A 71,210-nucleotide genomic window follows, 5' to 3' on the forward strand; every position below is an offset into this window, starting at 1 on the left:
GACAATACGTGTCCCAAAAATTGGATCTCCTCCAGCCAAAACGCGCATTTACTGAATTTAGCATATAATTGATGCTCCCTTGAGCACGTTAATATGATCCGCAAATGCCGAGCATGCTCCTCTTCATTCTTGGAATATATCAAAATATCATCAATGAAGACTACCACGAATTTATCCAACTCGGGCATGAATACCGAGTTCATCAAATAAGTAAAGTGGGCAGGAGCATTTGTTAATCCGAAAGACATAACCAGATATTCAAATAATCCATACCACGTAGTGAATGCGGTCTTGGGTATATCTTCGGGTCGGATACGGATCTGATGATAACCCGACATGAGGTCAATCTTGGAAAATACTCGAGCTCCGTTTAGCTGATCAAATAAGATATCAATCCAGGGAAGAGGGTACTTATTCTTGATTGTGACCTCATTAAGGGGTCTGTAATCCACACACATCCGAAGCGTTTGGTCCTTCTTCTTGACAAAGATGTCTGAACAACCCCAAGGTGACGAGCTTGGTCGAATGAATCCCTTTTCTAGTAGATCTTGTAATTGTGTCTTGAGTTCTGCCAACTCATTCGGAGGCATTCGGTACGACCTTCTAGAAATAGGAGTCGTACCGGGCTTCAATTCAATCACAAATTCTACATCTCTCTTTGGAGGCAATCCAGGCAGATCTTCTGGAAAGACGTCTGGGAATTCACATACTACCGGAATATCTTGGATCTCCGGTATGATGGCTTCATAAACTTTGCCAAATGGTTTAGCTGGAATAGCTACATGGATGGACAAGAGAACCTCTTCCTAGTCATAGCTCAACCTGATGGTTCTCAGATCAGTGTTGAGGATAGCTTTATGCTGGGCTAACCAATTCATGCCCAGAATTACATCTAGATCTTGGCCTTTCAGAACAATCATATTTGTGGGAAAGTCCCGTTCAGCCAATGTTACGGGCACATGGAAAGCCATTTCTTTAGTGAATATTTGTCCCCCAGGCGAATGAATAATGAACCCTTCCCTTGATTCAATGCATGGAATGCAATATTTCTCCACAAACTTCTTGCTTATGAATGTATGTGAAGCACCATAATCAAAGAGAATGATTGCAGGGTGATTGGCCATGAGAAACGTACCCATCATGACCGGTTCTCCCTCCGATGTAGTGGCCACTTGTGTATAATAGATTTGCCCAGTTTTCTTCATATTCTTGCCCGCTGCATTATTTGTCGTGTTTCCCTTGCCTTGGCTGGAACTTCCCGGGTTCTTTTGATTATTGGAGTTGTTCCGCTTCGGATATGGGTAGTCTTTGATGAAATGTCCAGACTTCCCACAATTGAAGCAACCAGTAGATGAACTCGGGAGTGGAGGAAAATGAGCACTAGGGGCACTCGGCAGAGTTGTTGAGGTGGGGGCAGTGGCAGGGCGGATGAATACATGATGTTTAAAGGGGTAGGAGGGTGGACGAGGTGAAGAACGGTTTTGATTGAAAGGTCAGATCACCAGCCTTTGTCGCTTTTCAGGCCCCTGGTTGGACCTGTCACCTCCATAACCCTTTGACTTGCCTGGGCCTGCATACTTGGCTTCAACTGCCAGCGCCGTGCTGACAGCCCTGCTGTAGGAGAGGTCGAGGAAGGTGGCCATCTTCCGTTGTAGCCGTCATTAAGGCCCCTCATAAAACAGTTCCTCTTTTTTAGGTCAGTGTTGACCTGGTCAATGGCGTACTAGGACAAATGATTGTAACAGTATCTCCACTTTGCTTAAGCTTCATGAATTCTTCTTGCTTCATATGGAGCACTCCTTCAGGAATGTAGTGCTCCTGAAATGCCAATTTAAATTCGTCCCAGGTGACTTGATGGCCGGCAGGCTGAATGGCCACATAATTTACCCACTAGGTGCTGGCAGGGCCTCTTAACTGCTGCGCCGCAAACAAGGGCTTCTGAGTCTCCGTGCATCGGAGGAGCCCAAATTTCTGCTCAATGACCTGAATCCATTCGTCAGCTTCAAGGGGATCTTCGGCTTTGATGAATAGTGGAGGACGAGTTTCCGAGAAATCCAAGTACGAAGCTTCGCGGGGTCCTTGTGGATAAGCCCTCCCGCCTTGTTGTTGAAGTTGTTGTCCCGCCATTTCATGAAGGAAGCGAGTGTTATCAGCGGTCACGGTAACCAAGGCGGCGATAGCCTCGGCCAGCATGGGTGGAACCGGCGGCGGATTTGGTGTATCTTCTTGGCCACGGGATGTTCCCGCGCCGTCATGTGAACGAGTTCGAGATGGCAACTGAAGCAAAGAAATATTTGGAACAATATCACATGCTGATACATACCATCATTTTACATTACTTAAGATGTAATGTTACAAACTCATAGTACAACATGACTACATTACCTATTTTACATTAATATTATTTCTACACTATACTACTGCTATATTTATTATCCTTAGCAGCTTCATTGTTGGGTGTAGGAGTCCATTCATCAACCAGGTTCATTGAAGGAGGGGGCTTGAAAAGATCCAGTTCCCCACCAAATGCTTCACCTGCTGTTCCAGAAGGTCCAACTCCCATTCCGACAGGGTCTGCAGGTACGTCAGGGTGCAGTTGCGAATACAATTTATGAACTTACTCATGCAATGTATTGCAGTACACCTGCAAGTTATCCACGGCCGTGCTAAGCTCCTCCACACGGGCTCGAGCTTTGGCCTCTCGGTCCCAAGCAATGGAACGTGAGTTGACGGTCCAATCGAGTGCCAAATCTCGTTCGGCAAGCTCGTCTTGCAGATGCCGGATGTCAGTTCTTAACTCATTTATGCGTTGACCATCCTCGACCCACACATTGTTCCTGTGACGGAGCTCTGTTCGAAGCTACTCCACCTGAGCTTCTAGATCACCAATGGGATCATTGCTGCCACTGCTGCTATCCTCATGCCTTGGAGCCAGTTGATGGCGAGGCACGCCAATTGGTCCAGTGGACTTGCGCGCAGTTTTCCTTGTGCGCGGCGACATATCTTCATAAGGGGGAAAACCTTATTAGTATAGTTTTTAACATGATGCATGCATAATTATAGAATCAACCTTAGTTGATTCACAACCTTCTATACATTGCACTCTACTATCTGGTCTTAATATAAGTATTTCAGAAGGTAGTTAGATAAGAAGGAAAGAAATTTTCTTAGGTAAGTCTTTGAAAATCCTTTTTGAAAATGCCTCATAACATCTGCAGAGATGGGCTTCGCTCCGATACCAGCTGAGACGGAACCTCCCAAGTCATTAGGCCCACCTACAGTTGTCCTTGTCCATCGGACCTCAGACAACCCTGTAGGTGCACCTGACCACTTGACAAGTCCAGTATCTGTATTCTTTACTTTTCCCAAGAGCGTTTCACCCGTCACGCAGATATTACAACACATCGGAGGTACGAGTATGCAGAAGCAGTTACACAACTTTATTTTAGATTAAAGTATAGAAAGAGTAGTATTTTTACAGACCAGAGCAAATATAAGAGTGCTGGAGTAATAATGTTACATAACTTGGGAGGCAAAAACCCCTCCCGAGGCTTCAGTCTTGGTTTTCTTCCTTTGGCACCACCTTGGAACAAAAGCAACAAAAATTTGCTGCTTCCTCACCTAAAACAACATGGGACAAAGCCCTGAGTACGAAGTGTACTTTCGCAAGTTATACCCATCAAAATAAAAGACTCTCAAGGATATGCTAGCTTTAAGGGAGTCAAGGTAAGGTTTAATCAAGAATCAAGACTCTGTTTGCAAAAATGCTTACTAATAGTGGATCCTTAAAAATCTAATTTTATTAGCAAGTTAAGTCATTACCTCAGTCTAGAGTTCTTTCTACCCTAGTTCAAGCACTTGACCTATACTAGCCAATTTCTTATCAACCCTTCTTGTTCACTGAATTGCTACGTGTAGGGCAGTGACCAAGTCTTCATGTCCGAGAAGTAACGGCGATCCAAATCGATTAATACTCTGCTGAGGATCTCCAGTCACACGACATATGTAGCACTTAACCCTTGCATACGTCAACTCGCCACCAGGGTTCTTAAGACCAGATCAGGTTCACGCCAACCGAGAGCACAGATACACCACCGTCCAGCCTCTTGCCACGGAGGGAACATGCTACTCTCGCCATCTCTTCACTCCCATTGCGTGTTATCTTATTCTGGTATTAGTCTGCCCGAGGCAAAGCTTACCCATGATGAGGCATGTGACCAGTTAAAGGGTCCTCGATCAGCAAGCCTACATCGACAAGGTCCTTAATCGACTCAGACGGAGACACTACACCGAGACTCCCTTCTCGTGCAAGTCAACCGCCCGGTCTCAGCTTTATCATTTCAAACCCAAAGTTTGGTACCTGGCAGAGGTACATCTTTTCCGATGTTGAACCCATCACGGCCATGATGGATCCACCATCAGGTTTTATTTTTGAAAACATCCCACCCACTTGAAGCATCATCTTTTGTCAAAGCAAAACATTTTGTTTTTCTAGAGCAAGGCTAAGCATAAGAAAAACTTTTTTGTAAAACATGGGATCAAGGAAAGGTAATCAATTTCTCAAAGAAGGAAATGCAGGAATTTGTTTAGCACACAACTCCTATTACCTAATGCATCGAGTAAGTGAGAAAGATTTTAAAATAGCAAGGAGGTGGCAAATGCACCGAGGCTTGCCTTGTGTTATAGGTGAGTCAGGCTCTGCTCCACATATGTCAAAGTAAAAGCAGTTCCCGGCCTGGGGTTCTTCAGGTGGTGGTGGTGTAGTCCTTGCTTCTTCAACTTCTATCTCTTTTTTGTTTTCAATATATAGCCATATATAATCATGAATGCTCATGTAATGCTTATGAAAATGCAAAGATAATAAAAGTATATTATCTAAGGTATTGAATATAATTTTCCTTCACGGATCTCCGGGAAACCAGGGTTTTTGGAGTCTATAGTGAAGTTCATAAGGCACGAGACTAGGGTTTTGGGTTCTAGGTACCAAACATGGTCCAAATCATACCAAACTTTACCCAAGGCTTCTAAATAATATTTAAAGCTTATCTAAAAAGTTTGGTAATTTTTGGGCTTATTAATTAATTTCTAAAATTCTAGGGGTATGAGTTTTGGCTATTTTAAATACTCCATAATTCCTTATTTGGAATAAAAATCCTAAAACTATTTTTATTAAACACTATAGAAAATCAGGAGCCTAGCAAAATTGGTCTGGTATTTTAGCATTTTTCTGTAATTTTCTATAAATTCTCTAACTCTGGGTGACAAAGAAAAAGAGCCAATAGTTTTGGGCCGAAACTGGCCCAAGGTGGCCCGTACCCAGGCGAAAGCGTGCCCGCGCGCGCCCGCACGTTGCCAGGTTTGCACAGAGACCCCTGGTCATTTGAAAAACTAGTTAATAGTCCTGCGCACTATTTCTATGTGTCACTGACATTTGCGTCAAGGACCCTCACCTTCTATTCTTTCGCGAATTGAGGTCCCCGACCATGGGCGGTGGAGCAATGGCTCCGGCGAGCTTGCACTGGCCAGGATACACGATGACCGGTGCTCCCACATGGCTGACACCTAATTCAACCCTTAACAACTGTTTCCCCTCAATCAATTTCACTAGCGGAGCTCTAATTCGTCCAGTCCACGGAGATAGCGCAGACAATGGATGAACAAACGTGTTCCCGGTGATCTAGGGCAGTCTAGCTCAATTGAATGGGTCGAGCAGCATTAGGAGAACCTAAGGATGCTGAGACGAGAGAGCAGAGAGTATGAACAAACCTAGAACAAGCTAGCCACGGCGAGGACGCTTTCACGGTGGCGGAAACCGATTTGGGGGAACTTTGAAATTAGCGCGCTCTAGTGGATGATTTGAGGCACGTGTTGCTAGATTATGTGCTTGACTACTTAGCGGAGCCGAGGGTGTGCGCAATTTATAGCGTGCTTGAGCGGTGGCCGGTGAATTTGATAGAGACGCGCGACGGTCGGAGAGGAGGAGGGGCACTGGCGCAAATGATTAGTGGCTTTCACCATGGCGGACTCACCAGCGATCACCAGATATGCTTAATGCGACCTACTGCGACGTGTTAAGACACCCGGGCACGTGGCGCATGGTGTGTAAGTGGCCAGCGCCGGCGAGGACCAATTCGGTCGACCGCAATCCAAGTGGGTGCGACGAACTCCCCGTCGATCGGGTCCGAGTTTATCTGGCGCCAAGATCTTTACGTGACCGTGATTATCTCCATACCAGAGGGCACGAATCGTAGTGACGACGCGAATCACGGTGCGACGGTCACCGGCGGTGAGGGGCGATGTATCTAAAGATCTTCTTCAGTTCACTATACCATGAGAACTCCAATTCAGAGCCTCTGTCCAACCAACTTGCAGGACCCATAACTCAAATTTCTGCATGAGAACTTGCTAATCTCTCAGTAACAAACTTGCAGTCCTTCATACCAGCTACAATCTTGCTATGGTGGTCAGACTCAAACACTTACCAGATTTTCTTCAAGAGGGCTCCAAAGTTCACCCTAAGCTACTGCCAGTAAGATTTCAGATCCTGAGCTGACTGACAGCCCAACTTTGAGTCCATTTAACTCCAACTTTTGCATAACACTTGTGTTTGATGACTTAAACAAAGTTATACCCCTTTAATTCTCTATAATATTGATGTGTTGACCTAGGGCAAATTCTTTATGAATTGGGAGATATAAAGCTCAAAAGTTGACCCCTTTATACTGAATTCAGACTAGAGATGTCAATGAGGAATTCCCTAGCGGGGATTTACTCCCCAGACCCGTACCCATGAACATAGACCCGCCCCCATCCCCGAACCCAAACCCGACCTCGGGTACGAAAATCCTCCCATACCCATCCCCGACCGGGTACTAAATACCCATGGGTATCCATACCCGACCTGATTATTCAAAAATTCAGAATTTCAGCATATAGATTATGGACATTGGAGACAATTCAACATTCATTCTAGCATGCATATTTATAGTTTCATCAACATACTCAAAACAAATATTGTCTTCTAGTAGCCACATGTCCATACATCACAAATATAATCAAACAGTAAACAAAAATATCTCTCAGTACATGTTTTTGCATTTAAGCAACAATACAAAAGCAAGAGCAGCATTGTAGCAAGCGAGCATCAAGTAATAGGATTCATGTCGCCCAAACTGAAAGCTTGACGTCCAAGTCCTTCCAGGCTTCATCATCACAATCTCATATGTCATAATATAAGCCCCTACATTAAAGAGAGGTGTAATCAATTATAGAGCCTGGAATTAGATCATCACAAGAAGTATGGAAGACAATTTACCTCGACACCTTCTTGAATCTCTTGCAAGCAGTCCCAAAAACTTTGTTGATCAACCTCAGCACCATCTTCAGAAAAAAAATTTATTAGACTATACATTAACACGGATGATGGAGCCTTACTGTCAACAACAAATAGAATCATAAATGAGTTATACAAAATTTCAGAAGTACCTTTATAACTGTTTCTTATCCAGTCCTGTGAACACATTAAAGCCTCCAAAATTTCAGGAGTAAGCCTGCTGCGATGCTCACTAAGAATCCGCCCACTAGTGCTAAAAGCTAACTCTGATGCAACTGTGCTGACCGGAATAGCCAATATGTCACGTGCTATCTTTCTAAGTGTAGGATAACGGGTTCCAGCCACCTTCCACCAGTCTAGGATCTGGAAGTTCTCAGTTGAAAAATGAACCAAATCATCCTCCAAGTATCTATCTAGCTCAGTTTTAACTCTTGTCATCGCTGGCCTTCGACTAGCAACATGTGCACTAATTGTTGACAACAAACTAGTGTCAAGTAGAGGAGTTGATGACTCTGTTGTATCTTCACCCTCTTCCATTTCATAGTACTTCATCAAATCACATAAAGACTCTTTCACTTCATCAACTTTTAGCACACACTGATCACTATTTTGACCTATCAAAGTCTCAAAGAACCCAAGGAGATAATCAACCTTAAACCTAGGATCTAAAATAGTTGCTATTCCCATTGGTCCTTGAATATCCTTCCAATATTTTTCAAATTTTTCTATCATCTTTTTTGACATCTCTTCTATGATAGGATTTCCACATTCAGACACTGTGTAATTTTCACCTTAGCCTCACAAATTTTAAGGAGTTGAATATTTGCAGTCACATAATCTGTTCTAGAGAAGACCTTGGTAATCTCATTAAACATCTTGAGTCTATCAACCACTTGTCTCGCAAAATCCCACTCTTCCTTATTTGGTGCACAATCATAAAGTTTTTCAACACGAGTGGCACGGTTAAAAATAGGCTCATATGGAATAGCAATAGAGAGCATCTTGTATGTAGAGTTCCACCTAGTTTTGCAATCAAGTCCTAGCTTGTGTACCAAAGAGACTTTGACAAACTTAGCCATCTCTTCAAATTTTTCTACTCTTTTAGGTGTGGCTGTCCAAAATGCTACACTATCACGGATCTTTTTAATTGCAGGTTGTATCACATCTAAACCATCCTTCACTATCAAATTTAGAATGTGTGCAGCACAACGCATATGCAACAGAGACCCCTCTAACATAAGTTTAGATGGACCAATCTTCTTGGTAAGGTCAGAGATTACCACATTATTAGTTGTGCAATTGTCTAGTGTCAAGGTGGAGATCTTCTCATCAATATTCCATTCAACCAAAGCATCATATAGAACCTCATAGATAATCTCAGCTGTATGTGGTGCAGGCACATATATGAACCTACATACAAGGAAAACAATGTAAAAGTTGTAAAAAAATAGACAAATATATAAGGAAAAACAATGTAAAAGTTCTTACCTCATTATAATGTTCCTCAAGTTCCAAGAATCATCGATGAAATGGGCTGTGACAGCCATGTAACCTCTTTTTTGGTTGTCAGAAGTCCACATGTCTGTAGTGATGGCAACTCGTGACTTACATGCACACATGTACTGCAACGCTCTTTTCTTTTCTTCTGTATATGCATCCATAATGTCCTTTATGCCACATCACAAAATTAGAAATAGCACAACACTTCAAATCACAAATCTTGATACAAAGAATAGTGTATTCCTTACCTAATAGTATTCCTGTTAACCATCTTGAATAATGGCTGACATGCACTCACAAATCGACGAAAGCCAATATGCTCAATGATGCACAAAGGATATGGAGGTGGCAGTGGCAGATCTTTGTCAACATTCCTTCGTAGGTTAGTGAATAAAAAGCGTTGGATGTCGGTTAGTGAATAAACAGCGTAGCGCAAATGTTTAGAGTATCGTCTCTCGCAAAGCATCACAATTCACACACAGACATATAGATATAGTGGCAATGTGGCATAGAACATGTTAAACAGATCTCACTTCTCAGTTCTCACCTTCCTTGCTCGTCAGCCGTGTTCATCGACGTCGGCGTCGATGAAGATGCCATCCGAGCGTCCAGCGAGCGGTCGCGGACTCCAGGCGTCCGGGCAGCAGCGGCTGACGGGCTCTACCGTCTCTGCGTGCGGGCGAGCAGTGGTCCTGGGACTCCGGGTCCGGCTCTGCGTCTGGGGCTTCGGGCGAGCGGCGGTCCGGGTGAGCGGCGGTGCAGCGAGCAGCGGCACTGCGAGAGGCTTGACCGCTTGAGTGCTTGACCGCTTGAGTGATTAGAAATTTGGGATTCCAGGGCGGCGGACGCACTGCTTGGAGCCTTGGACTCTAGGTTTTTTTTACTTTGTTGACTGGCTGGCAGCTGGGCTTTTTCCTACGAGCCCATAGTTGGCTTGGTCGGCAGCCACTAGGCCACAAGCAGCCCACAAGTAATCCTAGATGCTAGATTGTTTCGGTTCCGGGTATTTATCCCCATGGGTAATCGGGTATGGGTTTAGCCCTCCCAAACCCGAACCCGCCATACCCGATGGGTAAGGAATTTATTCCAAATCTATACCCATGGGGATTTGTTTTAACCCATACCCTAACCCTAATGGAGGAATTCCCCACGGGTAATCGGGTTTCGGGGCCCCATTGACATCTCTAATTCAGACTTAGTAACATATAGTTTATGGGTTGCCCATTTTACAAATAAGTCCAATTTCCATAATTTGACTTGTAAATCCACAAAGGTGTGAACCATATGATTTGGGATGCCTAAATACTTTGGCTTTTGCACTTGGGTCCAAAAGTGCACTAATTTTACACTTAGCCCCTAGGGTTCCTATTTAGGGTTTTCTAGGGGTCTTTCTAGAATTTTTACACTTTAGGGTTTTGGTGCTACCTAAGTCCATTAAGTATGGTATCTTATGATCATTTCTAAGGAGTTTTGAAGTTTTCTTTCATTTGGGCTTTATTGGGCTTTGTTGACACTCCCAATCCTATTTTAGGGTTAAGTGCCCTGCTTTTGGGTTTCACCCATGACCAGTCACATCAATACAACTTGTTTGAAATTTTTGCCTAGTGAATGCATTCTAAGTGTAAAAATCACATGATATGCTAATGCTCATGATGTTATGCTCAAGTTTTAGTGGTAGTAACACCAGGGGTGTTACAGCTCCAACGGTCAAACCCTAACGGTTGGGTGACGTGGCTGGCGCGCCGGACTGTCCGGTGCGCCCATCGACAGCAGCCTGCCCCAACGGTTGAATTGGTGGTTGAGGGTTATAAATACCCCCCAACCACCTCCACTCCAACCATCCAAACATTCACAACAGTGCATTCAATACAATAGCAATACGCTTCACTCCAAAGACACAATTCAAGTGATTGATCCGCTCAAAGTCCCGAATTCAACTCTAGCACATTAGGACTTTTGAGAGGATTCTTTGTGTTTCTTTCTTGCTCTTGTTTGCTTGGCTTGGCTTTCTTTTCTTTCTCACTTCTTACTCTCAAGTGCTTTGTAAGCGAGGCAAGAGACACCAATTGTGTGGTGATCCTTGCAGGGTCTAAGTGACCCGTGTGATTAAGGAAGAAGCCTCACTCGGTCTAGGTGACCGTTTGAGAGAGGGAAAGGGTTGAAAGAGACACGGTCTTTGTGACCACCTCAACGGGGACTAGGTTCTTTGGAACCGAATCTCGGTAAAACAAATCACCGTGTCATCCGCTTTATTTTCTTGGTTGATTTGTTTTCCCCTCTCTCTCGGACTCGGATTTTATTCTAACGCTAACCCCGACTTGTAATGTGCTTAAAGTTGTAAAATTCAGTTTCCACCTATCCACCCCCCTCTAGGCGACTTTCATGTACATAACTCCATTATATAATAAAGATGTGACATTCGCTTTTGTACCATGAGTCATTATATGTGTGAGACTTGATCCTAGCACACATTGGTGAAAGTTCACGCTCGGGTTTTGGCCCCCTAAAATCCGGGTGTGACAAGGTCTCTTTATTTGGGTGGAAGTGGAGCTTAGAAGCTACAGGGTGGAGTTCTAGCTAAGTCTTGGCTTAACGGGCCTCGGGCCTCCTAGTCCTCGTCGGCGCTCCTCTTCCTCCTGTTCATCCTTGTGGGTTCGTATCCATCTGAAGGCGTCCGGTTGCCTAAGAGCTCTCTCCTTTTGACCCCCTTGCCTTGAGGCCAGCCTCTCCTTTTATAGGCAGGGAGAGGGGTCGATCGGTGGTGGCTTCCCTGAGAAGAAACCGTAAGGCAAGGGTAAAACCAACGTTTTACCTCGGGTGGAGCCACACATACTAGTGGGGCCCGAGGTTGCTTGGTTGTCTCGTATTTACTGTGGCGGATGACGTAGGGGCGGCGATGGTCCTATGCGTCATCATTATGTCTACGCCGACCCCTGGCCTCCTAGCCTGGGGTTCGGCACAACCCGTGGTGTAGTGCCCTGCGGGAGGTCTGCGTACTCAGGCCTAGTCCGATAGGACATAAGTGTGCTATAAGCCGAGTGGTGCTTGGGCCATTAATGCACCACAGTCTGAGGGGCTCATAGGTCATGAGTGCTCTGCAGACTGATGTGCTCGTAGGTCATGAGTGGGAAGTGGACCGCCGCCGCGCTGTGGCTCGGTCCCAGCGTGGTTAAATGCGATCAACTATTTATGGCGAGTCAATCTAGACCGGACGCGGGATCCACTCGAATAGTTCCCTTCCGACATGCCCGACTTTTCCTGACAGGTTCCGCCACGCCCGATCCTGGCTCGGTGCCGCGGGATTCGATGGGGGCGGGTCCTTTCAGGGTTGACACGTCCGCCTCTCCTAACTAACTAATGGGCCCCAGCGATCAGGGGCTCTTTCCTCAGCGTACTCTCTGACCGGTGTGCCCCGGGGACCGAGGATCATTTCCCCGACAGTGGGCAACCTCTTATCCAGGCTTGGGCTAGCCATGCTTAGTTTGTCAAACTGCACATAGTTAAACTGCACATAGTTTACATAGTTTTTCAAACTGCATTTTCAATATCTTCCCAACTGGAAATTTGAGTATGGAGGCTACCAATTTAGGTTGTGGCCACCAGATCGTATAGGTCGTGCAAAATATTGTTTTCTATAATAGGCAACACTATTTATAGAGTGACGTTTGAAATAAGAGATTTAATAGGAGATGTGATAGGAGAGCTATACGATTTGTTTACCGTGGACAACTCATAATAGTTAACAACTTTTATTTTTCTTTTCTCATCGGAGACAATTCACATAATCTTTTTCACCTCTCACAACTAGACCAAACACAACTTTAAAGAGCACCTTAAATAATTCAGGACTACCCACTTTGCAGAATCAACTCATGCGTTTAATCTGAATTTAGAACTGCTGAAGCAAAAGCCTACAATATATGTAGGTTATATTGTAAGTGAAGTTCGATTTTTTTTGCCTTGTTGGGCGAGAGAGACATATACCGCATGATTGGTTGGTTGCATGAGCCGAAAAACTGCATGTGCGGATCTTCAAAGCAGGGTTTGTTTGGTTCATTTCTCTACAAATTTCGGCTCAGCAGATGCAAAAAGGGTGTCCGACCAGGCTGCGTAGAGACGCCCGTGGGAAGCATACAACGGGATGCACCATGCAACGACACAGAATACGAGACATCTTTTTAGGGTGTTTTTTTATTATATCTTCTAATTAAAAGATTGAATCAGCAAACTAATTTCATGTTTGTATTCTTGAGATTTTTTTCAACAAAACTTCATGTTATATAATATTTAAAAATTTATTTATGCATCTTTTTTAATACACATTTTAGTACAATTAACCAAACAAAATCTATGTATAATCTGAACAAATCTATACAACAACCAAACAAAAACGTCTTTTATCCTAGTTCTACTAATACTGGCTATATTCATGCTGGCTCGACTTCTACCACAACCAAACGCACGAATAATTATCTCGCGTGACCCGCACGTGAGGCGCCCTCCTCCCCAACCGAAAAGTCTACAGAGGATAAGGAGCTCGCCGCTCTTCCAGTCCCACAGCTAGGGGAGGGAAACAAACACCCAAATCAAACCCGCGCGTCGCCAGCCGCAGCACCAATGGCGTGCGTCGCCGCGCTCTTCGCCTCCCCGGCGCTCCTCCCCTTCCCCTCCACCACCTCGTCCATGGCCTCCTGCTCGTGCCGCCTCCGCCCCGCCGTCGTCGCCCGCGCGCCGCGCCAGCAGCCGCGGGGCCGGCGCGCGCTCCGGCGCTTCGATGAGGTACGTGCGTCGCGTCTCACTCCTTTGTCTGTGGCTCTTGCCCGATGCGCGCGGCGCGACTGCCAGCTGGGCTTCTCCTTCTCTGGAAGGACTGCTCCATGGACTGAAACTTTTCTGCTGTGGCGGCGGCGGCGGGGTGCCCGTGCGCGCAGGTGGAAGGGGTGTCGAAGAAACGGCGCGGCATCGGAGGCGGTGGCGGCGTCGGCGCTGGCGGGTCGCAGCCGTCGTCCTCGCGCAGGGATAGGGGGCTTTCCGTCGATTTCAAGGAGCCGCAGGTCCGAGGCGCATCGATTTTTCTCTGTTTCGTTTACACTTTACAGGTTGCACATGGCATGCTAGAGAATTGAGTACATCTGCAGTTCCAAATTGAATGAGGGTGCCAATTAGCTTTTTTAGATGATGGAGTTGAGCATGTCCCAGCCTCTGTATCCACTCATCAATGGCATTATGGCAATTACATGAGAGGATGAGGATGGGCATTTATTTGATGTTGGGTTCGGCTCCACTCCATTGCTGTTTCCATGTCAACATGCTTAATTGCTTACTGTTGTTTGTCTGGATGCTTTGGATTGGGTTACTATACATTGCAATTTCTCGTGTGTTTGGATTGCATGCTGTGGATGAGGTTTTGTCTGTTCAAACTATTAATTGCGCTTAGCCATTTTGGATTTGGGTCAGTTTGCACTTTCTTTTTGTAAGTTCACCGCCTCGGTTATAAACCATTCTCTTCAGTCTGAATGAATACCTTATAATGGTTTCATACTGTCTCATCATCTTATGCATGTGCCCATGTACCTGTGAATGCTAATAAACACAACCATCTTCATCCATGTGCATTTCTTCTTCCTTTTCACTACAATCCACATGTATGATTGATTAGATGTTGCACCAAATTCTTACAAGCCTTCTCTTATGCTAACTGTGGGGGGTTACATCAGGTTGCTGAGTTTGATGATCTTGAAGAGGACAAATTCCTTAATGCTGTCGTCAAGGTAGGCTTCAAGAATACATGTCCCTAGCTATTGATGATGCTTATATTTCTTACTTCTCCATATTATAGTTAGCCTATATTTCATCAAGATATATTTATGTGTGCACTATGTAGTATGTACTGCTTTGTCATATTTGTATTGCAACTTCCTTTTCAGTATATTATGTCAAGCACAATGCTCTACTTTGCTCAAAGATCTTGTTCTGTTGAGCAAGACTTTGCTTTGTTTTGTGCTTAGTCATATCCTATCACTGAAGTAGTTTCTCTCCTGTTAGGTCTATTGCACTCATATCGCACCCGATTATGGTCTTCCTTGGCAGAAGCAAAGGCAACATTCAAGTAGTGGGAGGTAAGTGTTGATATAACATTGTGTATCTGTTTCGATTGTTGATTTTACATCTTTTGTATAAAATTTCATCTGCTGTGCATTTCTAGGTGGGTGGGGCGTGGAATAAATTATCATGATGCATTTAGCGATTTTATAATTTTGTAGAGATTAAACTGCAGCATTTCCTTTCTTGTACTGATTAGACTACCTGAGACTATGGCTGTACTGCTGTAAACATAATGATGTTTGTTTCATTCTGATAGGCATCCTGCTTTAGTCCTCAACAAGCTAGGACTTTTGTTTTAGAACGTCGCAGAAGATCTGCGAGTCAATTCATTAAGAAAGGAGACAAACAGAAACGGAGCGACTGAAGAGTCAGCACCGGGTACAAAGAAGGCCAGAAATGCGCAGGCCCATCAACAGCCCCCCAAAACAGCCACTTTACAGAAACACACACCTACACAGGCCACACAGCTACCAGCGACCCAAATTATACCCTAAGAGCGGGTTGGCGAGTGAGGAGCTCGTGAAGAGCAGAGGCACCCGCAACACACCAAAGGGTACATTCATTGGCCACAACCTGCAAAACAGTATGAACACCGGGCCGTTGCCCTTCGAACACAATCATTCCGATGCTTCCAGATTTCCCAGGCAGCCAACAAAAAGCTAGGACTTTTGTGATCACATTAGTTGTATTTTTGGTACCTGTGTTTATCTTATAACAGATATTCATACCTTATATGTTTTGAACTTTATTCATATCTTTTGGATGAGGCCACTCATTTTGAAGATTACGATTTTCACACGTCTTGAACTTAGAAGCTCTTTGTGTATCTTACAAGACATGTCCTTTCACAGTGCTTTTATGATTGGGGATGGTAAACTCTTGACAAATGCGCATTGCGTTGAGCACGACACCCAGGTGATTATTCGACTGGACAACTTTATCTCTTCATACAACTTTATCTCTTCATGTTTTTATTTTGCTTTGGTTTGTCACTCTTTTTTCTCTTACTATTTTGATTTAAAGTTTTGAGCTACTAGCAGTTGAGGATGAACTAATTTTTATATTTTTTGATAAAGTGCTGATATCGATTTACCATTAATTTTTCTATGGATGAGGTATGCCAGTTATTTTGTTAAGCTAATGCTGCTTCTCGTGCAGGTCAAAGTAAAGAGAAGGGGAGATGACAAAAAATATATTGCCAAGGTAAATCTCCTATAGCAATGCAGCTTTCAAGGTTTTTCAAATTATCACTTTTTTCTTGAGTGCGCAATCAAAATGTTTATACAATGAACATTGCAATTCTCTTGAAGCAAGGTAACTACCAGTTTATTGTGAATCTGAATTATCTAAAAAAAGATTTGTGCTTATGAGTTTTGAAGTCCTGGATCCCTGAGTCAGTCTCCTGTTCATTTTCTTTGCAAACCAACTTATCTTTTCAACTATATTCCACTGTACTGGTGGGACTGGACTATTGGAAGCTCCACCATTGGGACTTGGGAACTCTTAAAAGAACCATAATCGTAATTATTTTCTAATTTTCAATATTACTCTTTTGAGATCAACATTAAAGTTACCACGTGCTGTAATTTTTTGAGCAAGGTATTTGATTATTTTATTTAATTTTTTAAAACTTGACTTCATAAGAAGTCAAACTGACAAAGTGATTTACAGGTTTTAGCTAGGGGTGTTGAATGCGATCTTGCGTTGCTATCTGTTGAGAATGAAGAGTTCTGGAGAGGAACAGAGGCACTTCATTTTGGTCGTTTGCCATGCCTTCAGGTAACTAATTATCTTCATGATTTGTTACTGAGCCTTTAATGATCTGTGTAATGTGAATACCAGATTTTCCCCTCTCTGGCTAGTCACCACAGGTATAGTTAAACGCTTAAAACTATAATTGAGGCAACTTTTTGGTAACTTGCAATTGTAACATGTAGTGCTTGCTAATAGCACACGAACACCATAAAAGTTTCTGTCAGAGCTGAAGTCATTCTTTGCTCCTGCAAACAAGATAAATATTTACCATATTGTTTTTAGTTATGTATGAAAAAGTACTCCACATTTACTTCATGCTGTATAACATTGTTCCTTTTTTCAAACTTATGACAGGATTCAGTAACTGTTGTGGGATATCCTCTTGGTGGAGACACTATATCTGTAACAAAAGGCGTTGTGTCGCGCATTGAGGTGCTATATCTTGGATGCTTCAATTCTCTGTATCTGTCTTCATTTGGCTCTTGCCTCAGCGAGGAGAAAGCAATGCTATTTCTTGCATGCTGTAGTACCATTTCTCAAAAGTCAAAATGTTACACTTGATCCCATGCTTCTTTTTAGTTGTCCAGTGCATTTTGGTAGGATTAAGAAGAAATCATGCTATGCTTCATTGATTCCTGACTTCCTGTGATCAGTTCTGACTTCTGAGTTCATTTGTTTGGGAGAACGGTCCATCATTTTTGTTATAATCAATACGACATAAAGTAGATCAAACACAGAGAAGACACATATTTAACGTGGAAAACCCCTCCAATGTGAAGGGGAAAAACCACGGGTGCCAGCCAGCAACAATCTCACTATTTTTCGGGTGTTTACAAATCGCATGAGATTTACAATTGAGATAATTATCTCCTGCGGCTTACAATTATATATAGAGGTGGAACCCTAAACCGAGTAGTGAACGATCCGTATATTGCTGCTGGCCGGCGCCCAAGCCTGCCGGCGACGGGCCTTTGCTCCGCTCGCCAACTTGGTCCACCTTCTTCAGAATTTGGATCACAAACTCAACAGTTTTTCATTTTCCAGTCGTATATTGCTGTCTTCTTCTATATCTGGTTAGGTGTAGCCATAATCATCTTGGTCTTCAATTCTTAAATAGTTGCTTTTTTCCCCAAAAAGTGTGGGAAACCCTAACCCTAACTCAGGGTTGGGTGTTTGTATTAATAAACCAAGTTAGATGGGCCTGGCCCATTACACAGGGGTGAGACTATAATTACAAGGGGCTAACCTCAAAACCCTAATGGGTACTCTAACAAAAAGAATAAACTAAAAAGCGACCAGTTGTCTTGACCTTATATGCAGAAACATAGCCCAAATACAACATTGCTTTAGATACATTCAGAAAGCAAATCACGGTTCTGAAAAAGTTCTCTAATAATTATATTTGTTATATATTCAACTAAATGCTTGAACTTACACTGTTTCCTTTGGAATAGCCCAGGTCACTCCATATGCACATGGAACATCAGATCTTCTTGGCATTCAAATTGACGCAGCCATAAATCCTGGTTTGTCCTTTGCATCCGCGTTAAAAAAGCCTAACTACTTTGCTATTTGCTATATGACGGATGTTCAAAGCATTGATCTATCTTCGTCCTTACCCGAATTCCTGAAATGATGAGCTGACTTATTGTTCTGGCCTTTTTTTTGTTCAGGAAACAGTGGGGGACCAGCCTTTAATGATCAAGGGGAGTGCATTGGTGTGGCATTTCAGGTACTTTTACTCAGTCACATTACCGGTACCTGGACATGTGACTTGTGGTTTTGGACATAATTGATGGACAACCCAGTATATCTGAACAGATTAAAAACATATTTAGGTAGATTTCTATTTTAGAATCAAATAACTATTCAACTTTCAGAAACAGCCATACTTTTGGATTTTGTTATGCTCTGGTAATGATCACTCTATTTTAACTTGAATTAGTATTTACCTTGCTTATGGATCAGAATCACATGCGTTCATTTTTCATTGTCTTTGAGGGTGCTTTTATGCTTTTGATCAGGGTATGCAGAATGTTGCTTCCACCAGTTACAAATTCTTGCCACTTTGATATTTTTATTTGTTCGCAGATACTTTCCACTCCACATTTTAGCAATATTTCCTAGTTTACGCTTTTTAAGTGTCCCTTCAGTCCTCTCACTTCAGTACTTCACCATCAAGAAGTGGGCGCATGACAAACTATTTAACGAAGTTTGCTATATGCTAACAGAAAAAAACTCACCTACGAAAGATTGCCCCCATGGTGTAATTCGCTCCCCTAGGGAGTTGAACCCATGACCTGGGTTGGTACTTGAGCCCTGCTAACCAGTCAGGTAGCAGGCTGTTTTGTGTATGCTCACAGGAGATAGTATGAAATGCACTTTTTTGCGAGGGTAGTTATAAGATACACTTTAATCATGTTAGATAAAAGTAACAAACTAACGATTGGCACGGTGATCAGTGTTTGATCAAAGATTCGGAGATGACAAGTATTTGTGAACGAAGGTAGTAACGCTAAGCATGATGATGCACATATATGTAGACTTAATGAAAGAGGATGCAAGTGTTTTTTTTTCCTTTCTATTTTGTTTCTCATTATGTGTTTTGTTTAGGTGTACAGGTCAGATGAAGCTGAAAATATTGGATATGTTATTCCAACTACAGTTGTATCCCATTTCTTAAATGACTATCAGAAAAATGGAAAGTACACAGGTAAATTATTCTTTGTTTTAAAGATAAGCAAGCAAAAATGATATTTACTTTACCTCATTAGCTATAGATATTGACTTGCTTACCTTTTTTGTTAGTTGGTTTGTACATTTAGCCAGACATTTCAAATAGATGCTACCTTTGAAGAAAAATTGTATTCCTTAAACATGTTATAGTTAGTTCCTAATTGTATGAATATCGAGTATGCATTACTTGGCAAAACCGTATTCCAATACACTGATTTTATGAGATGTCTAACCCTATGTTGAAGTTGTGCTCAATTTTTCCAAAAAATATGTAGGATTTCCATGTTTGGGTGTCTTACTTCAGAAATTGGAAAATCCGGCATTGCGTGAAAGCTTAAAAGTACCTTCAAGCGAGGTATGCTACCTGTATCTTATGAACTTCAACCTGTAAATATTGAAGTATAGAGTTTGAAGTGTACTTTGATGCACACACAAGCACAGTTCTAGATGGTTTAGCCGCTCGTTCCCTGTTGGGGTCTGTGTAATCTATTGTTGCACTAATCATCTTGCGTAATGTGTAGGTGCTCCTGTACTTCCAGATTTGATAAGCATGATGTTGTTGAGAGTGGTTTGAGTTATCACACAATACAAAATATCCTATATAGCAATAAAATTAAAAATAAAGCAGATAAATAGATAAATTATGCTTGAATTCTTGCATATATTCAGAATTTCCTACTGAGTATAGATGGCTTATTTTTCTTGTGACGTGAACCTCAGTTATCATTAGTTAATAATATTTACGGAAGATTTCACTTGGAAGAAAACAAAGAATATTTAAGGAAGATTTGCTATCATCATGGAACCATTCATCCTGGTGGCAGGTCCCTTGATGGACTTACTTGAAGTTGCCTCAATCAGCACTTAAATGTGCCTTTTTGTTTGAGTTAGTTACATTAGGTTAGGTGGGATTGCTACTTGGTAGTTATGGTTTCTGGCTGAGAATACCTTGCATATCTATACAGTATTCTAAAAGTTGTTTTAAAACTATTTAGAAAAAAAATGTCCTCTGAATACTAATGTTTGGTCATTAGCTTTGAGTACAACTCTAAGCTTAGTTAGTCCATTGTGTCCCTATAACATGCCATCTTGTTTTTCTCTTGAAGGGTGTTCTTGTTCGTCGGGTGGAACCTACTGCTCCAGCAAGCAGTGTTTTGCGAAAGGTAACCTTCACTAATTTGATCCAGTTCACAGATTTGAATGCCTTTGGTTTTCCTTGTTTTTTTTATTGAAATGAATCTTTCTGGATTAATGATTGTTCAAACTGTATTTGCTTTGTCTGTTTAAGCTTATCAGATTGTTTTGTCTCCAGGGAGATGTAATTGTTAGCTTTGATGGTATCGCAGTAGGATGTGAAGCAACAGTACCATTTCGGTCCACAGAACGGATTGCTTTCCGCTATCTCACAAGCCAAAAGTAAGTTTTGTAGCTTATTCCTGGCAGCTTCCGTTCTTTTTATAATATGTTATCTTTTGCAGAAAACGTTGCTTTTCTCTATGTTTCTTAAACATTTTTTATGGGCAGCGAACTTTCCAATAATGACAAATTTATGTTGTCCAAAATTGTGTATTTCACTTCGGTTCATCTTTCATTAACAGTAATGGATGGATATTGTGTCTGTAGAAGAGTGAACTGTTGTATTGCATAGAGAATGGGTACAATATATAGACTCAACCCTAACCTTAATGGGCCGGCAGCCCAACAGTGGTGCTGGCCCACACACACTCACACACATACAGTCTAACATCCCCCCGCAGTCGCAACGGGGGCACCACACACGATGAGACTGGAGTAGAGGCCGAAGGTAAGAGCCGACGTGTTGAAATCCCCCCGCAGGCGCAGCGTCGTGATGGTGCCAATGTTGCGGCTGGAGCAGAGACCGGTGTGTGCTCCAAGAAGACGATAGCCCCTAGATGCCGGGAAGGCCGCGGCAGCGACGGATCCTGCCGGGAAGACGCGATCCAGCCAAAGGGACGGCGGATCGAGCCGGAAAGGTCGCAGCAACGTGGATCCGGCCGGGAAGGCCGCGACAGCGACGGATCCAACGAAGGCGATGAAGGGGATGGGCGGCGGGGCGGGTCCAGTCGGGCAAGGGCCTGCGCCGGACCTAGCAAGGGGTGTTGACGGCACCGGTGACGGGAGAAGCTCGAAGGGTCGAGGTTGCACTAGGCCCGGCGATGGCAGCACTGTGGTGGTTGCAAAGCACGCGCGAGGAGAAGAAGACGCGTGGCGGCGCGGACGCCGAGAAGGGGCCGCCGGGCACGGCCGGCAGTGGCCGGCAGTGGCGGGGAGTGGCCGCCAGGGGAGGGCAGCGCACTGGGGAGGGGCGCAGGCCTGGCCGAGCCCCACCATGGGAAATAGAGGGAGCTGGGGAAGGGGTGGGGCCATGCGAAAGTTGTTGCCGCTACTCCCCTGCGCTAGAACAGAGAAGATGTGGAGGGCGCCATCTGCCTGTCCGAGCTGGAAGGCGGCGAGCGCGTCCGCGTGCTCCTGGTGTGTGGCCACGGGTTCCACGACGCCTGCGTGGAGGGCTGGCTCGCGGTGCGAGCGTCCTGCCCCACCTGTCGCGCAGAGACAGGAAGGGGAGGGGGAAGAAGAGGCCGAACAGGAGCAGGTCCGGCGGGACGGCGAATGGCGCAGCGACGAGAGCAGGGTGGCCGGGGCCGGGGCGGCGGCCTTGGTGGCGGGCGCGGGCACGACGGCTGGGGTGGACGCGGACGCGTCGGCCGGCGAGGCGGCCGGCATGGCCTTGGAGGACTTGGGTGGTGCCTTGGCCAGCGCGGTCGCCGGGGACTGGGCGAGGGAGTTGGTGGCGGAGAGCAGGACGAGGAGTGGCGGTTGTGGAGCTGGGAGGCTGCCCCCGGGAGCGAAGGTTGGGCCTCCCGGGGGCAGCGATGGCAGGCAGCGGCTGGGTGGAAGGGAGCCGCCGGCGGCTGCCGTGGGAGGAGAGGAGGAAAAACCCTAAACCTAATCCTCTGATACCATGTAGAAGAGTGAACTGTTGTATTGCATAGAGAATGAGTACAATATATAGACTCAATCCTAACCCTAGTGGGCCGGCAGCCCAACAGTGGTGTCGGCCCACGCACACTCACACACACAGTCTAACAGTGTCAACATGTGATTAGACGTTACATGCGAATCATGTGCTTTGTCAACTATGCTTTGGGTATGGAAGGGTAAAATTTCCTGTTCAGTCACCCACTGGCATATAAACCTCAGTCCACCATGTGGATTGGGGACCCCAATTTGGGGTAGACAAGCCCTTTTTGGAATCCCTTTTTACATTATAAGCTTCCTGGATATGATTTACAAGTTGATCCATTGTTACATTGTTTTCAATGTAATGTGGAATACATTGTTACAAAGTTGATCCATCTAAGGCATCTGGTTTTTGTTTTCAATGTAATGTGTATGTTCTATATGTCTGATATTCTGTTGCTTCTTTGTTTAAAAATCTATGGAGCCACATTTTCCCCTACACTAGAGCATGTGTTGCAGTAAAATTTGATGGTTTCATTGTTCAGGTATGCAGGCGATATTGCCCAGCTAGGAATCATTCGTGATGGCAATTCCATGAAAGTCCAGACTATTTTGCAGCCAAGAAAACATTTAGTGAGATAGTGAAAACCCTCATTTTACCAAAAAACTTGAAATACAAATTTCACTGCTGTTACACTTCTAACAAGGGTCTTAATTTTAATTAAGGTGCCGTTTCATGTTGAGGGGGGACAACCTTCTTATCTGATTGTTGCTGGCCTTGTCTTCACACCTTTAACAGAACCATTTATAGAGTAAGTAACCAGCGCACTTGCCCTTTTAGGACTAGTGGTATCATGGAGCTTTTAGTTATTAAACCATAAATTTCTGTTCATTTACAGGGAGGAATGCGAAGATACACTAGGGGTAATTTCACCATTAGCATGCTAAGCTTGCTTGCAGCTTACTTTTGTCCTGAGGCATGCATGTCCTTATTGTTAGTGTTTGTCATCTTATCTTCATATACAGCTGAAATTGTTAGCAAAAGCACGTTACTCTCTAGCAACCTTTGAGGGGGAGGAAATTGTTATTGTGTCGCAGGTATGCTTTATTTTTTGTGGTTTTCTATGCTATTATGCTCTTGATTAACAACCACTGGCATCTAGGTTTTGGCGCACGAGGTCAACATTGGGTATGAGCACATGGGCAATCAACAAGTAAACCTCTTCTGCTTTTAGCTTGCCTTTCTTACGCTTGTGAACTGGAACTTACGGGATACATGAACCCATAATGTTATCAGGTCATGAAACTAAACGGAACCACAATAAAGAATATCCATCACCTTGCTCATCTTGTGGACAGTAAGTACTGACTGCCCGATGCTAAGTGAATCTCTAACACCTTTATATTCCTTTCCTTTCTCACCTTACCATTGTTTGACGCAAATGTGCAGCCTGTAAAGACAAGTTCCTGACGTTCGAATTCGAAGACGACTTCCTTGTTGTTTTGCATCGAGAAGAAGCGGATGCTGCATCATCGGACATTCTCAAGGAACATGCCATACCGTCCATACGGTCATCTGATCTATCAGAACCATATGCAGAAGCAAACAATAACGAGATACAGAAAACAAGCGAGGATTTTGGTGAAAGTCCTGTCACAAACTTTGAGATGGGGATCGATTGTCTCTTGTGGGCATGATCGTTCTCTTTTAATGGATGAGCTACTGAGGATGAAGTTTCAGCTAAATCTGCAGTAGTGAAATGCAAGCATCTGCCGGCGAACAACGGTGGTCGTAGGAATACTCTCCCAATGTGTAGTGCATGCAATGCAAGTACCTTGCGGCAAAGCCGAGTCATGTTGTATGTTAGCATAGACAGAATTGAGAGATATGCTGTACGCTAGGAGCCATAGGATGATTTGTTCATTTTCAATCTTTAGGCAGTCAGGAATTTAAGGGATTGTACAATTTGTCCACCAGCGATCCTGTAAAGCTCGGACATGCAAATATGCAATAGACCGTCCAGAAATTTTGTTGGTTTATGTTTGTGCTGTATTTCTCTCGTACTGGTATTCCAGAACAAAGAATCTGTAGGATGCCAGATTCTTGGATACAAAATGAGGTAATTGAAATCAATCAACATGGATCCCACAAAGTGCGGTCGTGATGTTGTGAGGTCCAAAAGGCTATAAATCATGTTCAGCGTTTCCAAAGCTAGAAAGTGTGCATAGCGGATTTGCATTAGTAAAGCCTTCTCCGCCATCACCACGCTGAGCGACGACCTCCTCCAGGACATCTTCCTCCTGCCGAGATCGTGGGCTAGACGTCATCGGTGTGGCTGCTGGCCTCGTGTTCATTCGGCAGTGGAATCATCTATCTGTTCTCCATTGATCTTGAAACTATGAATCGCCCGGAGGCGCTGATCTACCCTTTCACAATTGCGTGGCCACCCACCCTCTTTCCTAAATCCTGCTGGACAAGGAGCTTGATATGTAAGTGGCCAGTCATGCAACTCTCAGCAAAACCAAGCCTTTCATTCATATTTTCTAGCACTACTTATTTAAGTTACTTATATTATATAAAGATGTCGGAAATTTAACTTCTGTAGCGGAAAGATTATGCTAGTGCCTTTACTGTTCAAAACTTTAATTTTCACTAGTTTGTTAGGTTTGGAATACTGGTATAACTCGGTCCTTTTGACTTTGATGTAGGAATATGACGGTAAACTCCAGCATAAGATGGCAGAGGCGATGATAGAAAAAAAAAGAGAGAGGAAGAATCTCAGTTATTCTGATGAAGTATTGGGGATGATGATGATCAGTTGCTATAGTTTGTGGCTGTTACTAGATTGGCACAATAGTTGTTATAGCAACTGAATCTTGTGCGTACTTCCAACGGCGGGGCTTGAGAGTGTTTGCTTGGTGTGTTCTTGTTATGCTACTGCTTAGTCATAACTCTGCCAATTTCCTATCTGTTTTGTCTGCAATCATGTGCATTCACAACAAGGTCTAATGGTGGTAGTGACTTTTCACCATCTATCTGAAGGTTCCCACTAGACCTCATCATGAGCCACCCGACTCGAGCAACCCAATCCGACCAATGCAACAGGTGGGTACGGACCATAATTTTTTAACCTAAAACCCAATGCAGCCTGAAAACCCTCGACCCGACACGTCAAACAGAGAGTCACGGGCTAACCCGACACTAGCCACGCGTCAGGTATGGGCAATGCTAAATGCCGACCCGACATTTGAACATGTTTAGTTCCCACAGTGTTGTGAATGTGAATTTCGTCCGAGTATTGCAGCTGTGAATGTGAATTTCTGTCCCAGGACTTCACAATTTTGGAGTTTACTGAACCCAACCAGACACTATGCTAAATGGTCACAATTTTGAATGCAAAGGCCTGTTTGTTTGGGATTATAATCTGCCCAGATTATATAATCTAGCTTATATTGAACTAACTTAGTTCAATATAAGCTAGATTATATAATCTGGGCAGATTATAACACTTAGTTCAATATAAGGTAGATTATATAATCTGAGCAGATTATAATCCCAACAAACAACCCTTATGTCCTGTTTGGTTTGATGGACCAGTGGCGGACCCAGGATTTGAAGACAGCCTAGGCGAAATTACACTGCTATACTCTACGCCTGTGCCTAGACCCTTTGCTGCTCTGCTTGCTTGCTTGTGGGTATGATGTTTGCTTGCTTCTATCCATTGTCGCAGCCGAGGCAGCCCAGGCCACCGCCTGTGGTGCCTGGGCGGTAAGTCCGCCACTGTGATGGACTAAAGATTAGCCCATTCATTTTAGTCTCATTTAGTCCCTAAATTGCCAAATGGTGGGGCTAAAACAGGGACTAAACTGCTTTATTCTCTAGTCTCTTAAGGGTGACTAAAAGGGACTAATCCATATTAATTTCACTTTTTGCCCCTCATTTACTTTAGTTGTACTAATTGTGGAAGAATGTTGAGGGGTATTTTGATCTTCTTATAATTCATTTAATGTGTTTTGAATACTTTTAATCTCTACACCAAACAGGATACATACTAAACTTTAGTCCTATAACTAAACTATAGTCCCTAACTAAAGGAACCAAACATACCCTTAGAGGGTGTTTGATTTATAATGACTAATTTTTAGTCCCTCCATTTTATTACATTTTAATCTATAAATTGCTAAATACTGAAACTAAAATAGAGTTTAAGTTTCCATATTTAAATATTTAACAATTTAGGGAGTAAAATAAAATAAAACGAAGAAACTAAAAATTAGTCCGTACTCCATAGGAACCAAACACCTAGACGAGGCTGTGATGTTATGATATCATACCAAAGTCATCAGCACTGGATACCTTATTAAACATGATCGTTCATACGTTATGTACGTAGTCTGAAAGGTTGCATGTACAAAAGGAGTGAAATCAGATTTGCACCGTTATTACTACCTCAAGGTCGACGACGTACAAGGAACATCATGCATACAAAGGCTCCCTATTCCCTGGTAATAGATGATTCCCAATCCGGCTCTTCGATCTTCCATCAGAATGCACTTTGCACAAATTTCAGGCGAGATATATGGTATAGAGACAATCATGTATGACGCCCAAAGTTCCATGTAGAATGTAAGATACACACCTGACATTTCACAAAGCACTGCTCTCTACTACATCTTCTTGATCACTGGCAACTGCGGACAACTGCACCAGCACATCATCAGGGCGAGACCTTGTTGGCCCAGCGGCAAAAGAACGGACCTCCTTTTCCAGCTCAATCCAGCTCTTGCCAGTGTCCTTCCTCAAGCCCCTAGCTCTCATCCTCTTCATGATCCTGGCCCTGTCGTCCCATCTGCCCTCGGACGAGTACACGTTCGAGAGCAAGACGTAAGCGGCAGTGCAGTCAGGGTCCAGGAGGAGCAACTTCTCTGCCGCACATTCACCAACTCCTGAGTTCTTGTGGAAGCTGCAAGCTCCCATCAGCGACTGCCACAGAAGAGCGCTGTCCTTGAACGGTCCGTCTTCTATGAACGCCTTGGCGTCATCCAGCTGGCTGGCTCGGCCAAGCATGTCAACCACGCATGCGTAGTGCTCCACCTTCGGATGGATTCCATACTTCGATGGCATGGAGTCCAGTATCTCCAGTCCCTTCCTGGGTGACCCGACATGGCTGCATCCGTGGAGCAGTGACAGGAACGTGACATCGGTGGGCTTGACGCCATCGGCTTCCATGGACTCGAACAGCCCAAAAACCTCCCAACCATGGCCGTGCCGGGCATACGCAGCGATGATGGAATTCCACGTGACCGTGTTCTTGCTGGGCGTTCCGTCAAACACTCGGATAGACTCCTGTAGCTCGCCGCATTTGGAATACATATTGATCAGGCCGTTGCAGACGTAGGTGTTCCCTCCGAAGCATCTCTTGATGGCCAGCGCGTGGATCTGTTTCCCAAGAGCAAACGGCGCCGAAGCACCGAAGGCACCCAGGACTGCAGAAACCATGTTTGCGTCGACGCGGATTCCTTTCCCGACCATCTCAGCGAACAACCTGAACGCCTCCTCCTCCAGTCCGTTCTGAGCAAACCCAGCAAGAATCACCGTCAAGGAAACTTCGTCAGGATCCTGGCCGGAGCGGAACACCCTCAGCGCATCCTCCATCAACCCGCATTTGGAGTACATGTCCATGAGCTCACTCTCGACATGGAGATCAGTCTCCAGCCCAGCCTTGACGGCAAGCCCGTGAATCTGCTGCCCTTCCCTGGCGGCGCGTGATCCGGCACATGCTAGCAAAGAACTCGAGTACGACGCCCTGTTGGCGTCCACCGCGCGCCTCATCTGCCGGAACAGAGACAGGCTCTCGCTATATCGCTCTGCCCGAGCCATCCCGGAGACCATCGCCGTCCACGTGATGACGTTCCTGTCCGCCATGCCGTCGAACACACGCTCCGCAGAGCCCGGGGAGCTGCACTCGAAGTAGGCGGTGATCAGCGCGTTCCCGACGGACACCTCAGCGTCGAGCCCGCACGACGCCGCCAGCCCGTGTACCGCGGGGAGCGACGCGGAGCCCGTGCCCCCGCCAGCGCGCGCGCACGCGGACAGGACGGTGGTCAGCGTGGCGTGGTCGCACGCGGCGGCGCCTGGCGCGGCGCTCAGCATCCGCCTGAGCAGCGCGAGCGCATCCGTGGCCGAAGCGGAGGCGGAGAGGAGCGAGTTCCAGGACACGGAGTCCCGGAGGGCCATTTCGTCGAACACCCTGACGGCGTCCCCGCGGCAGCCGCAGCGGCCGTACATGGCGACGAGGGAGTTCCATACCACGACCACGTGCTGCAGGCAGGAACGGCGTGGGCAGAGGCGGAAGTGGCTGGGGTTCTTGGCGACGATGGCGTGCAGCGAGGTGCCGAGGCGGAGGTCCCCAGCGCGGCCGCAGCGCGCGAGGAGGCCGCTGAGGTGGGCGTAGCTGAGGGGCGGGGACCACACATCTCTCATTCAGTCATTCGTTGTCGATCGTTTCAGACCGACAAACAAACTCGAAACGGAACAAGCATAGGTGAATAAAAAGGTATCACATAAATATTTTTACTCTGTAATGTTTTTTATGGTAAAAATATAACACGTAAATATTTTCTCAGGTGGTCAACAATAATATACAGAAGATATATTTTATATAAAACTATATTAACTTAATTGATTTATATCTAAATTATTATTAGTAGAATGGAATTCAATTCAAAAGATCTAACCGGCGCCTACAAATTCAGAGCATACAGTTTTGCACAGAAAAATACATCAGAGAAACCACTGTGGTCGTTCAGGTTGTTCTCCTTGACCAGCAGCGACAAGGCCGCTCAGCTCCTTCTTTATCCGTTGCCGTGCTGGCACTGTCATTGTGGTCCCCACCAAAAAGACGAGCGCCCACGTCGTCCACCCAAGCTGGTCGGTCCTCCCACGCATCCTGCCAGCCACGTCGGCCTGCCTCCGGAGATCCCTCCCTCCCTCCCGAGCACGCAGCGTGGCTTCCAATAACTGCTACCGACACGCGGGGCCCAAACAACCCGATCCCCACACGTCATGGACACGAGCCTCCTTCCTCGCGCCGTCGCGTGGCGGAGAGTGGGCGTTTGACCGCCCGCCCTGCCCTCGCGCGTGGGTTTTTCTTTTCCTTGGTTCGTTTGTTCCGCCTCGCTTTCAGCCTCATGGCCAGCGCGGGACTCCACCACTCCTCCTCCCCCTCTCCGCGGATCACCCACCGAACCCACGCGAAACCGGCGTCCAGATCTTCTCCCCCGCGGTTCAGATCCCCGGACGCAGCCGGCGCCTTCTGACTTGGGTTGGCACAGCCGTACAGGTTCATTTCTTGGTTGGATTTGCAGCTCCTTCCCGCTAATCCGTGGCTTAATTGCGGGTGCTTTACTGGTAGCCGCGATGCTGCTTAGCTTGAATCTTTTCTGCATCCCGGTTTATCTTTTTTCAACTTGTCTCTTGTTTGGTGATTAGAACAAAAAAAAAACAAGTGTTCTGCTGGTTTAATTAACCAAAACTGCACTGTTCAAGCAATAATTGAGTTCCTTCCTTGCATCCTGCAAAGTGTGGCCATGCTACGTCCTGTGCTGTGACTGTGAGCGGCCATCTGACCTCCATGTCTGCTACCAGGTTGCTTTGCGCTGCGGTGGATCTCCTGGCGTGGCGACATGGGCCTGGGTTTGGGAGCTCTTCTCAAATCCGGCGGGCTCTCGGTCTCGGATCACGACGCCATCGTCTCGATTAACATCTTCATCGCGCTGCTCTGCAGCTGCATTGTCATCGGCCACTTGCTGGAAGGGAACCGATGGGTGAACGAGTCCATCACCGCGCTTGTCATGGTGGGGCTCTCCGGCCTCCGCTCTCTCGCAGTCCGGGTGTCTGTGGTTTTGCTTCTGTGGGCACTGCTTTGAGTGTTCTTGTTTCCTGTATGTAGGGCCTCATCACCGGAGGCGTCATCCTGCTGGTTACTAATGGGACAAACTCACGCATTCTTGTGTTCAGCGAGGACCTGTTTTTCATATATTTACTTCCGCCGATAATCTTCAATGCCGGGTGAGTCTGCTTAGTACCACCGTGGTTTTTGTGTCTTAGGGGTTGTTTGGTTTATAGGGACTAAACATTAGTCCCTCCACTTTATTCCATTTTAGTTCATAAATTGTTAAATAGGGAAACTAAAATAGAGTTTTAGTTTCTATATTTAGTAATTTAGAGACTAAAATGGAATAAAATTGAGGGACTAAAAATTAGTCCCTAGAAACCAAACAACCCCTTAGATTTCCTTCCGGAGCCGGGTATTATCTTCACTATAAAACCCATTTAAACAACTGCTTTCCTCAAGTACAAAGTTGTCTTTGTGTTCTCCAGGGTTGTATCAGGGGCTTATAGGGACCCTTGTATAACTAAATAATTCAAATTATGAGTAAGCACCACTTTGTTTAAACATTTGTTTTTCTGAACTTGGCAAACTATTTCAGTAATTTAGGCTAACAGAACTGTGCTAGACTATCGAAGGAATCCCGTAAAACATTTTGTGTGGTTTGTATAAAATCCAAAGCTACATTTCATGAAAGTAATGAAGTATACCTTTTGTAAATGTTTCTCCACATTATCAGGTTTCAAGTAAAGAAAAAGCAATTCTTCCGCAACTTTATAACAATTATTTTGTTTGGTGCTATTGGGACTCTGATTTCCTTTGTAATAATCTCTCTTGGTAAGTTGCTAAAACCACTTGTGCAGTTTGCATGGTCTTACTTTGGTTTCACATGTATGCTCATATTGTCCCTAACCACACAATATTTTTGACGAAAAATATGTTACCGTTAGTATTTTGCATATAAAAAGCATGATCATGGTACTAGGGGCAGTTATATGTTTGAAAAACAATATGTAGCACTGGAATCTGGGCCTATGCCACACTTGCAGATTAAGAAAACTATCTGTAGACTATCAGAGCAAATAAATTCATTGGTTAGCAATGTACACCCATCACTCCTGTGTGTAGCTATTATGGCAGGATTAGGTTCTATATAAAACACTTGCAGTGCAAGCCAACTTCATTTTCCCTTGTCAGTTGTAATAATAGAGTGTTGAGGAGTAGTAGGGTTGCTGGCCCCCGCGTCGCCTCCGCCTGGGCGACACGGGCGGTGCCCCGCACCCTTGCCGCTGTCGCCCGCAAATTCTCTCTCCCCTCCCCTTGCCGCCGCCGGAGGGTCTGCCAGAGGCTGGCTCGGCCCCTAGGATGGCGGCGGCGGGGTGTTTCGCACGGATCTGGTGGGAGATGGCGTGACACATCGGCGGTGGAGCACATGGCGGCACGGTACCTACGGTGGCCGTAGCCGTGCTGAGGCGCGCCGTGGCGCACGCCGCAGAGCTCGTCGGGTGGCGGCTGAGGCCTAGGCGGCCATGCGTGGCGGGACGCCGCTGTGAGGGCGTCGCGGCCTGCCTCCGCGCCTCGCTCGTGGATCTGCTCCGGTCGTCGCCGCCATGCGCTGTCAGTGGGGCTAGGGCGACGCCGAGCTGTGCTTCTTTGAGGCAGGGGCCGTCGACACGTGCGTCGGCGGGCAGATCTGAGCAGGGGTCGGCGCACAGCGGCATGGGTGACTCGGCTGGGCCGGTGCGCTGGCTGCAGTGTGGAAGACCACTGGGTGGTGACTGCGGTGGAGCTCTGGCGGTGCGGTCGCAACGCTGTTGCTGCCTGCTGGGGCTACATTCTGGTCCCACGGCGGTTTCAGGCTTCCCGGCTGTGGGCGAGTGGCTACTGTGTTGAGTGCTTCCGGTGGTTGCGGTAGTGAGGGTCGGTGAGGAGCAGAGGATGGTGCAGCGACCGTGGCCTGCTCGTGCGGGCGTCGTGGCCTTGTTTGGGGCTGCGGCCGCCGGATCTGGCTCCTCAGTGGTGGTGTGTGGCGACTGTAGGTGGGCAGCAACCTGCAGTGCCCTAATGGCGTCTGCGGTGGTGCGCGTGCCAGCGGATCTGGCGCGTCGCAGCGGCTGCTGCCAGGGATGGCCGACGGGAGGTGCAGCTCGAGGTGCTGCCGTCGCTCGACCAGGTCCATGGGCCCAGCCAGAGGTGGTGGTGGTCGACGCAACTTTGCGGCTGTTGTGGCAGCCGACACGTTGATGTCCCTCTAGATGGGTCTGTGTGGGTTGTCTGGGCGGCGGTGGCGGCGGAGGTGGTTGCTTTGTCCCGGTTCCTGGCCGGTCGTTTTGCTGGGGTTTTCTTGGGCGAAAGCTTTGGCGACACCCCTGGGCGCTGCTTCCCCTGTTGAGGGTGTCGGCTCCTCAGCACTGTCTTACGTGGGCAAAAGCCCGGTCCATCTCGGACCAGCGACGGTGGCATCCCCGACGTCACTCCCTTTATGAAGGTGTCGCTTCTGAAGTTTGTCTCGGGCGCGTCGTAGCCTGTGGTGGTTGCTTTCGTCTTTCGGGTGCCGGTTTGCGTGTGGAGGTGGGAGCTTGCATCATGAAGTCGAAGCTGCTATGTCAGGGGATGTGGCTCGGCAACGATGACGTGGGGCGAACCCCCCCTTCTTCGTGGGTTGGTCTGCGTCGAAGATGAGGCATTTGGCGGAGGCGGGGCAGTGGATTAAGGTTTTGGAAGTCTCGCTGGTGAAGAATCAGAGCTGTCTCGAGTGGGGTGTCTCGTGGCTTGGCAACGACGACGCGTCGCAGTCTTCCTTCTCCTGTGCCGGTGTTTGTAATCGTCGTCGTGTTTCCTTTGGCCTTGTGCTGCCCGTCTTGGGAGTCGGAGCTCGTCACTTGTGTTGAGCTCGGCAACGATGACTCAGGATGGGTACTGTGTGTGTGGGTTGTTGTTGTCTGGGTTGTTTGTGCGCCCTGTATTGGTTTTGGGCCCGGTTTCCCTTAAAACTGGGTCAATTCTTTTCTTCTTAATTGAGAGACAGAGCTCCTGCCATTACGTTCAAAAAAAATAATAGAGTGTTGGTTTTGTGGTGCACCATGTGGGGTAGTACTTCAATAAGCTACACACTAGGTTCAAACTTGAAAAAGAAGGCTTTGAGAATTTGGATTAAGAGCATGGAGTGTTAAATGGACATGTTTTCTATATGGTAGGAGCTGGTGTCTCCAGGGATCGATTCTCCTTCCAAACCTAAGAATTGTCCTGAGACCTGGGAGGTCTAGTAAGTAGTATAGGGTGTGTGGTCATTATTTGTAATCCATACTGACTAGGGCATGCAAACAGTGGACATTGAAAAGAAGTCAGTTCCTTTTAATTCAAAATGTGCCCTTGCATATTCATTTGAAACCATGAAATCAGATTAATTTAGATGAATGCTAAATTAAGTGTGCTTCTTGATAGTTGGCCACCAAATAATTTATTGCTGATAATTAGTTCTTGAAATCTGTGGACGTCATCTTCATACAAGAAATTATATTCAAATATGACGTGTTCAAACCTTGTATTCGTCAAACTTGTTTTGCTCAGGCTTTTTTTTGGTCTAATGAACACATCAGGTGCTATGGGGTTGTTCAAGAAACTTGATGTTGGTCCACTCGAGCTTGGGGACTATCTTGGTTGGATATATACTTGACCCTTTTCATTCTCTGATAATCTGATTAGACCATGGATGCCATTGTCAATTTGCTAAAACTTGTTTTTTTACCCATGTTTGCAGCAATTGGTGCTATTTTCTCGGCAACAGATTCTGTTTGCACCTTACAGGTTTGTTGTTGAACAATTTGCCATTTTTATCTTATAAAAATTGAGATAGGAAGCCAATTTAATTGGAAATTCATTACTTGCAGGTGCTTAACCAGGATGAAACACCCCTACTCTATAGTCTAGTTTTTGGTGAAGGTGTTGTTAATGATGCCACATCTGTTGTGCTCTTCAATGCAATTGAAAACCTTGATATTGATAATTTTGATGCTATTGTTCTGTTGAATTTCGTCGGAAAATTTCTCTACTTGTTCTTCACCAGCACCATACTTGGAGTAGCTGTAAGTAATCCCCTACCGCCACTTTTGTGAGTCGTCTTATGAATTCTTTCCTGTGCCAAAATAATCAGAAAATCTACTCTGATGATTTGAGCAGGGTTCTTTTGACTGACTGATAATATTCTTTTCATGGCAGACCGGGTTGCTTAGTGCATACATTATCAAGAAGCTCTGCTTTGCCAGGTCTGCGCACTCTGTGGGGGTAGTTTATTGCATTTTACTTTAGACTACAAAACAACACACATTTGAAAATTACTGTTTCATGCTTGTGGTGACGTGCAGACATTCAACTGATAGAGAAGTTTCTATCATGATACTCATGGCATACCTTTCATACATGATATCAATGGTAAGTGCATGAATATAAGTTCCAAACGTCATAAATTAGCAAGTCTACTTACTTGTAAAATGTTTAGGATGTATATGAATACCATATGGTATTGATACTATATTAAAAATTTAACCTTTAGTTACTAATTTCTCTTGATTTGCTACATATGTTCTTATTTTTGTGTAGCATGCACTGATCTGAGTTTTCTGTTATCCTTTTGCAAACAACATGATACCAAGATTTGTTTCTAATATTTTCTTCCAATTTTCAGCTGTTGGACCTGAGTGGAATTCTTACTGTCTTCTTCTGTGGAATAGTAATGTCACATTACACTTGGCATAATGTGACAGAAAGTTCTAGGGTTACCACCAAGTATGTCTTTTCTGGATTCAGTTTTTCTAGCAAAAATTATGGTTCTTACTTCTTACATTATGTATACTAATTGCTGATTTTCTCTTTCCATGTTGCAGGCATACTTTTGCAACTTTATCATTCATTGCAGAAATTTTCCTTTTCCTCTATGTTGGGATGGATGCATTGGACATTGAGAAGTGGAAATTAGCTAGTAGCAGGTACCTTTCGCCTGTTGGAATGATTGATTTTGAAGGACTAGATATACCAACATAGATAACATACTAGTAAGAAAATTTCTGCTGTTATTAATTATCTTGAACAAACTCATGTATGAGTTATTGACTCTGCATCCAGTTGGGCTGATGTTATGTCAGTACAACAACAGCAAAGCCTTTTAGTCCCAAACAAGTTGGGGTAGGCAAGGCTGATGTTATGTCAGTCCTGAACTAAAATATTCTTGTTATACTGGTTCTGTTGTTGGCAAGAGGAACCTGTATTTGGAGATTGTTCAGTGAACCAGAATACCAGATCCTTCAGGTTTCTATTAACTGTTGTTTGACAAGTGAGCAGCAATGGCTCACAGCATCAGCTCCCAGTGGACGTCGTCTGTCCTTACTTTCTATAATGACCTCCCCCACCCAAAAATAATAATAATATCTATTTGTTTCTCCTATGATGCAGTCCTAAGAAACCAATTGCTTTAAGTGCAATTATTTTGGGCTTGGTTATGGTTGGAAGAGCGGCATTTGTATTCCCTTTGTCGTTCTTATCCAACCTAAGCAAAAAGGAGGCCCGTCCAAAGATCTCCTTCAAGCAACAAGTCAGTGCTAGATCTCTCTTCTTTTTTTTTCATTCTTCTGCCATTGTGTCCCTCTGGAAACCTGAAAGAGCTAAGTTGCTGGTATTTTCCGTTAGGTAATCATATGGTGGGCTGGTCTCATGAGAGGAGCAGTGTCAATTGCGCTTGCCTATAACAAGGTGATGTTTGCAGCGAATTCTCATCTGCTTTGAACCTGCTATCAGATTTTTACATGTCATTGCTTGAGCATCTATAGGAGGCTCTTCTTTACAATAGGCCATGTAAAATTTTGCAGTTTACAGCATCTGGTCACACTGAAGTGCGAGTCAATGCTATCATGATCACCAGCACAGTTATTGTTGTTCTATTCAGCACAATGGTAAGCCGTCTGCTATACCTTATTATTATCATCTTGTTCTTCATAGATGTGCGTGTTACATAGTCCAGCACAAAACATGACAATGAAACGGCCAAGGGTATAATAATAACTCATGTGATGTTTTTCATATTTGTTTCTTCATGCTGTATGTGAATATGCAAACATAATTAAAGGTCCATACACATGAATCAACTAGTGTTTTTTTATTTTTTGTTTTGAGAAAAGTGAAAGTACTACCGTTTTGCTAATTTACATGCCATTCAGGTTTTCGGCCTGCTGACGAAGCCGCTTCTCAGTCTCCTCATCCCACCAAGGACTGGACTGAACACGTCGTCTCTGCTCTCAAGCCAGTCTATGCTGGACCCACTCCTTACTAGCATGATGGGGTCTGACTTTGATGTAGGGCAGATCAACTCCCCTCAATACAACCTCCAGTTCATTCTCACCGCGCCAGCTCGCTCCGTCCATCGCCTTTGGCGCAAGTTTGACGATCGGTTCATGCGCCCGGTGTTCGGGGGGCGAGGTTTCGTCCCCTTTGTGCCTGGTTCGCCGGTGGAGAGGAGTGTCCCTGAATCTCACCTGGGCACTGTGACGGAGGCTGAGCGCAGTTGAAATGAGGCAAGAGGGATGCCGACAATTTTCTGTAGATCTTCAGACAGATACCACTCATACTCCTATTTTATTTTCAGAATCCACTGGTGCGAATTGTTCTTTGTAGTACCTTGTGCATATAGTTTTATATAGAGCTGCTACACAAGCTGCTGTAAATTTCTGGGAGGCACTCCCAACTGTAGATTACTGCAATTCATCTGTAAATTTCAATCTTGTTCAAGAAGAATGATCATATATTGGCATGTTTTTTCTTAGCAGTTGTATAATTGTGAGCCTGACACAACAAATCCCTTTTACCCCAAGAATGTTAAATGTAGAAAAGACAAGATTGTCAAAACTCCTAGTGACCCCCCCCCTCCCCCTACTGTTGGAGACTTGTTCTCAAATGCTATAAGTTAAAAACAAGGCAACACAGAGAATGTTAAACGATAAAGTCCTTCGTCCTTCGAAGCATTATTCCCCTTAGGATATAACGATCTTCGGACGAAGGCCATGAAGGACGAACCTTCATCATCACAGTATACATTAATGGAAAACGAAGCATATGAAACATAAAAGATAGCATGAATAATCATATAACATTATTCATTTAACTTTATTATATCATCATAAAGAAATAGAGACAATATCGAATTATAAATATACCTTCGGCTTGGAAGGAGATGAAAATACAAGTGTGACGTAAAAGCAAATGCCAAGTCAGCGTGAACAGTACGGGGGTACTGTTCACCTATTTATAGGCACAGGGTACAACCCATACAAAATTACATACATGCCCTTTACATTTGGTGATGATTCTATAGCACTCTATCGAGGTCTAAATGACCTTTTCATCTTTAAGTCGGTTCCCTTTTCTGCGAACCTGCCGAAGCTTTCCTGCTTCACAGCTTCGGCACTGTGTCAACCTTCGTATCTTTTGAGCTTCTCCCTTTCTGATACAAGTCCGAAGATACCTGTTCACACATTGTACTACAGAAATACTGTTAAATCCTATTTTTGAGGACCTTCGGAGGCCGAAGGTCCCCAACAGTAGCCCCTCGCAATATTAATTTGTTTGAAATAATAAATTTAGATTGCGATATGGACGAAGGCTTTACGCCGAAGGTCCGAAAAAACACCTTCCCTTTGCTAGAATAGCAACATTCAATGACAAGTGGGGTTTTTCAACTTTCAACGCACCGAGCGTATAAATACGGCCATACCGCAAACTCATTTTGCACGCTTTCTGGCCAACCACTCCCGCTTACTCGATTTTTAGCTCTTGTGCACTGTGTTTTGCTAAGCTTTCAGCTTTGAAGCTTCAGATTTGAAAATAGTTTTTTAGTGCTTCCGAAGATGTCTGAAGCTGCTAAGAAGGCTGCTGCTAAGATGAAGCTGAGTCTTGATGAAGAGAAGAACTTAGGATTTCTTATAGCGATGTCGAAGACCAACACAGAAAAAATCACCAATGAGATTCTGGAAGGACTGTCTGAAGATACTGGTGACAGTGAAAGTTATGATGTAGACAGCGGTGGCGAAGACTCCGAAGATCGCCCCTGGCGACCAAGCCATTCAGTTTATGGTAAATCAACTATCAAAGAAAATCATCTTGTTAACATGAGAGGAAGGTATTTCCGGGATTTGTCCATTGTGAGGGCCGACGAAGGGGAGAAGACTTGTCCACACCCTGAAGAGAATGAAGTCGTAGTATTCCGAAGCTTTTTGAAGGCTGGGCTGCGATTGCCCTTGAGCAGCTTCGTCGTGGAAGTGCTGAAGATTTTTGAAGTCTATCTTCACCAACTTACCCCCGAGGCTATCATAAGGCTGAACATCTTCGTGTGGGCCGTGCGAAGCCAAGGTCTGAAGCCTGATGCAAAAAGTTTCTGCAATATGCACGAATTATCATACGAGACAATACCTTGGGGTAAGGAACAGTATCACAATAACTTTGGCTGCTACAGTTTTGTTTCTCGATCTGGGTCAAGCTGTCCCGTGCCAACTTTTCGGAAGAGGTGGCCTAGCGGCTGGATGACAGAATGGTTTTATGTAAAAAATGATCTGAAAGCACGGGAAGACATCAAAGGTATAATCATGCGACCTATTTGGCAAAGCTTCGGCCTTCGGAGGCCGAAGGTTGAAATGAATGAAGCCGCCGAAGAGTGCCAAAGAGCCTTCGGCGTTGTCTGCTCTTTTATAGGAACAAGGGACTTAGTACAAGAGCATATCGCCTTCAGGGTGTGGCCGCTTGCGGAGAAGTGGGAAATGCCACAAGAAACCATTAAAGAGGCCGACGAAGGTGGACTTATCAGATTTAAGTACACTTTTAAATTTGGAGATAAATTTATTGAGCCAGATGATGAGTGGTTGAAAAGTATTGACAATTTAAGTGATGAGCTGCTCGGGACCTACTCGAAGGCTGAAGATAATGCAATGTCAGCAGCCTTCGGAGGCCGAAAAAAGAAGAGACTGAATCGAGTATTTGATGCCATCGGGTTTGTCTACCCTGACTATTGCTATCCCATTCGGAGGCAGAAGAGAAAAAACACAACCTCTGCAAAAGAAGAAGCTGCAGCTGCTCCTAGCGAGCCAGAACCGAAAAGAAAAAAGATAAAGGTTCTTACGCATCGGCCGCGTTATATTGAACCAGCTTCGGTGCCCGAGTTTACCGGGAAAACTTCTTCGGCCACCGAAGCTGCCTTGTTGCCAGAGATCGCAGAAACGGCCGAAGTGCCACCAAAGATAGAATCAGAACAATCAAACATTTTGTTGTCAGAAACAAAAGAGAAAACCGAAGCGCCGTCCACAGAAAAAATTGAAGAGGTAAAAGAAGCAACTGAGGGCTCCAAAACATCAGAAGTTTTGAGTCCTACAGCAATCATTGGGACAGCAAAAAATGAAAAAGTGCCAGCCGCAACTCCGAAGAGGAAGAGAATGGCTAATGTGCTAGATGTACTGGAAACGATCAAATCTTCGAGCACACCTCCGAAGAAGGCTGCTGTTACTCCTGAAACAACAGCTGAAATTTCTGGTTCTAGAGCTCCAGAGCAAGAAATTGAAGCCGAAGCTGGGCCCTCAGAGCCCGCAAAAACTTTGGAAAATGAGGCAGAAAAAATAACAAAGCCAACTTTTGAAGAAACTGGTGTTGTTACCCCCGAAGCATCCCCCAAAATTCGTGATTATATTTTTCGTCATGCTTCGGGGAAAAAATTATCAGAAAAAGAAGAACAAGAGGCCCAGCATTATGCCCAAAAACTGAAATATCCAAAGGGGGCGTTAATATTTAATGGCAGTGGAGAAGAAGACTTCTTGTATTGTCTTCCCGACAGCAAGGAAATTTCTGTCTGCCGGGAGATGAGCAAGAGCTTCGGATTCCCGACTTTAGAAGACGGGCTCTCAGTGCTTTCGAAGAACGATCTGGCCGATAGCCTGGCTTACAATAGCTTAAAGGTACGATATATGAAATCCTTGTATTTTTCCGTTCGTTTAAACCCACTGACACACATATTTCTTTTTGCAGGGCTTGATACTTAGCAATGCTCTTAGAGCACAAAAAGATGCTGAAGACGAAGGGTGTACAATAGCCCTGAGCAACCTTCGTTCCGAAGTAATTGAACTGAGGAACGAAGGTCTCGAAAAAGACAAAATATTATATTCATTGATAAATAAAATAAAAGAGGACGAAGCTGCTTCTAAAATTCAAGCTGAAGCTCAGAAACGCGAAATTGAAGACCTTCGGAAACAACTGGCCAGAGCCAAGGAAGAACGCATACTTGAAGAAACAAAACGTGAACTCAGCGATCAATGGGCAGATCACCTAGAAGTGACTGTTGAAGAGCTTCGTTCGTCCAAAAAGAGATGCTACAGTAAATCTATAGATTGTGTCAAGAAATTAAAGGCTAGCTTCGCCAAGGTCGGCGCATTCTCAAGTGAGGAAAACTTTTCAAGAGGCAATCCCGAAGGTGTCATCGAATGGATTAACCACGAAGCTGAAGCTTTTGAAGAAATTTTAAATAGCCGAGGAGATATATGTGCCTTCTCTGGCGCCAGAGGGATTGCCACTATCTTAGAGAAGGAGGGCTGTGAACATGTAAAAATTTTAGCACAGTCCGAAGCTGCTTTGTCCTTTGAAGATACAAAAAATCCTTCGGCCGAAGCTAGCATAATTGGTGGAAAGTTTTTTACTGACATCTGGGATAATGGTGGCCGAGAGATGGCCGGAGAAATTATTCGAAGAAGTGAAAAGGGTATTCACGATGCTAGAGAAGTAGCTGAGGCTGCTAAAAAGAGCACAGAGGCCGAAGGTCAATTAGGTATCAACTAATAGTTTCTATCGTGTTGTAATCTTAGGCTTTAAGATTTGTTTATGATGTGTAATAGCAAAGTAGCCGTGTCCTGTCCTTCCTCAGATCCTACTGAAGTATCTCCGGGTGCACGGCCGAAGGGTGACGATGAGATTAAAAAGATGGCTGAAGCTATTATGGATGAAGTTGTCGATCGACTGTTGAACGAAGCTGCAGAAGTGGTACTTAGGGAAGACTAGATGCTATTGTAAAAACATTTTAAATGTAACATGTGTAATATCTTGTAATCCTGTATGTAACATATTTGTTTTATTTCTCTTTATGGTTCAATTCTTTACGATGCATGAAACTTTTCATACATACCTTTTTTGAGTCTTTGGCGAAAAAACACCTTCCCTTCTTTTCATGCTTCGTGAAGAAAAATTTCTATGTATCACAACAATGTCCATAGTGCTCAGATGAAGAATATCCAAGCTTCGTGAAAACATTCTCCGAAGCTGTACTCCGAAGATGAAGATTGTGTCTCCTTGTGACAACACGATTTTCACTCTTTCAAAGCATACTTCCGAAGATCAATATTGTGTCCCCTTCTTGTGCCATATGCAACATGATGTATGATGCTCATGCTATGCATAATGATGTGATGATGTTATGTTATGTAGATGACATTTGTTCCGAAAGATACACACATATCCCCACACAATATTTTTGTATCAGCGCTGATTCTTCGCTGTAAGCTCTGCATTCCCTTAGGAACGTCTTTGGAGCTTCTTCGCCTTTTACTTAGGCGGTATAAGCTCTGCATTCCCTTAGGAACGTCTTTGGAGCTTCTTCGCCTTTTACTTAGGCGGTATAAGCTCTGCATTCCCTTAGGAACGTCTTTGGAGCTTCTTCGCCTTTTACTTAGGCGGTATAAGCTCTGCATTCCCTTAGGAACGTCTTTGGAGCTTCTTCGCCTTTTACTTAGGCGGTATAAGCTCTGCATTCCCTTAGGAACGTCTTTGGAGCTTCTTCGCCTTTTACTTAGGCGGTATAAGCTCTGCATTCCCTTAGGAACGTCTTTGGAGCTTCTTCGCCTTTTACTTAGGCGGTATAAGCTCTGCATTCCCTTAGGAACGACTTTGGAGCAGAAAACTTACACTGCGCTCCCTTCGGAACGACTTTTTGTGACTTCGTCAGACTTACTCTGCGTTCCTTAGAACGACTTGTTATTGCTTCGAAGAATTTTCGATAGTCCGAAGGTCCTTTTTATTATCACAAACCTGTGAAGAAAACATATTTTTCTTGTAGGAATCAACGAAACTAATTACATGAAACCTAAACAATGTTCTTTATTACAGAAAATAAAACTGAATGAAAAAGATTGCTATTAAGGTAGGATATTTGTCAATAGATGTGCTTTGATTCTGGCACGGTGCTGTTGACCATGCGAGCTTCGGACTGTTCTCTGAAGTCCCTTTGATGTGGAGCATATTGGCTCCCTTCTGGCTGCTGGCCCTGTTGCAACGGAGGTGGAGGCGGAGGCTGTTGCCAGGAAGCTTGAGGCTGACTCGCCGAAGCAGCAGAGACTGCAGGATGGTTGCCCACATATTCTGGGATGTAGGGCGAATGATACGAAGCTGTATGCATGACCTGCTTCGGCTGGGCTTGTTGTGCTGCTGCTTCAGCTATTTCCTTTTGCTTCTGTATAGTAACATGGCACATCCTGGTAGTATGGCCTTTGTTCTCACCGCAGAATAAGCAAAAGATTCTTCTCGGTTGATCACCAAATCTTCCTCCGAAGCCCCTGGCGCCTCTGCCTCTTGGAGCTGGTGGCCGGAATGAGCTTTGCTGTTGACCAGAAGCCTGTGAGGAGCATTGTGGCCTTTGCTGTTGGTTTCCTCTGTCATCATTTTGTGTAGAATTGTGAATTGATCTCACATGCCTCGGGTAAAACCTTCCTCCGAAGCCCTTGGTCATTTCAGAAAACCTGAAAGCCTCCTCCCTTCTTTGGCGAAAATCATTGTCGGCCCGAATGTATTCATCCATTTTCTGGAGAAGCTTCTCCAAAGTTTGAGGAGGCTTCCTGGCGAAGTACTGAGCTGACGGACCTGGCCGAAGCCCCTTGATCATGGCCTCGATGACGATTTCATTGGGCACCGTTGGTGCCTGTGCCCTTAGACGCAAGAACCTTCGGACATATGCCTGAAGGTATTCTTCGTGATCCTGAGTGCACTGGAACAGAGCCTGAGCAGTGACCGGCTTCGTCTGAAATCCTTGAAAGCTGGTTAACAACAAATCCTTCAGTTTCTGCCATGAGGTGATTGTTCCTGGTCGAAGGGAGGAATACCAGGTTTGAGCAACACTTCTGACAGCCATAACGAAAGATTTGGCCATGACTGAAGCATTGCCACCATACGAAGACACTGTTGCTTCGTAGCTCATCAAAAACTGCTTCGGGTCTGAGTGGCCATCAAATACAGGGAGCTGAGGCGGCTTGTAGGACGGAGGCCAAGGTGTAGCCTGCAGCTCAGCGGACAGAGGAGAAGCATCATCAAAAACAAAATTCCCGTGATGGAAATTGTCATACCAATCATCTTCGTTGGGAAAACCCTCCTGATGAAGGTCTTGATGGTGAGGCCTTCGATGTTGCTCATCCTGAGCAAGATGACGAACTTCTTCAGAGGCTTCGTCTATCTGCCTCTGCAATTCAGCTACCCTGGCCATCTTTTCCTTCTTGCGCTGAACCTGCTGCTGAAGGATTTCCAGATTTTGAATCTCCTGATCTAGATCATCCTCTGGAGGTGTTGGACTGGTAGCCTTCCTCTTCTGGCTTCGTGCCTCTCTAAGAGAAAGGACGTCTTGATTGGGGTCCAGCGGCTGCAGCGTGCCAGCCCCTGGTGCTGAAGCCTTCTTCGGCGGCATGACGAAGGTGATGCTTGCCGAAGATATTGAAAAGCTCAAGAAATGGAAGTGAGTTCACCGGAGGTGGGCGCCAATGTTGGAGACTTGTTCTCAAATGCTATAAGTTAAGAACAAGGCAACACAGAGAATGTTAAACGATAAAGTCCTTCGTCCTTCGAAGCATTATTCCCCTTAGGATATAACGATCTTCGGACGAAGGCCATGAAGGACGAACCTTCATCATCACAGTATACATTAATGGAAAACGAAGCATATGAAACATAAAAGATAGCATGAATAATCATATAACATTATTCATTTAACTTTATTATATCATCATAAAGAAATAGAGACAATATCGAATTATAAATATACCTTCGGCTTGGAAGGAGATGAAAATACAAGTGTGACGTAAAAGCAAATGCCAAGTCAGCGTGAACAGTACGGGGGTACTGTTCACCTATTTATAGGCACAGGGTACAACCCATACAAAATTACATACATGCCCTTTACATTTGGTGATGATTCTATAGCACTCTATCGAGGTCTAAATGGCCTTTTCATCTTTAAGTCGGTTCCCTTTTCTGCGAACCTGCCGAAGCTTTCCTGCTTCACAGCTTCGGCACTGTGTCAACCTTCGTATCTTTTGAGCTTCTCCCTTTCTGATACAAGTCCGAAGATACCTGTTCACACATTGTACTACAGAAATACTGTTAAATCCTGTTTTTGAGGACCTTCGGAGGCCGAAGGTCCCCAACACCTACATTCCCCTGGTTTGATGGAAGAGGCTAACGACCTGTTTGTGTTAGAAATATAGGCATTTTCCATATTATTTTAATTCCATAAATTAATATTATGATGATGACATATAAAAGATAATTAATTATGACATCAAATATATCCATAACAATATGGATCATGAGAATATAAAGCATATGAATTATATAAATCATATAAATACGATAAACATGTAAACTGACTGAACAATTGAAAATAAACAGATAGAAACATAAACAACATGACTGTAAAAGTAAAACGGACAGATCTATCATATTATAATAAGACAGAACAGATAAGATAAAATCATTCATACATATGAAACAACATAGATGAATATATGAAACATATATAATCTCTAGAACGCAAAACAGTAAGTAAATAAACTGATCATACCCTCTCATGCGCTCTGATGATCCAGATCCTTGGCCAGCTTCTTTTGTCATGTTGGAGATGTTTTGGGCAGTCGCGTAGACGCTCCCCAAAAACCTAATTGCCGATCCCCCGTGCAAGGTCTCGAACGGCACCGGCTTCGGAGGCACCTGTCCTCTCGCTTCTCTGTGCGCGCAGAGTCACGAGATGGAAATACCCTCACTCGGCGGCTGGACTGTGATTTTGAAAGTGTTTTCTTGCGTGTACCGAGTGACAGGGGTGCTCCTCTATTTAACCTCTCGCAGAGGGAAGCTGAAGGAGAAAGGTCTCGCCGAGTCACGCCAAGAGTCGGTCAGCTCTCGCCGAGTCATGGCATGAGTCGGCCAGCTCTCGCCGAGTCACGCCATGAGTCGGTCAGCTGAAGGAGAAGGGTCACTCGGCTGACGAAGAGACAGGCAACTGAAAGGTTAACGCGGTTAGTGAGTGCTAAAAATTAACACAACCACACCACACCACACCACGCCCGCTCGCCTGCCTGCCTGCCTGCCTGCCTCGCCTCGCCATGCCACGCCCGGCCCGGCCGGCGGCGACGACGGCGGCGCGCGCGCGCGTGTGGCACGCCCTTGTCCATTTCTTGACTGCTCAAGTTAAGTGGAATAAATCCCACCATATAAGTCAAGCCAAAAGACCCTTGGACTTCCAATGTGGTACTATTGGTATTCTCCACCATTACACACCTAGAGTTTATTCAATAAATGGGCCAAGCCCATAAAAGATCCAACAATCCCCACCAAACTCTAGGGTTTGTAATGATGAAGTATCAGAATCACAATCCTTTGATATACCAGTGTTTTGATGGAGACTGTTAAGTTGAACATCCATCTAGAATAAGAGTTTCACTCATTCACAACTGAACAATGGACTATGCCTTGAATTGACAGTTTTGTGCGAAATAAGATTCACTCAAATCCTTTGCTGATACTAGGCTGCAAAAGGGTATTCCCGCTATTTAGAAGCATATAAGTCACACTTCAGTGCCTTTCATGAGTATTTAGGGATTACCCAATTCCCATAGACTGTGACCAGCAGTCTGACTCATATAGGTGTATTCCTCAAAAGATGTTCTGTAGGACAACATCTCACCTTTATAAGACTCTTGGAATACATTAAGGTAAAAACCATCCTGCCTTACAGATAGGAAAGATGTGCATCAGAAATGAGTTAAGGAAGGGATCTTTCCTCACAACCTACTCCTAGCTTGTTTCTCCACTCTACTTCACGGGATCTCCGATCACATAGTGTCGGGGACCATAATTAGGGGTACCCTCAAGGCTCCTAATTCTCAGCTGGTAACCCCCATCAGCATAAAGCTGCAAAGGCCTGATGGGTGCGATTAAGTCAGGGATCAGTCCATTCGAGGGACTCGATCACGCCTCGCCCGAGCCTAGCCTCGGACAAGGGCAGCCGACCCCGGAGGATCTCCGTCTCGCCCGAGGCCCCCCTCCAGCGGCGAATGTGTTCCCGGCTCGCCCGAGGCCCTGTCTTCGCTAAGAAGCAACCCTGACCAAATCGCCGCACCGACCGACCAAGTCGCAGGAGCATTTAATGCAAAGGTGGCCTAACACCTCTATCCTGACGCGCGCCCCCCAGAGCCGAAGTGACCGCCGTCACTTCGCCGCTCCACTGACCGGCCTGACAGAAGACAGTGCCGCCTGCGCCGCTCCGACTGCGGTGCCACTCGACAGAGTGAGGCTGACAGGCAGTCAGGCCCGGTCGAAGGCACCATAGGAAGCTCCGCTTCGCCCGACCCAGGGCTCGGACTCGGGCTAAGTCCCGGAAGACGACGAACTCCGCTCCGCCCGACCTAGGGCTCGGACTCGGGCTAAGTCCCGGAAGACGGCGAACTCCGCCCGACACAGGGCTCGGACTCGGGCTAAGTCCCGGAAGACGGCGAACTCCGCCCGACCCAGGGCTCGGACTTGGGCTCAGCCCCAGAAGACGACGAACTCCGCACCGCCCGACCCAGGGCTCGGACTCGGGCTAGGCCCCGGAAGACGGCGAACTCCGCTCCGCCCGACCCAGGGCTCGGACTCGGGCTAAGCCCCAGAAGACGACGAACTCCGCTTCGCCCGACCCCAGGGCTAGGACTCCGCCCCGGCATCAGCCGGCGATCTCCGCCTCGCCCGAATATGGGGCTCGGACCCGACCTCGGCCACAGAAGACAGACTCGACCTCGGCTTCGGAGGAGCTCCCACATCGCCCAACCTAGGGCGCAGACCAGCCACGTCAACAGGAGGCGCCATCATCACCCTACCCCGAGCTGACTCGGGCCGCAGGGAACAAGACCGGCGTCCCATCTGGCTCGCTCCGCCAGATAGGCAATGATGGTGCCCTGCATACTCTGTGACGACGGCGGCTCTAAGCCCCCTTACGGAAGCAAGAGGACGTCAGCAAGGACTCAACCGCTCCGACAGCTGTCCCTCCGCCAGGCTCCATCGCTCCTCCGACGGCCATGATATCACACCAGCTGGGTGCCAAAATCTCTCTGGCTGCCACAACGGCATGTACTTAGGGCGCTAGCTCTCCTCTGCTAGACACGTAGCACTCTGCTACACCCCCATTGTACACCTGGATCCTCTCCTTACGCCTATAAAAGGAAGGACCAGGGCCCTCTTAGAGAAGGTTGGCCGCGCGGGGATGAGGACGAGGCACGCGCTCGCTTGAAGCCGCTGGCTCCCTCTCCCTACTGCAAGCGCACCCGACCTGGGCGCGGGACGAACACGAAGGCCGCGGGATTCCCACCTCTCTCACGCCGGTCTCCGGCCGCTTCGCTCTCCCCCCTTCGCGCTCGGCCTCGCGCTCGACCCATCTGGGCTGGGGCACGCGGCGACATTCACTCGTCGGCCTAGGGACCCCCCGATCTCGAAACGCCGACAGTTGGCGCGCCAGGTAGGGGCCTGCTGCGTGTTGACGAACAGCTTCCCGTCAAGCTCCAAATGGGCAGTCTCCAGCAACCTCTCCAACCCGGGACGGTGCTTCGTTTCGGGAGTCTTGAGTTCGTGTCCCCCGACGGCAGCTACGACATGATACTCCTTCCACCGCCGCGCGACAACGACAATGGCGGCCGACAGCCCGCCCGCCGGCGGCGGAATCGACGACGTCTTCCCCGCGTGGTGGAAGAACAACGTTCGAGCTCGCCCCGTCTTCTCCCCCGCCGACGGAGGAGGAGGCGGGGCAACCAAGGCCAAGCAGGAGGCAGCGCCTCGTCGGCTGTCGAGCGAGTCGACGGCCCCAGCGCCCCAACGGGGGGCGCGTCGGGCATCGACCTCGCGTTTGAGACGAAGGTGAGCGCCGTCTCCCCGCGACATGCCAATCTCGAGCAAGCGGATGACGCCAGCACGCTCGCGAAAAGCTTGCTGGACGTCACCCTCGTACCTGAGACGACGGTGCAGTCAGTCCTCGACGTGACCTCATCGCCGCCCGTCGACCAAAAGGTACCGACCGATTCCCATCCTACGTCTTTCGGATTCAGCCTCGACCCGCCTAGCGGCTTCGCTTTGGTGGGCGCTCTCGTAGAGGCAAGTCCAAACCCTCTGGGGTTTCGTATGCGGTCACCTTGGGACCGGCTGACGGACGTCTCGACCTACGGGCCCTCTGGGTCCGAGGAAGACGACGAGCCCAACATCTGTTGGGATTTCTCTGGACTTGGCAACCCCAGTGCCATGCGGGACTTCATGACCGCATGCGACTACTGCCTTTCCGACTGTTCCGACGGTAGCCGTATGTTGGGGACTTGTTCTTAAATACTATGAATTAAGAACAAGACAACACAAGATGTTAAATGTTAATACCCTTCGTCCTTCGAAGCATTATTTCCCTTAGGACATAATGATCTTCAGACGAAGGTCATGAAAGACATACCTTCATCATTGCAGTATATGTTAAATAAAAGAAGAAGCATATAAAATATGGAATATGAAGTAAAATATAGGCAATTATATGTTGTTATCCATTCATTTCTGTATTATTATTATTGAAGAATAAAAACGACATCAAGTTACAGATGTACCTTCAGCTTGGAAGGAAGTAAAAGTACAAGCGTGACGCAAAAAGTAAATGCCAAGTCAGCGTGAACAGTACGGGGGTACTGTTCACCTATTTATAGACACGGAACACAACCCACATAAAATTACATCCATATCCTTTACATTTGGTAGTAGTTCTATAGTAATCCACCGGGGTTTAAATAGCCTTTTCATCTTTAAGTCGGTTTCCTTTTCTGCAGTCACGCCGAAGCTTTCCTGCTCACTTCTTCGGCGCTGTATCAACCTTCGTATTCTTTGAGCTTCTCCCACTGTGGTACCGATTCGGGTCCAAAGATACATGTTCACACATTATACTCCAGAAACACTGTTAAATCCTGTTTTTGAGGACCTTCGGAGCCGAAGGCCCCCAACAGTAGCCCCTCGCAATGTTAATTTGTTAAATCGACAAATTCAGATTGTGACATGGACGAAGGCTTTAAGCCGAAGGTCCGAAAAAACACCTTCCCTCTGCTAGAATATCAACATTCACTGACAGGCGGGGTCTTTCAATCTTTCACGCACTGGGCGTATAAATAAGAGCATACCGCGAGCTCATTTGGCACGCTCTCTCACCAGCTGTTCTCACTCACTCAATTTTTAGCTCTTGCGTACCAAGATTTGTTTAGCTTTTTAAGTTTTTAAGCTTCGGAGTTGAAAACAGTTTTTTAGTGTCTCCGAAGATGTCTGAAGATAAGAAGGCTGCTGCTGAGATGAAGCTGAGTCTCGATGAAGAGAAGAATCTGGGGTTTCTTATAGCAATGTCGAAGACCAATACAGAAAAAATCACCAAAGAAATTTTAGAAGGTTTGTCTGAAGATACTGATGACAGCGACAGTTATGATGTGGATAGTGGTGGTGAAGACTCCGAAGATCACCCCTGGCGACCAAGCCATTCAGTTTTTGGCAAGTCTGGTATCAAAGAAAATCATCTTGTCAACATGAGGGGAAGGTACTTCCGGGATTTATCCATTGTGAGGGCTGACGAAGGAGAAAAAACTTGTCCGACCCCTGAGGAAAATGAAGTCGTAGTGTTCCGAAGCTTTTTGAAAGCTGGACTACGATTTCCCCTGAGCGAGTTTGTCGTAGAGGTGCTAAAAATATTCGAAGTCTATCTTCACCAACTTACCCCCGAGGCGATTACAAGGCTGAATATCTTCGTGTGGGCCGTGAGAAGCCAAGGTCTAAAGCCTGATGCAAAAAGTTTCTGTAATATACACGAATTATCATACGAAACAAAACCTTGGGGTAAGGAGCAGTATCACAATAATTTTGGCTGCTACAGCTTCGTTTCTCGATCCGGGTCAAGCTGTCCCGTGCCAACCTTTCGGAAGAGATGGCCCGGCGACTGGATGACAGAATGGTTTTATGTGAAGAATGACCTGACAGTTCGAGAAGATATCAAAGGTATAATTATGCGACCTATTTGGCAAAGCTTCGGCCTTCGGAGGCCGAAGGTTGAAATGAATGAAGCTGCCGAAGAATGCCAGAGAGCCTTCGGCGTTATCTGTTCTTTTATTGGAACGAGAGATTTGGTACAAGAGCATATTGCCTTCAGGGTATGGCCGCTTGCGGAGAAATGGGAAATGCCGCAAGAAACCATAAAAGAGGCCGACGAAGGTGGACTTATCAGGCTGAAGTACACTTTTAAGTTCGGAGATAAATTCGTTGAGCCAGATGATGACTGGTTAAAAAGCATTGAAAATTTAAGTGATGAACTGCTTGGGGCTTATTCGAAGGCTGAAGATACTGCACTGTCAGCAGCCTTCGGAGGCCGAAAAAAGAAGAGGCTAAATCGGGTGTTTGATGCAATCGGGTTCGTCTACCCTGACTATCGTTATCCCATTCGAGGGCAGAAAAGAAAAAACACAACCTCTGCGAAAGAAGAAGCTGCAACTGCTCCTAGCGAGCCAGAACCAAAAAGAAAGAGGATAAAGGTCCTCACACATCGGCCGCGTTATATTGAACCAGCTTCGGTGCCTGAGTTCACCGGAGAAACTTCTTCGGCCACCGAAGCTGAAAAGCCAACCAAACCGACCTTGCTGCCAGAAGTCGCAGAAATGGCCGAAGCGCCATCAAGGATAGAATTGGAAGGACTGAAGATTTTGTTACCAGAAACAAAAGAGATGGCCGAAGCGCCATCCACAGAAAAAATGGAGGAAGTGAAAAAACCAACTGAGGAAAAAACATCAGAAGTTTTGAGTCCTGCAACAAATGTTGAGACAATAAAAAATCAAAAGGTGCCAGCAGTGACTCCAAAAAGAAAGAGAATGGCTAATGTGCCAGATGTTCTGGAAACGATTAAATCTTCAAGCACACCTCCGAAGAGAACTGTTGCTATTCCCGAAACGAAAACTGAAATTTCTGATATTAAAGTTCCAGAGCAAGAAACTGGAGCCAAAGCTGGGTTCTCAGAGCCCACGAAGATAAAATCCTTGGAAACCGAGGAAGAAAAAATAACAGAGCCAACTTTTATTGAAGAAATCGGTGTCGTTGCCCCCGAAGCATCCCCCAAAGTCCTTGATTATATTGTTCGTCATGCTTCGGGGAAAAAATTATCAGAAAAAGAAAAGCAAGAGGCCCAGCGCTACGCCCAAAAACTGAAGTATCCAAAGGGGGCATTAATATTCAATGGCAGTGGAGAAGAAGACTTTTTGTATTGTCTCCCTGACAGCAAGGAGATTTCTGTCTGTCGGGAGATGAGCAAGAGCTTCGGATTCCCAACATTAGAAGACGGGCTCTCGGTGTTGTCGAAGAACGATCTGGCCGACAGCCTGGCCTATAATAGCCTAAAGGTGCAACAAATGGAATCTTTGTATTTTTTGTTGAGACCAAAATTTTTCATTTGTTTAAATCTAATGACGCACACATATTCTTCTTTGCAGGGCCTGATACTTAGCAATGCCCTCAGGGCCCAAAAAGATGCTGAAGACGAAGGGTGTGCTATAGCCCTGAGCAACCTTCGTTCCGAAGTAATTGAACTGAGGAACGAAGGTCTCGAAAAAGATAAAATATTACATTCATTAATAAATAGAATAAAGGAAGACGAAGCTACTTTTAAAGGTCAAGCTGAAGCTCAGAAGCGCGAAATTGAAGATCTTCGAAAACAACTGGCCAGAGCCAAAGAGGAACGCATGCTTGAAGAAACGAAGCGAGAACTGAGCGACCAATGGGCAAATCACTTAGAGGGAACTGTTGAAGAGCTTCGTTCATCCAAGAAAAGATGTTATAACAAATCTATAGAGTGTGTCAAGAAGTTGAAAGCTAGCTTCGCCAGTGTCGGCGCATTTTCAAGCGAAGAAAACTTTACAAGAGGCAACCCCGAAGGCCCTATCGAATGGATCGGTCACGAAGCTGAGGCTTTCGAGGAAATTTTAAACAGCCGCGGAGACATATGTGCTTTCTCGGGTGCCAGGGGAATTGCCACCATTTTGGAGGGAAAAGGCTGCGAACATGTAAAGATTTTATCGCAATCCGAAGCCACCTTGTCCGTTGAAGATGTAAAAGATCCTTCAGCCGAAGCTAGCATAGTTGGGGGAAAATTTTTCACCGATATCTGGGACAATGGTGGTAGAGAAATGGCCCGAGAAATCATCCAGAAAAGCGAAAAAGGGATCCACGAAGCTAGAAAAGTAGCCGAAGCTGCTGAGAAAAACAGAGCCCGAAGGGCAAATAGGTATTAACTGATGGTTTTTATTGTGTTGTAACTTTTGATTTTAAACTTCGCTCGCAATCTTGTAATAGTAATGTAGTTGTATCCTGTCCTCCCTCAGATCCTACTGAAGCGTCTCCGGGCCCTCAGCCTAAAGATGACGATGAAATTAAAAAGATGGCTGAAGCTATCATGGATCAAGTTGTCGATCGACTCCTGAACGAAGCTGCAGAAGTAGTACTTAGGGAAGACTAGGTGCTATTGTAAAAACATTTGAAATGTAATATGTGTAATATCTTGTAATCCTGAATGTAATATACTTGTTTTTTATGGTTTAATTCTTTACGATGCATGAAATTTTAAACACATACCGTTTTTGAGTCTTCGACGAAAAAACACCTTCCCTTCTTTTCATGCTTCGTGAAGAAGGATTGTCATTTATCACAACAATATCCAAAGTGTTCTGATGAAGAATATCCAAGCTTCGTGAAAATATTTTCCGAAGCTATACTCTGAAGATCAATATTGTTTCTCTTTGTGACTTAGCATGAATTGCCCTTTTTCAAAGCATTTTCCCGAAGATCGATATTATGCCCCCTTCTTGTGCCATATGCAGCATGATGTATGATGCTTATGTTATGCAAAATGATGTAATGATGTTATGCTATGTGAGATGGTATTCATTCCGAAGGTACACGCACATCCGTGCGATAAAATACATAATCCTTTTTTGAATCAGCGTTGATTTTTCGCTGTAAGCCTCCCTTAGGAGCTTCTTCGCCTTTTACTTCAGCGGAATCAGCGTTGACTTTTCGCTGTAAGCTCTGCATTCCCTTAGGAACGTCTTTGGAGCTTCTTCGCCTTTTACTTTCGGCGGAATCAGCGTTGACTTTTCGCTGTAAGCTCTGCATTCCCTTAGGAACGTCTTTGGAGCAAAAAACTTACACTGCGCTCCTTTTGGAACGGCTTTTTGTTGTTTCGAAGAATTCATATCGTATATATTTTTTAAAAAAAAAATTTAATAATCCGAAGGTCCTCCTTGCTATTGCAAATTCTCAAGCTCCAGCAACTTAAGCCTGTGTAGAAGATATGTTTACCTTGTGACAAACAACAAAATTATTACTTGAAATTCAAAAGGTGTCCTTTATTACACAAAAAATAAAACTGAATGGAAAAGACTGCAATCAGGGTAGGATATTTGTTAATAGATGTGCTTCGACTCTGGCACAGTGCTATTGACTGTACGAGCTTCGGATTGTTCTCTGAAGTCCCTTTGACGTTGCTCATATTGGCCCCCTTCTGGCTGCTGGCCTTGTTGCAGTGGTGGTGGTGGGGGCGGAGGCTGTTGCCAGGAAGCTTGAGGTTGGCTCGCCGAAGCAACAGAAACTGCGGGGTGATTACCTACATATTCTGGGATGTAAGGCGAATGATACGAAGCAGTGTGCATGACCTGCTTCGGCTGACCCTGTTGTGCTGCAGCTTCGGCTATCTCCTTTTGCTTTTGGATGGTAACATGACACATCCTAGTTGTATGGCCCTTGTTTTCTCCACAAAACAAACAAAATATTCTCCTGGGTTGATCCCCAAATCTTCCGCCGAAGCCCCTGGCGCCTCTGCCTCTTGGAGCTGATGGTCGGAAGGAGCTTTGCTGTTGCCTCGAAGCCTATGAGGAGTTCTGTGGCCTTTGCTGCTGACTCCCTTTATCATCATTTTGAGTAGAATTGTGAATTGACCTGACATGCCTTGGATAGAATCTTCCTCTGAAGCCCCTGGTCATTTCAGAAAACCTGAAAGCCTCCTCCCTTCTTTGACGAAAATCATTGTCAGCTCGAATGTATTCGTCCATCTTCTGGAGCAGCTTCTCCAGCGTTTGTGGTGGCTTCCTGGCAAAATACTGCGCTGCTGGCCCCGGCCGAAGCCCCTTGATCATGGCCTCAATGACAATCTCATTGGGCACTGTCGGCGCCTGTGCCCTCAGACGCAGAAACCTTCGGACATACGCCTGAAGGTACTCTTCATGGTCTTGGGTACACTGGAAGAGAGCCTGAGCGGTGACCGGCTTCGTCTGAAACCCTTGAAAGCTAGTTATCAACATATCCTTCAATTTCTGCCAAGAAGTGATTGTCCCTGGCCGAAGAGAAGAGTACCAAGTCTGAGCAACACTCCTGACGGCCATGACAAAGGATTTTGCCATGACCGCCGTATTGCCACCGTACGAAGATATAGTTGCTTCATAGCTCATTATGAATTGCTTAGGGTCTGAGTGACCGTCATATATGGGAAGCTGAGGTGGCTTGTAAGTCTGTGGCCAAGGTGTAGCCTGCAATTCTATTGAGAGAGGAGAAGCATCATCAAAAGCAAAGTTTCCATGATGGAAATCTTCATACCAGTCATCCTCATTGTGGAAGCCTTCCTGATGAAGCTCTCTGCGTGGAAGCCTTCGGCTTTGATCATCTTGAACAAGATGACGAACCTCTTCAGAAGCTTCATCTATCTGTCTCTGAAGATCAGCTAGACGAGCCATCTTCTCCTTCTTGCGTTGGACCTGCTGCTGAAGGATCTCCAGATTTTGAATTTCCTGATCTAGATCATCCTCCGGAGGTGTTGGACTGACAGCCTTCCTCTTCTGGCTCCGAGCCTCTCTAAGAGAGAGGACGTCTTGATTGGGGTCCAGCGGCTGCAGCGTGCCAGCCCCTGCTGCTGAAGCTTTTTTCGGCGGCATGACGAAGGTGATGTTTGCCGAAGGTGTTCAAAGCTCAAGAAATGGAAGTGAGTTCACCAGAGGTGGGCGCCAATGTTGGGGACTTGTTCTTAAATACTATGAATTAAGAACAAGACAACACAAGATGTTAAATGTTAATACCCTTCGTCCTTCGAAGCATTATTTCCCTTAGGACATAATGATCTTCAGACGAAGGTCATGAAAGACATACCTTCATCATTGCAGTATATGTTAAATAAAAGAAGAAGCATATAAAATATGGAATATGAAGTAAAATATAGGCAATTATATGTTGTTATCCATTCATTTCTGTATTATTATTATTGAAGAATAAAAACGACATCAAGTTACAGATGTACCTTCAGCTTGGAAGGAAGTAAAAGTACAAGCGTGACGCAAAAAGTAAATGCCAAGTCAGCGTGAACAGTACGAGGGTACTGTTCACCTATTTATAGACACGGAACACAACCCACATAAAATTACATCCATATCCTTTACATTTGGTAGTAGTTCTATAGTAATCCACCGGGGTTTAAATAGCCTTTTCATCTTTAAGTCGGTTTCCTTTTCTGCAGTCACGCCGAAGCTTTCCTGCTCACTTCTTCGGCGCTGTATCAACCTTCGTATTCTTTGAGCTTCTCCCACTGTGGTACCGATTCGGGTCCAAAGATACCTGTTCACACATTATACTCCAGAAACACTGTTAAATCCTGTTTTTGAGGACCTTCGGAGCCGAAGGCCCCCAACACCGTAGCCTCGGCGACGAGGACTGCGGCCCAAGTCGTGAATGCTTCCACGTCGATCTAGGGGGTCCCTCCGAAGGCAACCATCTCGGCATGCCGGAGGATGGTGATCTCCCTAGGGCGGTTCCCCGCGTTGACATCCCACGGGAGCTAGCTGTGGTCCCCGTTCAGGCGGGGGGCCATGACCCACAGCTCGAGCAAATCCGCGGGGTACAGGCCAGGCTCGACGAGGGAGCAGGAGCGCTTGAGCCGATCCGTCGGGACGTCGGGCAGGCATGGGCGGGCCAACCTCCGGCCGGAGAAATACGTCATCTACCCCAGGGCTTCCAGCACCGCGTCGCCGACGACGTCAGGGTCAGGCCACCACCCGCATCTAGTGGGGTCGGCCAGAACCTGGCTGCAGCAGCGATGCTTCTCCGCGCGATGCCGGAGCCATCAACCACCGAGGGGCGGCGAATCCAGGGGGACCTCAAGAATCTCCTGGAAGGCGCTGCGGTCCATCGGGCCGAGAGCTCTGCCTCCCGAAGGCAGGGGTACCCCTCAGAACCTCATGTCGCGACTTCCCGATTCATGCGGGAAGCCTCGGTCTACACCGGACGCACGCGCAACACCGCGCCTGCGGCCCCGGGTCGCCTCGGCAACGAGCACCATCACCGCGACCGTCGGGCCCACCTCGACGAGAGGGTGCGCCGAGGCTACCACCCCAGGCGTGGGGGACGCTACGACAGCGGGGAGGATCGGAGTCCCTCGCCCGAGCCACCCGGTCCGCAGGCCTTCAGCCGAGCCATACGACGGGCGCCGTTCCCGACCCGGTTCCGACCCCCGACTACTATCACGAAGTACTCGGGGGAGACGAGACCGGAACTGTGGCTCGCGGACTACCGTCTGGCCTGTCAACTGGGTGGAACGGACGATGACAACCTCATCATCCGCAACCTCCCCCTGTTCCTCTCCGACACCGCTCGCGCCTGGTTAGAGCACCTGCCTCCGGGGCAGATCTCCAACTGGGACGACCTGGTCCAAGCTTTCGCTGGCAATTTCCAGGGCACGTACGTGCGCCCCGGGAATTCCTGGGACCTCCGAAGCTGCCGACAGCAGCCGGGAGAGTCTCTCCGGGACTACATCCGGCGATTCTCGAAGCAGCGCACCGAGCTGCCCAACATCACCGACTCGGATGTCATCGGCGCGTTCCTCGCTGGCACCACCTGCCGCGACCTGGTGAGCAAGCTAGGTCGCAAAACCCCCACCAGGGCGAGCGAGCTGATGGACATCGCCACCAAGTTCGCCTCCGGCCAAGAGGCGGTCGAGGCTATCTTCCGGAAGGACAAGCAGCCCCAGGGCCGCCCTTCGGAAGATGCCCCCGAGGCGTCAACTCAGCGCGGCGCCAAGAAGAAGGGCAAGAAGAAGCCGCAAGCGAAACGCGACGCCGCCGACGTGGACCTTGTCGCCGCCGCCGAGTACAAGAACCCTCGGAAGCCCCCCGGAGGTGCCAACCTCTTCGACAAGATGCTCAAGGAGCCGTGCCCCTATCACCAGGGGCCCGTCAAGCACACCCTTGAGGAGTGCGTCATGCTTCGGCGCCACTTCCACAGGGCCGGGCCACCCGCGGAGGGTGGCAAGGCCCGCGACGATGACAAGAAGGAAGATCACCAGGCAGGAGAGTTCCCCGAGGTCCGCGACTGCTTCATGATCTATGGTGGGCAAGCGGCGAACGCCTCGGCTCGGCACCGCAAGCAAGAGCGTCGGGAGGTCTGTTCGGTGAAGGTGGCGGCGCCAGTCTACCTAGACTGGTCCGACAAGCCCATCACCTTCGACCAAGCCGACCACCCCGACCATGTGCCGAGCCCGGGGAAATACCCGCTCATCGTCGACCCCATCATCGGCGACGTCAGGCTCACCAAGGTCCTCATGGACGGAGGTAGCAACCTCAACATCATCTACGCCGAGACCCTCGGGCTCCTGCGTGTCGACCTGTCCTCCATCCGGGCAGGCGCTGCGCCCTTCCACGGGATCATTCCCGGGAAGCGCGTCCAGCCCCTCGGACAGCTCGACCTTCCCGTCTGCTTCGGGACACCCTCCAACTTCCGAAGGGAGACCCTGACGTTCGAGGTGGTTGGGTTCCGAGGAACCTACCACACGGTACTGGGGAGGCCATGCTACGCGAAGTTCATGGCCGTCCCCAACTACACCTACCTGAAGCTCAAGATGCCGGGCCCCAATGGGGTCATCACCGTCGGCCCCATGTACAAACACGCGTTCGAATGCGACGTGGAGTGCGTGGAGTACGCCGAGGCCCTCGCCGAGTCCGAGGCCCTCATCGCCGACCTGGAGAGCCTCTCGAAGGAGGTGCCAGATGTGAAGCGTCATGCCGGCAACTTTGAACCAGTGGAGATGGTTAAGTCCGTCCCCCTCGACCTCAGTGGCGATGCCTCCAAGCGGATCCGGATCGGCTCCGAGCTCGGTCCCATATAGGAAGCAGTGCTCGTCGACTTTCTCCGCGCGAACGCCGACGTCTTCGCGTGGAGTCCCTCGGACATGCCCGGCATACCGAGGGATGTCGCCGAGCACTCGCTGGACATCCGAGCTGGAGCCCGACCCGTCAAGCAGCCTCTGCGCCGATTCGACGAGGAGAAGCGCAGAGCCATAGGCGAGGAGATTCACAAGCTAATGGCGGCAGGGTTCATCAAGGAGGTATTCCATCCCGAATGGCTTGCCAACCCTGTGCTTGTGAGAAAGAAAGGGGGGAAATGGCGGATGTGTGTAGACTACACTGGTCTCAACAAAGCATGTCCGAAGGTTCCCTACCCCGTGCCTCGCATCGACCAAATCGTGGATTCCACTGCTGGGTGCGAAACCCTGTCTTTCCTTGATGCCTACTCGGGGTATCACCAAATCAGGATGAAAGAGTCCGACCAGCTCGCGACTTCTTTCATCACACCCTTCGGCATGTACTGCTATGTCACCATGCCGTTCGGCTTGAGGAATGCGGGCGCAACGTACCAGCGGTGCATGAACCATGTGTTCGGCGAACACATTGGCCGCACGGTCAAGGCCTACGTCGATGACATCGTAGTCAAGACGAGGAAAGCCTCTGACCTCCTTTCCGACCTTGAAGTGACATTCCGATGTCTCAAGGCGAAGGGCGTCAAGCTCAATCCCGAAAAGTGTGTTTTCGGGGTGCCCCGAGGCATGCTCTTGGGGTTCATCGTCTCCGAGCGGGGCATCGAAGCCAACCCGGAGAAGATCGCAACCATCACTAGCATGGGGCCCATCAAGGACTTGAAAGGCGTACAGAGGGTCATGGGATGCCTCGTGGCTCTGAGCCGCTTCATCTCACGCCTCGGCGAAAGAGGTCTACCTCTGTACCGCCTCTTAAGGAAGGCCGAGTGCTTCACTTGGACCCCTGAGGCTGAGGAAGCCCTCGGGAACCTGAAGGCGCTCCTCACGAAGGCGCCTATCTTGGTACCCCCAGCTGCCGGAGAAGCCCTCTTGGTCTACGTCGCCGCGACCACTCAGGTGGTTAGCGCCGCGATTGTGGTCGAGAGACAAGAAGAGGGGCATGCATTGCCCGTTCAGAGGCCAGTTTACTTCGTCGGTGAGGTACTGTCCGAAACCAAGATCCGCTACCCACAAGTTCAAAAGCTGCTGTACGCGGTGATCCTAACGCGGCGGAAGCTGCGACACTACTTCGAGTCTCACCCGGTAACTGTGGTGTCATCCTTCCCCCTAGGGGAGATCATCCAGTGCCGGGAGGCCGCAGGTAGGATTGCAAAGTGGGCGGTGGAAATCATGGGCGAGACGATCTCGTTCGCTCCTTGGAAGGCCATCAAGTCCCAGGTCTTGGCGGACTTCGTAGCTGAATGGGTCGACACTCAGCTCCCAACAGCTCCGATCCAGCCGGAGCTCTGGACCATGTTCTTCGACGGGTCGCTGATGAAGACAGGAGCCGGCGCAGGCCTACTCTTCATCTCGCCCCTCGGGAAGCACCTACGCTACGTGCTACGCCTCCATTTCCCGGCGTCCAACAATGTGGCCGAGTATGAGGCTCTGGTCAACGGGTTGCAGATCGCCATCGAGCTAGGGGTTCGACGCCTCGACGCTCGCGGTGACTCGCAGCTCGTCATCGACCAAGTCATGAAGAACTCCCACTGCCGCGACCCGAAGATGGAGACCTACTGCGATGAGGTTCGGCGCCTGGAAGACAAGTTCTACGGGCTCGAGCTCAACCACATCGCTCGGCGCTACAACGAGACTGCAGACGAGCTGGCTAAAATAGCCTCGGGGCGAACGACGGTTCCCCCGGACGTCTTCTCCCAGGATCTGCATCAACCCTCCGTCAAGATCGACGACATGCCCGAGCCCGAGGCACCCTCGGCCCAGCCCGAGGCACCCTCGGCCCAGTCCGAGGCACCCTCGGCTCGGTCCGAGGCATCCTCGGTTCAGCCCGAGGTACCCTCGGCCCCCGAGGGCGAGACGTTGCACGTTGGGAGGGAGCGAAGTGGGGTCACGCCTGATCAAAGCTGGCAGACCCCGTACCTGCAATATCTCCACCGAGGAGAGCTACCCTCCGACCGAGCCGAAGCTCGGCGGCTGGCGCGACGCGCCAAGTCGTTCGTCTTGCTGGGAGATGAGAAGGAGCTCTACCACCGCAGCCCCTCAGGCATCCTCCAGCGATGCATCTCCATCGCCGAAGGTCAGGAACTCCTGCAAGAGATACACTCGGGGGCTTGCGGCCATCACGCAGCACCTCGAGCCCTTGTCGGGAATGCTTTCCGACAAGGCTTCTATTGGCCAACGGCGGTGGCCGACGCCACTAGAATTGTCCGCACCTGCGAAGGGTGTCAGTTCTACGCAAGGCAAACCCACCTGCCTGCCCAGGCTCTGCAGACGATACCCATCACCTGGCCTTTTGCCGTGTGGGGTCTGGACCTTGTCGGCCCCTTGCAGAAGGCACCCGGGGGCTACACGCACCTGCTGGTCGCCATCGACAAATTCTCCAAGTGGATCGAGGTCTGACCCCTGAACAGCATCAGGTCCGAGCAGGCGGTGGCGTTCTTCACCAACATCATCCATCGCTTCGGGGTCCCGAACTCCATCATCACCGACAACGGCACCCAGTTCACCGGCAGAAAGTTCCTGGACTTCTGCGAGGATCATCACCTCCGGGTGGACTGGGCCGCCGTGGCTCATCCCATGTCAAATGGGCAAGTAGAGCGTGCCAACGACATGATTCTACAAGGGCTCAAGCCTCGGATCTACAATGACCTCAACAAGTTCGGCAAGCGATGGATGAAGGAACTCCCCTCGGTGGTCTGGAGCCTGAGAACAACACCAAGCCGAGCCACGGGCTTCACGCCGTTCTTCCTAGTCTACGGGGCCGAGGCCGTCTTGCCCACAGACCTGGAATACGGCTCCCCGAGGACGAGGGCCTACACCGACCAAAGCAACCAAGCTAGCCGAGAAGACTCGCTAGACCAGCTGGAGGAGGCTCGGGATAAGGCCTTACTACACTCGGCGCGATACCAGCAGTCCCTGCGACGCTACCACGACCGAGGGGTCCGGTCCCGAGACCTCCAGGTGGGCGACCTGGTGCTTCGGCTGCGACAAGACGCCCGAGGGCGGCACAAGCTCACGCCTCCCTGGGAGGGGCCGTTCGTCATCGCCAAAGTTCTGAAGCCCGGAACATACAAGCTGGCCAACAATCAAGATGAGGTCTACAGCAACGCTTGGAACATCCAACAGCTACGTCGCTTCTACCCTTAAGATGTTTTCAAGTCGTTCATATACCTCGCACCCACACAAAGTTTAGTCATCAAGGAAGGGTCGGCCTCGCCTCGGCAAAGCCCGACCCTCCCTCGGGGGCTAAAAGGGGGGGGAACCCCCTCTGCGTCGAAATTTTCCTCGAAAAAAGATCTTTTCTGCCAGAATGTCTTTCTTGCTTTTTGACTACTTCGAAAGTGGATCCTGAAAACGACGGAGTACACGTAAGCAGCCAAGGCTGACCGAGCCGAGGGACTCCTACGCCTCCGGGATACGGATACCTCACTCATCACCTTCTGCGATAAGTAACTCACGTTCGGATAAGTGATTCCACGGATCGAACAAGTCTTCACGTTCGGAAGCTCTTCTGCCGAAGCGATCCTTCGAGCCTTCTCGATTGCGTCGGTGACGGAGCCCCATGGACGGGTAAGAGTGCGCGTAAGCGGCAAGGCCGACCGAGCCGAGGGACTCCTACGCCTCCGGGATACGGATACCTCACTCATCACCTTCCGCGAGAAGCAACTCTCGCTCGCACAAACATCCCTGTTACCGACAAAAAAGTCCAGATACTCGAAACAAGAGGAAAAGAGACGCAGCTTTACAACACAGCGAGGGTGTGTTTGGGCCTCGGCGGCCGCAGGAAACACACGCTACAAGACAATCCGATCCTGCAGGCTCGGGTATTGACGCTGGAAGGGGGCAGCAGCACCCTCGGCATTGACGACACCTTAGGCGAGGTCCGACCTAGCCTCGGACGGCGACGCGGTCCGAGGATCTCCACTCTGAAGGACGACGTCATCGCCACGCCCGGGCCATCGCTGCCAGGGTCTTCTCCGGGAATCCGGCCCGAGCAGGCGGCTCGGCTGGTCAACTCCGGCGTCGGTCCCGCTAACGGACGACCCGGCTAGGCTCCGGCCAACCAGGTTTCCTTTTCGAGCCAACTCTGCCCCTGTTCATGCTGATACCGCTACCCCTGGCCTCGGCTCATCGAAGAGCGGCCGAGGGGTTCCTTTAACTAAGCTAGAGAAGCCTCGGACAACAAGGCCGACCGAGCCGAGGGACTCCTACGCCTCCGAGATACGGATACCTCACTCGTCACCTTTACACGGGGTGACTCACGCTTGGTGAAGCGGTTCAGACAACCAACAGGCGAGTCTTAGTGCTCGAAAATGAGGAAAAAACACGGCTCCGTGCCGAAAATACATACATGTTCAGGCCTCGACAGCCACAATGAACAAAAACACTGGCATTCAAAGTGCCATTACAAACGGAACTCCGGTTCCACCTCCGCAGGTACGAACAACCCCACTCAATGGGGGGGGGTCCTGCGGAGCAACAGAAGACCGACGGACGGCTCACCGTCGCCCGCTCCAGCAGCAGCGACAACGACCCCCTCTACGGGTGGCCAAACTGCAGCGGCGATGGCCTCAGGGCGAACGCTGCTGCAACCTTGCCCTCGCCCACGCCGACGCTCGAGGGGCGAGGACAAGTACAAAGAGCCGGAGGCCCGAAGCACGGATGGTGGCGGTGATCCCGTCGGCGACGGGGACTTCTCGAGCCGCCTCCACCTCGGCACCGACGACAGGGGCCGTCAGCCCGCCGGCAGATCCCCACTCGGATCCTCCCGGACGAGCAGGGCACCGACCTCCCCGCGGAGGCACCGTACCGGTGCAAAGGCAGGACCGCCCCAAAACACGAATGTCGCCCTAGCAGTGCGCGACATCTTGGGCGGTCCTCCCGTGCACACGGCGCGGCAGCCGCCTTCCGGCAGGAGGGGGCACCGGGGGCCAAGCCGACGAGCCCGACGCGCTGGGGCTAACGACGCCTGCCATCGACCGGCCCCGCGTTGTCGAAGTTCGACCCGCCCGCAGGGCCAGCGAGCGCCCTCTCCCTTGAACGCCGCAGGAGAGGGTGACCCACGAACCCGCGAGAGAGGTAGAGCTCCGGCTCAGTCTGGCCTCCACCCCAGCGAGGATGATGAACATCCTTGAAGCTGAGAGTGGGACCAAGATCGCAGCCCGGCTTGCTTCTCCCCACCCAGGGGCTGGTGGTCACCGTCTTGGGTGACCGCCGGCGGCGGGGGGGGGGGGGGGTACAGCCGGGCTGGCTGATGAAAATCCTTGAAGCCGAACGATGGCTGAAAGGTACCAACTCCCACGGAGTTGCGTTCCTCCAACGACGAGGCGGAAAGACGACGGATATCCCCCATCCGGGGGCTTGGAAGGTGAAAAGACACGATGCATAAGGGAGCGCGAAGACATGGTCGCCTTCCAAGGGAGTCACCCCCCTTTTAAAGGCGGCTCTCCCTACTTGCGTCCCCAGCCGTCGTGGGCTGAGTCTCCTCCAACACACTCCAAGGTCCTCCCCTACGGCGCGGGGGCCGGGTCCCACACGTCATGCAAGCCGGCTCAGAGCGGAAGAAGCCAAACCGCCATGCGCAGTGCGTACAACCGCCCAGCGGTTACAAGCGACTCTCCACTTTTTCCCAGACCAACGGGCGAAAGGGGCGGGCAACCATGCAGGCGGCATGCAACCGCGCCAAGTGGGCGCGCTTCTCCGACTCCCAACACGCCCAGCATGGAGGCCCAGGCCCACGCGTCGTGCAACCGGCGCGCCGAATGCTTCGTGCATGCAACAACACCGCCACTCGCGCCACTACCGTGCCTCCTCGACTGCGGAGCCAATACCGCGACTTGAGGCGACCCAGCGCACGACCCAGCAGCGCCAGCCTGGCGCGGCGGTCAATGCGGCCAAAAATGGGCCGGCAGTAATGGCGGTGGCAGGCGGGCAGGAGCAGCGGCCACGTCGTCAGCCAAGCTCACGTCCCGTCCGGGGGCAACGAGAGAACCCTCTCTCACGACGTGAAGACAACGCGCCCGTGCTCCGTTCCTCGAACGGCTCGCGCACGCGCAACGGCCGCCCCGCCAACCACTCGCCCCGTCGCATTAACTCCGCGGCAGGACAGGCGGCGCCTCTGGCAGGAGAAGCGGGCGACGCTTCGCCTTCGCCATAATGACCGCGTCAGAAAAGGTACGCCGCGTCGTTCGATTTCGTATCCTTTTCCTTTTTTCCTCTTTCTCTCTCTTGCAACAGGGACCGGGAAAGGGGGATACCCCGAAAAGGATCCTTCCCCGTGAAGGAACCAGGCTCTGAGGCTCCCTACTGATCAGAGTTTCGAAGGCTGGCCCCCCGGAAGGGTTCGACAGTCGCCTCAGATCGCGTGGGCCCTACACCCACTACTGGTCAGAGGTTCGAAGGCCGGCCCCTCAGAAGGGTTCCACGGCCGCCTCAGGCTACTCGGGCTCCGCGCCCATTACTGATCAGGGGTTCGAAGGCTGGCCCCCGAAGGGTTCACAGCCGCCTCAGACGCAGAGCGAGGGATGACCATGGGTACGTTCGATACATAACCAAGGCTCGGGCTGCGCTCCCGAGGTACCCTAGGACATTTCTGAGACCAGCGGGAACGATCTTGTAACGGAATCCCATCAGAGGGAGGCATCGAGCCCTCAGACCCCGTCGCCAGGGGACCGGGTCCGGCAGATCACCCGCAGGTACTTTTGGGCGTGCCTCTGGGCCCCTAGCCGACCCCTAACGAACGGGGCACGGACGTCCACTCAGATTACCCGCTTGCAGCTCACCGGAGACACCATGTTCGGTGCCCATCGAGGGCAACATGGCGCTTTCCCCCCTCCTCCTTGCGGAAAGGCGACGCAGGGGCGTATGTAAAAAAGTCGAGTCTGTCCCTGATCGTCCTCTCGCCCTGTGCAGAGGCTCGGGGGCTGCTCTCGCAAACCCGGCTCCGGCCGAACCGTTGACAGCGTCAACATACCAGCCCGAGAACTTGGGACCCGACCGTACATCGCGGGCTACGGCCAGCTCGCATGAGGGACGACCAGACTAGCCGAAGCATTACGCGAGGCATTAAGACCTCGGAGGAGTGAAACCACTCCTCCGAGGCCTCGGGGGCTACACCCGGCGGGTGCGCTCGCGCGCACCCACCGGAACAAACGCAACCGAGAAAGGCTGGTCCCCTTGCAAAAAAGTGCGACGAAAGCCTCCAAGCGAGTGCTAACACTCGCTTTGAGGCTCGGGGGCTACTGTCGGGGACCATAATTAGCGGTACCCTCAAGGCTCCTAATTCTCAACTGGTAACCCCCATCAACATAAAGCTGAAAAGGCCTGATGGGTGCGATTAAGTCAGGGATCAGTCCATTCGAGGGACTCGATCACGCCTCGCCCGAGCCTAGCCTCGGACAAGGGCAGCCGACCCCGGAGGATCTCCGTCTCGCCCGAGGCCCCCCTCCAGCGGCGAATGTGTTCCCGGCTCGCCCGAGGCCCTGTCTTCGCTAAGAAGCAACCCTGACCAAATCGCCGCACCGACTGACCAAGTTGCAGGAGCATTTAATGCAAAGGTGGCCTGACACCTCTATCCTGACGCGCGCCCCCAGAGCCAAAGTGACCGCCGTCACTTCGCCGCTCCACTGACCGGCCTGACAGAAAGACAGTGCCGCCTGCGCCGCTCCGACCGTGGTGCCACTCGACAGAGTGAGGCTGACAGGCAGTCAGGCCCGGTCGAAGGCACCATAGGAAGCTCCGCTTCGCCCGACCTAGGGCTCGGACTCGGGCTAAGTCCCGGAAGACGGCGAACTCCGCTCCGCCCGACCCAGGGCTCGGACTCGGGCTAAGTCCCGGAAGACGGCGAACTCCGCCCGACACAGGGCTCAGACTCGGGCTAAGTCCCGGAAGACGGCGAACTCCGCCCGACCCAGGGCTCGGACTTGGGCTCAGCCCCAGAAGACGACAAACTCCGCACCGCCCGACCCAGGGCTCGGACTCGGGCTAGGCCCCGGAAGACGGCGAACTCCGCTCCGCCCGACCCAGGGCTCGGACTCGGGCTAAGCCCCAGAAGACGACGAACTCCGCTTCGCCCGACCCCAGGGCTCGGACTCCGCCCTGGCATCAGCCGGCGATCTCCGCCTCGCCCGAACCTGGGGCTTGGACCCGACCTCGGCCACGGAAGACAGACTCGACCTCGGCTTCAGAGGAGCTCCCACATCGCCCAACCTAGGGCGCAGATCAGCCACGTCAACAGGAGGCGCCATCATCACCCTACCCCGAGCTGACTCGAGCTGCAGGGAACAAGACCGGCGTCCCATCTGGCTCGCTCCGCCAGATAGGCAATGATGGCGCCCTGCATACTCTGTGACGACGGCGGCTCTCAGCCCCCTTACGGAAGCAAGAGGACGTCAGCAAGGACTCAACCGCTCCGACAGCTGTCCCTCCGCCAGGCTCCATCGCTCCTCCGACGGCCACGACATCACACCAGCTGGGTGCCAAAATCTCTCCGGCTGCCACAACGGCATGTACTTAGGGCGCTAGCTCTCCTCCGCTAGACACGTAGCACTCTGCTACACCCCCATTGTACACCTGGATCCTCTCCTTACGCCTATAAAAGGAAGGACCAGGGCCCTCTTAGAGAAGGTTGGCCGCGCGGGGACGAGGACGAGGCACGCGCTCGCTTGAAGCCGCTCGCTCCCTCTCCCGCGTGGACGCTTGTAACCCCCTACTGCAAGCGCACCCGACCTGGGCACGGGACGAACATGAAGGCCGCGGGATTCCCACCTCTCTCACGCCGGTCTCCGGCCGCCTCGCTCTCCCCCCTTCGCGCTCGGCCTCGTGCTCGACCCATCTGGGCTGGGGCACGCAGCGACATTCACTCGTCGGCCTAGGGACCCCCTGGTCTCGAAACGCTGACACATAGAGCAGGTTACCACTAGAGTAGATCTCACATGGGTCTCATACCCATTTCCCTCGATGCACTTTCTATCACATTGCGTGATAGACCCTTAGTGAATTGATCTGCCAGATTATTAGATGTGTGGACATAATCCACCGTTATAACTCTGGAGTTTTTCAACTTCCTGACAGATTTTAATCTCCTCTTAACATGCCTTGTAGACTTCATGTTATTCCTAGAACTGATAACCTTTGTAATCACCGTTTGGTTGTCACAGTTCATGGAAATAGCCGGTATCGGTTTTTCAACTACCGGTAAGTCCAATAGGAAATCACGAAGCCACTCGGCCTCAGCCCCAGCAGTGTCTAATGCTGCGAGTTCTGCTTCCATTGTAGACTTCGTTAAGATAGTCTGCTTGCAAGACTTCCAGGAAACAGCGCCACCTCCAAACAGAAACACATATCCGCTTGTGGCATAAAGATCATCAGCATCAGAAATCCAGTTGGCATCACAATAGCCTTCCAGCACTTTTGGGTTTCCGGTATAATGAATATCGTATGTCATAGTACCTTTCAAATACAGCAACACTCTCTCAAGAGCACGCCAGTGATCATCTCCTGATTTCGACACAAACCGACTTAGCTTACTCACAGCATAAGAGATGTCTGGCCTTGTTGCACTTGCAAGGTACATGAGCGAGCCAATGATCTGGGAATATGTCAATTGATCCCTTGCTATTTTCCGATTCTTTCTCAATAGCACACTAGGGTCATAAGGTGTTGGAGCAGGATCACAGTCACTAAAACCAAAGCGACTCAATACCTTTTCCACATAATGGGATTGTAACAAAGTTACCCCACCATCAGCTTCTCTAACAAGCTTGATGTTTAGAATGACATCAGCTTCTCCCAAATCTTTCATCTCGAAATTGCTCGATAGAAGACTTTTAACTTCCTCAATCACATTGAGATTGATCCAAAGATCAAGATGTCATCAACATAAAGGCACAGCATAACAGACTCACCCCCACCATACTGATAGTATACACACGTGTCAGATTCATTTACAACAAAGCCAGCTGCTATAAGAGTATTATTAAACTTTTCATGCCATTGCTTAGGTGCTTGTTTTAGGCCATACAATGATTTTATCAACTTGCACACCTTGTTCTCTTGACCATCCGCAATAAACCCTTCTAGCTGATCCATATAGATCTCCTCATCCAACTCTCCATTAAGGAAAGCTGTCTTAACATCCATCTGATGAATGATAAGACCATAAGAGGCTGCCACGGCTATTAATGTGCGAATTGTAGTCAATCGAGCCACTGGTGAGTAGGTATCAAAGAAATCTTCACCCTCCTTTTGGGTATATCCTTTGGCCACAAGCCTTGCCTTGTACCTCTCGATTGTACCATCAGGCCTAAGCTTTTTCTTGAAGATCTATTTGCAACCTATAGGTTGACAACCATAAGGACGGTCAACGACCTCCCAAGTTCCATTAGACATAATAGATTCCATCTCACTCCTTACTGCTTCCTTCCATAAGTCAGCATCAGGAGAGGAATATGCCTCACTAATGGTAGTTGGTGTGTCTTCCACAAGGTACACTATAAAGTCATTACCAAAGGATTTTACAACCCTCTGTCTCTTGCTCTTTCGAGTGACTATTGTGTCATCCTCCTCAGGGATGTGCACGTGAGAATCCTCAGCATGATCTATAGGAATCGACAGTTCGTGTTCATGGGGAATTATAGTCTCATGACTTGTATCACTAGGTGTATTCTTCATGGGAAACTCATTCTCAAAAAATGCTGCGTCTCTTGATTCCATGATAGTATCAACATACATATCAGGCACATCAGATTTTATAATTAAGAACCTATACCCAGTGCTGTGAAAAGAGTACCCAAGGAATACACAATCAATAGTTTTAGGCCCAAGTTTACGCTTTTTGTTGATTGGCACATTCACTTTAGCCAAGCAACCCCAAGTGCGCAAATATGAGAGATTTAATCTTCTCTTTTCTCATTTCTCGAATGGTGTGATCTCTTTGTTCTTTATTGGAACTCTATTCAGGACATGACATGCTGTCAAAATCGCCTCACCCCACCATGCCTTGGATAATCCCGCTGTACTCAACATGGCATTCACCAAATCTGTTAGAGTGCGGTTTTTCCTTTCAGCAATCCCATTGGATTGTGGTGGGAATGGCGGTGTCCTCTCATGAATAATACCATTGTTGGGGACTTGTTCTCAAGTGCTATGAGTTAAGAACAAGGCAACACAGAGAATGTTAAACGATAAAATCCTTCGTCCTTTGAAGCATTATTTCCCTTAGGATATAACGATCTTCAGACGAAGGTCATGAAGGACGAACCTTCATCATCACAGTATACATTAATGAAAGACGAAGCATATGAAACATAAAAGATAGCATGAATAATCATATAACATCATCAATTTAGCTTTTTTATATCATCATAGAAAAATAGAGACAATATCGAATTACAAATGTACCTTCGGCTTGGAAGGAGATGAAAATACAAATGTGACGCAAAAGCAAATGCCAAGTCAGCGTGAACAGTACGGGAGTACTGTTCATCTATTTATAGACGTGGGACGCAACCCATGTAAAATTACATTCATGTCCACTACATTTGCTAATGACTTATGAGGATCTGTCAAAGCCTAAGTAGTCTTTTCATCTTTAAGTCGGTTCCCCTTTCTGCCACTATGCCGAAGCTCCCCTGCGCATAGCTTCGGCTATGCACCATCCCTCGTACGGCTTGATGATCAGCCCGTCCTTCATCTCAATCTTCCTTCGTCTAGCTTAAGCTTCGTCCTGATCGTACTTCATGTTCACAATCTGGGTCCGAAGATATCTGTTCATACATTTCACTTGGAAGATATTGTCAAATCATGTTTTTGAGGACCTTCGGAGGACGAAGGCCCCCAACAGTAGCCCCTCGCAATATTAATTTATTAATGATAAATTTAGATTGCGATATGGACGAAGGCCTTAAGCCGAAGGTCCGAAAAAACACCTTCCCTTTGCTAGAATAGCAACATTCACTGACAAGTGGGTCTTTCAACTTTCAACGCACTGGGCATATAAATAAGATCATACCACAAACTCATTTTGGTACGCACACTTGCCATCTGCCCCTGCTTACTCAATTTTATCTCTTGCGCGCAAAAATTTACTGAGCTTTTAGTTTTGAAGCTTCGGCATTGAAAACAGTTTTTAGCATTTCCGAAGATGTCTGAAGACAAAAAGGCCGGTCCTGAGATGAAGCTGAGTCTCTCTGAAGAGAAGAACCTGGGGTTCCTTATAGCGATG

General features: G+C 48.2%; 3 protein-coding genes, 1 long non-coding RNA gene and 1 pseudogene across 4 annotated transcripts; 3 read left to right on the forward strand and 2 right to left on the reverse strand.

Annotated features, from left to right (window-relative positions):
- Positions 1-13,403: 13,403 nt before the first annotated feature.
- Positions 13,404-24,449, forward strand: LOC100280147 (Protease Do-like 2 chloroplastic). Its single transcript, NM_001153079.1, is given in 21 exon segments — positions 13,404-13,612; positions 13,765-13,887; positions 14,551-14,604; positions 14,879-14,952; positions 15,790-15,853; positions 16,097-16,141; positions 16,610-16,717; positions 17,048-17,125; positions 18,153-18,219; positions 18,367-18,425; positions 19,307-19,406; positions 19,705-19,784; positions 20,536-20,592; positions 20,742-20,845; positions 22,957-23,044; positions 23,138-23,223; positions 23,311-23,335; positions 23,438-23,509; positions 23,575-23,625; positions 23,709-23,769; positions 23,862-24,449. Coding segments are annotated over 21 exon segments (1,806 nt in total). The 5' UTR covers positions 13,404-13,450; the 3' UTR covers positions 24,110-24,449.
- Positions 24,450-24,778: 329 nt separating this feature from the next.
- Positions 24,779-25,165, forward strand: LOC118473565 (uncharacterized). Its single transcript, XR_004853194.1, has 2 exons — positions 24,779-24,901; positions 25,121-25,165. It is a non-coding gene; the product is annotated as an uncharacterized lncRNA (long non-coding RNA).
- Positions 25,166-26,701: 1,536 nt separating this feature from the next.
- Positions 26,702-28,895, reverse strand: LOC100383629 (pentatricopeptide repeat family protein). The gene has a single exon (NM_001176277.2). It carries the CDS (start codon positions 28,893-28,895, stop codon positions 27,060-27,062), a length of 1,836 nt encoding a protein of 611 aa, NP_001169748.2. The 3' UTR covers positions 26,702-27,059.
- A 627-nt stretch (positions 28,896-29,522) lies between these two features.
- On the forward strand, positions 29,523-37,137 carry LOC100383429 (sodium/hydrogen exchanger). Its single transcript, NM_001176080.2, has 15 exons — positions 29,523-29,754; positions 30,060-30,268; positions 30,364-30,482; positions 31,043-31,140; positions 33,903-33,962; positions 34,064-34,110; positions 34,194-34,388; positions 34,522-34,568; positions 34,668-34,734; positions 34,988-35,088; positions 35,187-35,288; positions 35,752-35,890; positions 35,986-36,048; positions 36,165-36,248; positions 36,513-37,137. Exons 2-15 carry the CDS (start codon positions 30,098-30,100, stop codon positions 36,858-36,860), a joined length of 1,641 nt encoding a protein of 546 aa, NP_001169551.1. The 5' UTR covers positions 29,523-29,754; positions 30,060-30,097; the 3' UTR covers positions 36,861-37,137.
- Positions 31,613-32,732, reverse strand: LOC103641385 (mucin-5AC-like; annotated as a pseudogene).
- Positions 37,138-71,210: the final 34,073 nt, after the last annotated feature.

This window comes from Zea mays, chromosome 10, assembly GCF_902167145.1.
Source record: "Zea mays cultivar B73 chromosome 10, Zm-B73-REFERENCE-NAM-5.0, whole genome shotgun sequence".
Taxonomy (NCBI): domain Eukaryota; kingdom Viridiplantae; phylum Streptophyta; class Magnoliopsida; order Poales; family Poaceae; genus Zea; species Zea mays.

Coding starts and splice junctions, on each gene's coding strand:
- LOC100383629 (NM_001176277.2), bottom strand. CDS start 28,895: ATGAGAGATGTGTGGTCCCCGCCCCTCAGCTACGCCCACCTCAGCGGC.
- LOC100383429 (NM_001176080.2), top strand. CDS start 30,098: ATGGGCCTGGGTTTGGGAGCTCTTCTCAAATCCGGCGGGCTCTCGGTC. Junction 34,569..34,667: donor AAGAAGCTCTGCTTTGCCAG/GTCTGCGCACTC, acceptor GGTGACGTGCAG/ACATTCAACTGATAGAGAAG. Junction 36,249..36,512: donor TTGTTCTATTCAGCACAATG/GTAAGCCGTCTG, acceptor CATGCCATTCAG/GTTTTCGGCCTGCTGACGAA.